The sequence below is a fragment of the Jatropha curcas genome, chromosome 2 (assembly GCF_041381405.1).
Source record: "Jatropha curcas cultivar XTBG-Jc1 chromosome 2, XTBG_Jcur_1.0, whole genome shotgun sequence".
Lineage (NCBI taxonomy): Eukaryota > Viridiplantae > Streptophyta > Magnoliopsida > Malpighiales > Euphorbiaceae > Jatropha > Jatropha curcas.
In genome coordinates, this window is record NC_143152.1 from 17,258,532 (window position 1) to 17,309,468 (window position 50,937).

The 50,937-nt window shown below is 36.1% G+C and overlaps 1 protein-coding gene and 4 pseudogenes across 3 annotated transcripts; 1 reads left to right on the forward strand and 4 right to left on the reverse strand.

Annotated features, from left to right (window-relative positions):
- Positions 1-19,371: 19,371 nt before the first annotated feature.
- Positions 19,372-22,232, reverse strand: LOC149498311 (uncharacterized; annotated as a pseudogene).
- On the forward strand, positions 22,115-28,301 carry RHC1A (RING-H2 finger C1A). Of its 2 annotated transcripts, XM_089717915.1 has the most exons (3): positions 22,123-22,279; positions 22,389-22,445; positions 27,035-28,301. In XM_089717915.1, the coding sequence occupies exon 3, from the start codon at positions 27,135-27,137 to the stop codon at positions 28,074-28,076; it is 942 nt and encodes a 313-aa protein (XP_089574041.1). In that variant the 5' UTR covers positions 22,123-22,279; positions 22,389-22,445; positions 27,035-27,134; the 3' UTR covers positions 28,077-28,301. The 2 variants fall into 2 exon arrangements, with proteins under 2 accessions (XP_089574040.1, XP_089574041.1); XM_089717914.1 differs by lacking the exon at positions 22,389-22,445 and having other exon boundaries at positions 22,115-22,279.
- A 2,014-nt stretch (positions 28,302-30,315) lies between these two features.
- LOC149498313 (uncharacterized) lies at positions 30,316-31,985 on the reverse strand (annotated as a pseudogene).
- Positions 31,986-33,864: 1,879 nt separating this feature from the next.
- On the reverse strand, positions 33,865-43,046 carry LOC149498314 (uncharacterized; annotated as a pseudogene). Its single transcript, XR_016319384.1, has 4 exons — positions 42,451-43,046; positions 35,116-35,648; positions 34,793-35,015; positions 33,865-34,709 (listed from the first exon to the last, which is right to left on the reverse strand). The product of XR_016319384.1 is annotated as an uncharacterized LOC149498314 (transcript).
- Positions 43,047-43,544: 498 nt separating this feature from the next.
- On the reverse strand, positions 43,545-44,198 carry LOC149498315 (secreted RxLR effector protein 161-like; annotated as a pseudogene).
- Positions 44,199-50,937: the final 6,739 nt, after the last annotated feature.

Sequence of the window (50,937 nt, forward strand, 5' to 3'; positions counted from 1 at the left end):
AGTAATGGCAGCATCAGCCGAAATATCATCCATAATGGGGACAGTCTGATCTATCCCCATCTGCCTCAAAACGCGCGAAGCGCAGTACCAAGTGCAGTGGGTAAGGCCTAGGAGGTAAACCCGAGAATGGCGGAAGCTGACCTGAATAAAGCGGTTGATATTGTACCAAGGGATGAACCACAGTATCTCATTTGGACCCAATTCAACCAGCCACGAAAGTCCATGTTTCAGTAGAAGGGTGCGAGATCAAGATTTTTCGCATGCGATACTGGGAAGGATTGTAAGAAAGGGAGGTAGGAGCAGCCACCACTTGAAGATGATCCCTCAACCAAACCTGAGTAATGGATCTTTTCTATTACAAAGAAACAAATTAAAAAGAAGAAGAAGAATGAGGTAGGATAATAGGAAAAAAATACCTGGAGAATGATGGGAGAAACAGTCCAATCATCGAACCCTAAAGCGGCTCTGTCAAGGCTTCTAATGGTCTCTGCCAGCACAACACCGCCAATGCAACCCATATCCTCCATTTGCCAAACCATGGGACAAAGCCGCAAGTCTCCAAAACCTGGGTCCTGGTTGAATAAGAAACCGGCCAATAAGCAGAAAACCAGGGCCTGCATCCTCAGCCTCATCCGGTCAGGGTCATCCAAGCAAGTCTCTGAAAATTCATCAATCAGGGGCAGCAGAATCGCCTTCTGATCATCCACAATCATAGCCCTAGCCTGTGGCCGGCTAAACCGAAACAAGTTCTCAAATGACTTAACATACCCAACTTTCACCTCGTGCCTAACCAAGGGAGCGTTGGGATCACACCCTATAATCGCACAAAATTCCTCAAAAAGAGGGCACATTTCCTCCATCATAGCCCCAAACCGAAAAACGTGAGCCTCAGGATCCCAAAATCTAATACAGGCTCGCAAAAAGTCCCAGTAAACTACTACGCCCCTAAGAGTGATAACGGGAGAAATTCCGTACCTCCCCAAATTGATCTTTTCAACTTTGGAGAGACTCCTGGTCCAGCTATGCATGCTATGGTTGTAAAAGGGATTCATGTTTTTTATTTATTTATTTATTTATCCTGTTTTTATTAATTAAAAAAAATATATAATAATAAATAAAATAAATAAATAATAATAAGTAAAAAAAAAAGAGAGGGGAGAGGAGAAAACTGACCACAATAGCTGTTTAGGCACAGAATTCGAGAGTTAGAATGAAGAAAAGGGCTGAAAACAGCCTTTTTATTTAGAAAGTCGCGCCCAAGGGCGGCTGCCCGTGCCCTCTAGGGTGGGTATGCCCACCTGGAGGGCGGGCACGCCCGCCCGGTTAGGGTGGGCATGCCCGCCCAGCCTAGGCGGGCGTGCCAAAAAAAAAAAAAAAAAAAAAAGAGGGGGGCAAGGTGTGTTTTTTTTAAATTGGATTCTCTTCTGTTCAAATCTAATAAACATGCATACTTTCAGTATTAATCAAATGCAGGTACAAATAAGTTAAGTACAGAAATACAGGCCAAGGTTCGGTACAGGAAAATAAAGAGGAAAGAAAATAAAGGAAAGCAAGGAAGTCTAGCAGCTATCAGCGGCGAGACCTCCTCCTCCTCCGGTCGTCAAAAGCCTGCAGTGTCCAAGCTGAAGTTAGTTCCTCCTGCATTCCAAGGATTAGCTCCATCATCTGACTGATCAAGCCGTCAGGAACCTGGAAGTCACACAAAAAAATATATATATAAGTCAATATACAAATCTCTTATAAATCCTTTTTATGAGAGATTTATCAGTCATTACCTCATTAATGTCATCAGGAGGAAGAGCCAGGCGATTCACACGCTCCAGGGACACCTCCCGAAGAGACGAAGTACCCTCAGGAGTGTAATAGGAAATGCTGTATGGAAGGTGCAAATTGGCCAAACCCGGATGGACTGGCCTGGTAGCCTCTGAAATAGCCTGGGGAATCCTGAAGGCACCAACCGCATGGCTAGGGCCAGCTCGAGACGGACCCTCCACCGGAGTAGAAGAAGAAGGATGGGACGTAGGCCTCCTCCTTGGAGTCCTGGCCGAGGAGCCTGAAGCCCGAGAGGAACGGGTGCCGAGCGGCTGGAAAGGGGTCGACCTTGGGAGACTGTCAAGCCTAGAGCCGATGGGCCGCATCAGAAACACCTGGCAGAATTCGTCATAATCTCCACCCCGGATCAATTCCATATGTGGGATACCTTCAGTATGGGCATCTGTAAGAACCATCTGTTTGCCCGCTCGCATGTCCTCAGGAGGAGGAAGAGGAACGGAGCGGCAGCCCCTAACCTGGAAGTGCACTCGCTCACCCAGGTAATAACGTCTCAGAACGGGATGTGATAAGACAAACCGCCGCCGAGACAGAGCCTCTGATCGCCTGAAATGGGGATCAGCCTCAATCCAACTTTGGAGTCGGGTATTCATCGCCCCTACCTCAGCCTATGTAAGGGAAGCAAATGTGTTAATAAATCCTTTTTTTTTTCACACGACCAAGGGAAATTAAGAGGGCACTCGCCTGCTCTATGGTACAAGTATCGAAGAAGCTCCGCAAATCCCCTAAAGACTTCTGGCGTAGAACAGACTGGTGATTAGCTCGGTACCATCTCCAAGCCAAAGGTGCCAACCCTAGCCCAAGATCAGTACGGGACAGCTCAGGGCGGATGTAGGGAAAATACTCAAAAGCCCAAGACTGCAAAAACGAAGGAAAGGATCAATAATATAAAAGGGGGGGAAAGAAAAGGAAAAGACAACACAGAATGAGGATATGCTCTTTACATTACCTCCCAGAAATAGTAGGTCCCGCTGAACTTACAGTGGCCTCGACTCAGATCGCACATATCATCATACATGCGGCTCAGAATAGCACCGGCCCAGTCGTACTCAGTAAGATGGGCCAAGTCCTCCAAACTCTTCAGAATAGAGGGATTAAACTTCTCTTTTCTGTTAGACTAGAAAGACGACGCAAACAACAGCAACAGAGTGAATCTAGCTACCTGAGTAGCCGTTAGCTCTCCCTGTCTATGTCTGGCATAAATGTCAGGGGCCTGGAGGGATAACCAGTGCCTCGAGACACTCAGATCGGGAGTAGAATAGCTAGGTCTAACAATCCGGGGAAGGTCAATCCCTATCAGCTCCGTCATTCGGTCGGGGGTGACCGCAGTCCTCCAATCGTCATATAGCTCGATCGGCCGAGTACCAAAAGGAATCCCAGAAATCAATGAAAAGTCGGTCGGGGTCATCGTCATCTCACCCCAAGAGAAGTGGAAAGTGTTGGTGGTGTCCCACCATCTCTCAGCCAACGCACCCAGTAGGCTCTTATAATTCTGCCTACCCAGCTCGAGGTTTCTTAAGAAGTCCAGGTGAGAAGGGCCAATGATGGCTTCGACCGGGTTATTATGATCAAGTATGTCAAACGGGATCTCAGCAATGGAGGACTCGCCTACGTCCAACCTAATGTATGCACCCTAAAAGGTAAAACAGTTTAAGGTTATCCTTTAGTTCCTAACTAAAAGATATCTTAATCCCCTCCTAGTATGCATACTTATAAAAATAGTAAGCACAAAAAGAAGTCAATTACAATTTGGCCTAAGGCCCAAAGAAATCACAATTTGGCCTAAGGCCCAGAAATCACAGTTTAGCCTAAGGCCCAAAAAATTACATTTCGGCCTAAGGCCCAAAATCACAATTTGGCCTAAAATAATGGACAATATGCCAACAAAGCAAGCGTACCTGGCAAAGACACCGGTCATAGAAGTGTGAGTATCAGCATCCGCCATGAGATCGACATCACTGAAAGAGATCTCCAGAGACTCCAGCAGATCCTCGTCGCTGCCATAATCGGAGAAAGCCATGATGAGAGATTTGGGAGAATTTGAGAGAGAGCCTTAGAGTAAGAGGATGGAAATGAATGAAAAAATGAAAGTTTAAGCTATTTATAGAAGAAAAAAGGAGCCAAAAGGCGGGTCTTCTGGACGCGTCTGTTTTTCGCCTTCAAAATTTGTGTTTCAGACAACCACCGACTCCCCTAAATCATTTTTATGGTTGCCGGTGGGGGGCAGCTGTGAATACTCAAATTTTGAGGCTCAAAGAGCCATTTTTTCCGGACTGCAAACAGTCCGGTCGGACCGGAGGTCATTCAAAAACTTCACCGGAAGTGTGCCAATATGGTACTTGAAATGTCTGAAAAATTACGAGGATCACGGAACTGGTCTCGGAATATTTTTTGGAGGTCCGGAACTCCCGGAAAAGCCTCCGGAACGAAAAAAGAAAAAAGAGAGGGGAAAAGGCACACATGCCCGCCCTCGAAGGCGGGCAGGGGCGCCCGGGGTCACGTTTTTTTCCTATAAAAAACAGCTCTGGGGCTCCGTTTTGAGACACTCAGTCTGTGTTGACGGACGCTCCTTCTCCCTACGCTCTTTGCGATTCTTTACTGCTTTCTTGCATTTTTTTTATTTTAGTTTTATTTTATTGTTGTGATACTTGGTCACTTAAAATTAAATTAAAATTAATTCCCTTAACGAGGAGCTTAACCTGGAGTTAAGAAGCGGTCGACGATTAAATCAGGTACATGAACTGAACTCTGCCTATTTAATTTTAGCACTTCATGCATGCTGCTTTTCTACTCCTAATAATTCTACAACTACATAAATGCATCCATGTCATCATTAGGCAAACAAATTGCCTCAATTAAATAAATTTAGGCTAAATGCCCGATTAATTAATAATCGTGGTATTAAAGCCTAAATCCGACAATATTGGCTTAAAACACCTAGTTAATTAATAGCTATAGTGTAATCGCTTTTATTTCAAACAAATCCGGCTTAAGTCCAATTAATTAATAATTGTGGCTAAAAGCCTTAATCGATCACGTTTTGGCAACAAATTGCCTACAATTAAATCGATCTTTTGGCAAAATGCCTTAAAATTAATCAACTTATTTTGGCAAAAAGCCTTAAATCAATCATTTTGGCGACAATCGCCCAATCAACATCATTTTGGCAATCAAATTGCCTAAATCACTCTTTTTGGCTAAAAGTTTTAAAATCAATCATTCTGGCGACAATCGCCTAAAATTAATCATTTTTTGGCAACGAATGCCTAAATCAATCTTTTTGGCTAAAAGCCATTAAAATCAACATTTTTGGCATCAAATGCCTAAAATCAAATCAATCAATTTTCAGGCAAAATGCCTAAACAAAATGCACAAAGCATACACACACTCATGCATTAAGCATACCCATTCAAAGCCCTTCAAAGAAGGCCTATCGAACTACGTTGACTTTGATCTTCCATTCAAACGGAAGTACGTAGGCACGTTCGGGATTTAACCCCGGGCGGCAAGTCGAAATCACATAAACATTTTTCATTGGTCCAATTACCTTGCAAAGCATTCATTCATTGGTTAGTTTATCAGCATGACATAGTCTCGGGATCCATCTCGGGTTTGCAAACCATGCCTTAAACATTGGGATAATTAGCCTAGACTTAGGTTAATTAAAATTGGAGTCACTTAGGGTTTTTCCTAGTTTACCCTAAAATAATTAAACAAGGTGGCGACTCATACATTCATGTGCATTTCTTCCTTTAGTCATATGCATTCACTATGCTATGATATTTGGGGGAGGGGTTCACACGGGTCCCACTTTCAAAGTGAATTTTCTGACCTGCTGAAGCAAAAGAAGATTCAACATCATAAGTCCTCGCCCTATCGTCCACAAACAAATGGGGCTGTAGAGGCTGCAAATAAGGCTATAAAAGTCATTTTGCAGAAGACAGTTCAAAAGCATAAAGCTTGGCATGAACAGTTACCGAATGCCCTATGGGGATATAGGACTTCAATCAGAACGCCCACCGGAGCAACTCCGTATGCCTTAGTGTATGGTATGGAAGCAGTGTTACCTATTGATCTGGAAGTTCAGTCGGCGAGGATTATCCACAAAAGCCAGATCAGCGAAGCAGATTGGGCTAAGAATTATCATTTGCAACTCTTGGGTATGGACGAAAAGCGATTGCAGGCGATCCACCAAACTCAAGTTTACCAGAGAAGAATGGCACGACATTTTAATAAGAAGGTCAAAGACCGAAAACTGGAAGAAGGTTGTTTGGTCCTGAAGGAAATTAGACAGCCAATCATAGACCCACGTGGGAAGTTTTGTCCTCATTGGGCTGGACCCTATGTGTTGAAGAAAATATTGTCTGGCGGAGCCGTCATTTTGACTGATTTGGATGGTTTGGAATTCACTAATCCATGTAATTTAGATCAGTTAAAAAGATATTTTGTATAATAAGCATTGCATAATGTAAAAAGAGCTACATTAGACCTGATTCTCCTCGGAAAAAAGAAATTATGTATCGCAGATATGTAGGCAGCCCTCATTGGGCGCGGTCTAAACATTAATGAAAAAAAATCATTTCATAATTTCATTTTTCTTTGCCAAATAAAAAAAAAGAAGGGAAAGAAAAGAAAAAAAAAGTGAAAAAAAAAAGAGAAAAACCCGCTAAGTCGAAAACCCGAAAGGGCGGCTTAGGCAAAAGTCGGGGCCCGCTAAGCTGAAAACCCGAAAAGGGCGGCTTAGGCAAAAATGGGTAGCTCGCTAAGTTGAAAACCCGAAAGGGCGGCTTAGGCAAAAATTAGAGCTTAAATAAATAAAGTTGAAAAATGCTTGGAAAGCTTAAAAGTCAAATGACATTCCCAATTAAAGCAATAAAGTCAAGCAGAAAGCAAAAGAGTCCAAGAAAAATAAATAAATAATGAAGTCTAAGTCCAAGCCCAAAAAAAAAAAAAAACAAAAACAAAACATACATCCAAAATCCAAAGTCAAAGTCCCGAATAAAAAGTCAAAATAAGGGAAAAACAAGAAAAGTCCAAAAGCCTATAAGAGTCTAGGTGTCCCATCGCCTACGTGGGGCAACATCCTCAATGTCATCCCTAGCTGCTGAACTCTCTCCAACCTCGCTTGTCCGAGGAGCCAACACAATCTCCTCATCAGTCCCAACCTCGTTATCAGCATCGGCCTGAGCCCAATCTTCAAGTACACTCAGCAGTGCGTTCCTCCTTGGCCTTTCAACCGGCCAGACAATGGCAATGAACCAGGTCCGATACTCAGGAGAAGTCTGAACACCGGCAGGATTTGGTAAAGGCCTAACCATGTGATGGTCTCTAACCCAAGTCCTAAGGACAGCTCGAGTAACACCCGGAGTGATGGCCGAATCAGCTGAAATGTCATCCATAATCGGAACAGTCTGGTCTATCCCCATTTGCCTCATAACGCGCGAAGCGCAGTACCAAGTACAGTGTGTAAGGCCTAAAAGGTAAATCCGAGTATGGCGGAAGCTAACCTGGATGAAGCGGGTAATGTCATACCAGGAAACGTACCACAGTACCTCATCTGGGCCCAGCTCAATCAGCCACGAGGTCCATGCATCAGTAGATGGATGAGTGATCAGGATCCTTCGCATACGATACTGAGAAGGGTTGTAAGGCAAGGAAGTAGGAGTAGCAACCACTTGGAGGTGGTCCTTTAACCAAACCTGAGTAATGGATCCTTTCTATTACAAAGGAATGAACCAAAAGAAAGAAGAAAAAAAAATAAGAAAAAGGAAAAAGGGAAATACCTGGAGAATAGTCGGAGAGACCGTCCAGTCATCGAAGCCTAAAGCAGCTCTGTCAAGGCTCCTGATAGTCTCTGCCAGCACAATACCGCCGATGCAGCCCATTTCCTCCATCATGGCACCGAATCGAAAAACGTAGGCCTCCGGGTCCCAAAATCTGATGCAGCCCTGTAAAAAAAAAAAAATCTCAGTCTATAACTACTCCCCTAAGGGTAGCAATAGGAGATAGACCGTACCTCCCCAAATTGATCTTTTCTACCTTGGAGAGACTCTTAGTCCAATTGTGCATGTTAATAAAACAGTAAGTTCAGAAATAAAAAAAAATTCACATTTTGGCCCCTAAGGCCCAAAAATTCCCAATTTGGCCCCAAAGGCCCAAAAATGCCCCATTTGGCCACAAAGGCCCAGAAGTCCACATTTTGGCCCCTGAGGCCCAGAAGTTCACATTTTGGCCCCTAAGGCCCAAAAATTTCCAATTTAGCCCCAAAGGCCCAAAAATGCCCAATTTGGCCACAAAGGCCCAGAAGTTCACATTTTGGCCCCTAAGGCCCAAAAATTCTCAATTTGGCCCCAAAGGCCCAAAAAGGAGGGGCTTCTAGACGCGTCCGATTTTTCGCCTTCAAAATTTGTTTTTCAGACAACCACCGACACCCATAAATCATTTTTATGGTTGCCGGTGGGGGCCAACTGTGAATACTCAAATTTTGAGGCTCAAAAACCCTATTTTCCCGGACTGCAAGCAGTCCGGCCGGACCGGAGGCCATTTTGGACATTTACCGGAAGTATGCCAATATGGTACTTGAAACATCTGGAAATTGCGAGGATCGCAGAACTGGTCCCGGAATCTTTTTTGGAGGTACAGAACTCCCGAAAAAACCTTCGGAACTAAAAAAACTAGAAAGTGGACAAGCCACGGCAGCGGCGGCCGCCGGCCAGGGCGGTTGAGGCCGCCGGCCACCCCACGTGGCGGCAGCTGCTGCCCTCCCCGGCGGCAGCGGCCGCCCTCCAGCCGGGTTTTCCCTATAAATACAACCCCGAGCACTCAGTTTTACTCACTCAGTCTGTATTGACGGACGCTCTCTTCTCCCCTACGCTCCTTGCGGTTCTTTTACTGCTTTTCTGCATTTAGTGTAGGCTTTTATTCTGCTGTTGTGATACTTGGTCACTTAAATTAAAATAATTTTAATTAATATTCCCCTAACGAGGAGCTTAATCTGGAATTTTCAAGCTGAAGCTAAGAAGCGGCTGTCGATTAACTCAGGTAATAACGAAACTCTGTCTGTTTAATTTCAGCATTTCATTCATATTCTCTTCTACTCCTAATTCTACAACTGCATTCACACCATCGTTATCATTTTGGCAAATAAATTGCCTTAAGTGAATAAGTTTAGGCTAAGATGCCCGGTTAATCAATAATCGCGGTATTCATGCCAAACTCCCACAATACTGGCTAAAAAGCCTAGTTAATTAATAACTACGGGAAAATTGCCTTTATTTCTAACAAGTTCGGATTAAGTCCAATTAATCAATAATTGTGGCTAAAAGCCTTAATCAATCACGCTTTTTGGCAACAAATTGCTTACAGCTTAATCAATCACATTTTGGCAACAAATTGCCTAAATTACACATCAATTCTTGGCAAAATGCCTTGAATTAATCAATTTTTTGGCTAAAAGCCTTAAATCAATCATTTTGGTGACAATCGCCTAATCAACATTTTTTGGCAAACAAATTGCCTAAATCAACCCATTTTGGCTAAAAGCCTTCAAATAATAACTTTTGGCAAACCAATTGCCTAAATCACTTTTTCTTTGGCAACAATTGCCTAAATCAATCTTTTTGGCTAAAAGCCTTAAATCAACACTTTTGGCAACAAATGCCTAAAACAACAAATCAGTCAAACTTTGGCAAAATGCCTAAACAAAATGCACGAAGCATACACACACTCATGCATTAAGAATACCCATTCAAAGCCCTTTTAAAAAAGGCCTATCGAACTACGTCGACATTGATCTTCCATTTAAACGGAAGTACGTAGGCACGTTCGGCATTTAACCCCGAGCGGCAAGTCGAAATCACTTAAACATTTCATTGGTCCAATTACATCTTTTACCTTGCAAAGCATTCATCGGTTAGTTCATTAGCATGACATAGTCTCGGGATCCACCTCGGGTTTGTATATCATGCCTTAAACTTTGGGATAATTAATCTAGTAATTAGGTTAATTAAAATTGGAGTCAACTTAGGGTTTTTTCCTAGTTTACCCTAAAATAATTAAACAAGGTGGCGACTCACACATTCACGTGCATTTCTTCTCCTAGTCATATGCATTTTACTTGCATCATATGCCTATTTTCGGGGGGAGGGGTTCACACCATAAGCTGTCCGAAGTGGAGTTTTCCCTAAGACGTCTAAAGTGGCGTACCTCTCAAAGTGGAGTTTTCTCCAAGCCATTCGAAGTGGGACACCTCTCAAAGTGGAGTTTTCCCTAAGCCGTCCGAAGTAGCGCACCTCCCGAAGTGGAGTCTTCTCAAAGCTGTCCGAAGTTGCACACCTCCCAAAGTGGAGAATATCAAAAACTGGGTAGATCGAAGTGTCGTACTCATTCACCCGTTGAAGCCGTCCGAAGTGGCGTACCCCTGAAGCCGTCTTGTGTGGCGCATGTCATTCCGCCTCTCCCTGTCCGAAAGGACAACCTCTCGAAGTGGAGCATTATCAACTCAAAGTCGCCGACAGGCAATAGATAGCCGCAGAAGTCGTCAAAAGCCATCCTGATGTGATTCGCTCACCGTCAAACACCAAAGTTGGAACTGGTTGATTGAAGTATCTCCAGTTAACCACGCCGTCAGGCACAAGACAGCCGCAGAAGTGGTCAAAAGCCACCCTGATGCAATTCGCCCACCGTTAAATGCCGCAATTGGTATTGGTTGATCGAAGTATCTCTAGTTAAAGCCGTTCGTGTGGTGCACCACATTCTGCCTTTCACCGTTCGAAGGACAACTTCCCAAAGCCGCCAAGATGGCGCATTTTATCCACCAAAGCCATGCGTGTCACGCAAACCATGTAAGCATTTTCTTAATTACGCGTCTACTTTACATTGTGATAACATTTTGCTTGAAAAGCAAAATATTATCAAAGTGGGGGCAAACTGTAGACGCTTAAATTTCACCCCTAAAAGGTTCAGTGATGATACACTATTTTTTCATATAAATTTTCAATCGGGATTCCCAATCGCCCTGGTTTTTGGACCGATAGTCCGTGGCTAAGATTATCGATGTGTTTAACCACTTTTACCTTTTCGGGTTATCGGGCGTTTCGCGATGAAACCGGGCCCAGGAAGCACATTGGGTTCACCCAGCACACTTCCCAATGCACCGCCTCATTTTGGGTGTGACCGTTCTGATTTTGTAAAGTGGATCCGATCCTATTGTAGGGCTTGACAGTGGCTTTTTTGCCACATCATCCCTAAAATGGGGCCACCCACCCTCATTTGCCTATAAATAGGCATTGGGAGGTGTGAAATGAAGGACTCTTTTGGAAAACAAGGGAAAACTCTTGCATTTTAAAAACTCAACCATAGATATCTAAAGGCAGGTTGTGTTAACCTTGGATTTGTGGTGAGAATTCATTGTTAATCAATCAAGAGCCCTGTAGACAATTTAGAATCCTAAAAACACAAACTTTAATCTTGAATCTCAGACTTTTGGATCAAAACCAAGTGTTAGGTTTTCCTTCATCCATTTTTGAGTAAATCACCAGAGAAATCACAGAAGGTAATTTCTGAGAATCTTTAAGCACTTTCTTCATCTTTTTATTTGCTTTTTTCGTGTTTAAAACACCATTTCTGGGTCTGGTTGTGAGGGAAACTTAGGATCAACCAAACACGGGTTTTTGCACCTTTGTGGTGCAAGACCAACAATATTGGCGTGTGCCACATCCCCGTGGCTCGCGCGATAAGTGCCCAGAAACTTCTGTTCTTACTCAATAAACGTCCCCATTCGGTGATCCGATGGCCAAGCTTCGGCCTTAAGAGGTTCGTGATGCGTATTAGGTCATATATGGATTAAATAAACACATAAAACATGAATGAGAGCAATGATTGATGGATTTGTTCATCCTTCTAGGATTAACATCAAGATCATGAGCTTAAATCATGAAACAACCTTTAAATTTATGTCATTTAATTATTTTCCTTTACTTTACTAACACTTTATCATTTTTGTTCTTTATTCTTTTAGTCCTTTAAATTCTTGTCATTTAGCTTGATGTTCATTATTATTGTGCTAACCATTTATTTGTTAATCTTATATCATTTACATTCATCATATTCATGATTATTAGATGATTGATTGTATTGTGACCTTGTAATTAAGATATACTTTCGTGGATACTTGTTATTCTTTATGTTTGTTGCTTATGGTTTGGATTTATTTTTTATTTAAGCTTCTTATTGCAAGATGTAAAAGGGTCCTTAATGGGATTCTTATTGTTGCTTGATGTAATTATTTTTGGGGCTTGGAAAGTTTGGAGGGTTTAAGGGTAGAATGTAATGATTAGGTTGGTTTGTAACTCTATTCTCCTCACTCCCATTCTTTGGTTGATTTATGTTATGTTGTATGGATGAGATTGAATGTATGATTGATATGTTTTCCAAAAAGTTTATAAAAGGTTTTACATCTCAATTTTTAGTTAATTGGATTATTAAACTATTGTGAATGTTTGGACAATGTGGAGGTCGGCTTAGCCGGGCAAAATGGGTGCCTAACACCTTCCCATTTTGTACCTAATTCCCGAACCCTGTCTCTAGTTTAAAATCAGATTAGTTGATTCAAAGAATCGGCTAATTCGAGAATTTTCCCTAGTAAGGGTGGCGACTCCAAAATAAAACTCTTACCAAAGTAAGAGAACCTTTTTTTTTTTTTTGAGGATTAAACGGGTTCAATAAAAAGAAAACCATTTTACTAAATAAAATAAATTAAGCTCGTTCGATTCGATTCTTTCCAATCTTTTGGGAAAAATCCGACGTTCCTCACTTTTGAATCGACTAACTCGGTTTTAAACAGAGATGGGATCCGAGAGTTAGGTACGACATAGGAAGGTGTTAGGCACCCATATCACCCAGTTAAACTAGCCTCCTCATTGTCCATTAATTCACAATCCATTCAATAATACCATTAACTAAAAATGAGATGTAAATATTTTGATGAACATTTTGGAAAGCATGTCAATCACTCGTTTTAATAAAACATCAAACATAAACAACCAAAGAAAGAGGTGAGGAAAAAAGATTACAAACCACACCTGAGATACATTGTATCCAAATGCCCTCTAAATTTCCTAATACCCAATAATTGTTACAAATAAGCATTACTTGAGACCCATTAAGGTCTCATACATTTGCCATAACATAATATCAAAGCAAAACCAAATAAAACATTCATGTAATACAGACACAAAGCAACCATTATCCACAGAAACATAATCGTAAATCCATAATCATCAACCATTCATTCATTCAACAAATGTTCAAATGATGCATGTTTAAGTTACAAAGTTAATAAATAAAGGGTTAGTGCAATAATAAACATAATACATTAGGATAAGAGGCAATAGTATAGGAGACAGAATGAGAAAGTGCTTGAATAGTAAAGAACAACCCAAAATTGATAGCCTGTTTATGATTTTTCTTTGCTTAATACCACCAATTTGTAGCTTAAATCTTTGTTATTCGATTACAGATTATGTTTTTATGAAACCAGATTGCAGTAGAGTATTTTAGAAAAAGAGAATTGATCAAAGGAAGAAAAAAAAAATTCTATTGTCTCTGTGTTTATAAAAGAAAGAGGCGCTCACTCTATAGGAAATAGAGGTTGCGTCCTCTTTTATTAGTTTAAGTTTAGTTCTCCTTTTTTTTATTTGATATTTTCCTCTAAAGTTGGTGCACACCCTTTAGGAAAATAAGTAATTAAAATCCATTTAATTAAAGGAAAATTAGTTAAATCAATTTCAATTTAAAATAAATATTAATCATTAATAATAAATCATATTTAACAAATAGATACTCAATGAATAGGGAAAAATACCATAAATTCTAATAAAATCCATTTCAAGCTAAATTACATTTTCTTTGGTGGTAATTGAACTAATAGTGTCCAATTAACAGACTATTAATTCAGGTGCACTCTAAAATCATGAATTAAAATTCTATGAAGCAAAGTCCTACGTACGATGCAGGAATCACAAATAAAACTTCATATTTATGAAATAACTTGTTCGGATGAAAATCATACCAAGATCCTCATTTGGTACAAATTATCAATCCATCAAGCTATTGAGTCAGTCGGTCGCTAGATTTGGAGTGATTGACCACTCTAGTCCGGGTGGTTGACCTCAGAAGATCGGCGGTCAACTGCGATCGATTGCTTCATAATTTTTTTTGAAAAAATGCAATCCCATATTTTTTTTTCGTGCCAAACGGTTCAAATTCCTATATCAAAAGTTTAGTGCAAAACATACAGAAATTTCTCTGATTATCTTGTTCCTTGCAAACTAAATTCTTAAGGTCTTAGTTGAAACGTTCCTTTGGCTTTCTAGCTCTCTTCTCACATCCTCCACTTGTTTTTAGTATTGTAAGTGAGTCAGGTGATATTTCTTTGGCTCACTTCCTCCTAATCTCATTCTTTAGCCTAGGTTTTCCTCCCTTTAGTGTGAAGCCTCATTGGCTCACCAAGTCCTCACTAAAAGCCCTCCACGATTCTAGGTCTCCCTTGGCTTAGGTTTTAGCCTTAGAAATCTAAGTCAAGCTGAAGCTTTGAATCGAGAACGTCCTAATGTCCCCGGTCCTCCAAAGCAGAAGGAGAGCTAGAGTCCGAGCCAACTAGCCTTCCAGCTCACCTTCCGACCAACCATCCAGTCCACCTAGTCAGTCTCGTTGGCCAGGTAAATCCTAATGGCTTTATCTTTTTAAATACAATCCTCACTCCTTTTAAAAATGACTTCAAAGAGCCTTCTTTTTCCAAATTTGTCAATCCACGCCAAGATATTTTTGACAAAATAAAACATGATAATTAAAGTCTTTAATGAACCTTTTTTTTAAACTAAAATCAACCAACCTGCATTTTACATTCATAGATTTGCTTAGTCCTGATTCCTATTTCAAAGGATAAATAGGCAAATTCGAGTCTAAAACTGAGTTGCGAACCAAATCCCCTCAAAAACTCCTTTTTTTCCTTATTCTTTCTTTATTCTTTAGAACAGGAGACGTGTGATTGCTCTAGAATCCCCATCAAGGGGCTAGAGGTAATACTCCTCTAATCTTTATTTATTTTACTTTATAAGTTTTATTATTTTTTATTTATTTATCGCTTTCTTATTGCTTTATTTAAATTATTGCACCATGTTTACTACTTTCTATAAATGACATTCTTTCATTTCAACTCTACTTTCATTTGGATTTAACATTAATTTTGGCCAATTAATTTAATATTTTAAACTGAAAACCTAGTCTCTAAATTCTCTTTGGTTTCAGTAACTAGTTTCGTAAATGGACAAATAAAAGTTTTTTCTTGAATTTACCTTTAAAATAAAATTTAAGCAGCAACTCTACAAAACTTATATGTGAACCTTATCCAATTGAGTGTTTCGATACTATTTTTAGCATATCGAACTTGGGGCTTGGGTGGAGCTCACAATAAGTCATAAACATAAAATAAAAAAAATTCTTAATTTCTCATTCCAATATAATTAGTTAATTTCTCAAAATTAACATTATTACTAAAAATCATAGTATCTCTGACTTATTTAGAGATAAATTAACAAATTTCAAAATTTTTAAAAGATATCAAATTAATCACCGAGGATATTCTATATTTTAGTTCGTTCAATATAATATTGTCATTCTTTTCTTAAAAAAGTCCTGTGAATGTGAATTAGTTCTTGAATTTGATATTAATATATATGCAATAAATTACAAATTGTAAATTATAAGATAGAGGTTTTCATTTTTTATATATCTTTTAATTTTATATTTTTAAGTATTAATAATTAACAAGTGGACATTTAAGATAATAATTTTAAAATTTTTATTCATAAATTTATCTAAAAAAGTGTAATAGAATTTTTAAACGTGTTTCTAAAGCGTGCAATATATGTCAAGGTGTTTAGATATATCCTTCAAATGTCTCAAATTAATAAAATAAATAAATAATAGGATATGTTTTTTTTTGGGTTAATTTCACTGAGAGGACCTGAACTATAGGGGTAATCACTTAATAGAGTACCAACTTCAATTTGTTACTTAAAAATGCATAATGTTACGTTTTTATAATAGTAAAATGCCTTTTGACACAATTGAGATTTTCCGTTAACTGGAATGTCACATAATTAACACTTGGCTTTTTTTTTTAAATGAAATTTTTTTTTCTAATTTTCCTCTCTCTTCCAACTCAAACTCCTCCTGCATCATCTTTCTCTCATGCTCTGTCTCTTTCTCTCTCATACTGATGGGTCCCTGTCAAAGCCAAGAGAATTGAACAAGAGAGTAAGAAGTTTCAAGTGTTTTTCATTGATGAACTCTACTGCAGATACAACGAAAATAAATAGGAAAATAATGAAAACTACTTTGTCCTATTCTAAAGGCCACAAACGACACTTTATGAGTTAAAATAGCCAAGATTTGCTGACACAATCACAACAGCAAATTGACTTTATTAAAACAACATAAAAAATAATTATAGTAGAAAATAATTCCAACAGCAGCAGAGATATAAGCTAGAGCAAAGATTTAGTCCAAGTACTTCTTATTCTTGATAGGCACCCTTGCAAATCTTCGTGGTGATCTATCATTGCTTCCCCCTTTCGAAGGAACCTTGTCCTCAAGGTTCAGGCAGGAAACCTTGACTGCAATTCTGCAGAATTTTCCCATGTAGCATCTTCACGCGGCAAATGTTTCCACAGAACCAGACTTTCCTGTACAAATCATGAACCATTGCAAATCCACCTGGTATCCAACACCTCCTTTGGTTCCAAAATAGTATCACCATCAACAGACAATGGTGGCAAATCAATAGACACAGGCACATCATCACCACTATGCTTTTTAAGAAGCGACACATGGAAAACTCGATGAATCTTAGAACCAGCAGGCACTGCAATTTATAAGTCAATTTCCCAATTCTTTCTTCCACCGGAGAAGGCCCATAATAACGACTTGCTAGCTTTTGGGAAGCTCTCCTGTATACTGAATGTTGGCGATACGGCTGGAGCTTAAGATAAACATAGTCACCAACTTGGAACTCAACATCTCTGTGTTTCAAATCAGCAATCTGTTTCATTTGATTAGCAGCACACGAAAGATGGAGTTTCAGTTCCTGCAAGATTTCATCTCTAGTGACCAAGGTTTAATCTACTTCATGAACAAGGGATTGACCCAATTCATACCGTGGTACCACAAGTGGAGGTCTGCCATACAAAGCCATGAAAGGAGACATACCAATCGATTTGTAAAAGGAGGTATTATACCAGTATTCAGCCCAATGCAGGAATGAGCTCCATTTGCGTGTTTGTTGAGATGCAAAACAGCGAAGGTACTGCTCCAAACATCTGTTAGTTACTTCAGATTGTCCATCAATTTCAGGATGATAAGACGAACTCATATTCAACTTGGTACCAGACAGTTTGAAGAATTCACACTAAAAATTGCTAATAAAAATTGGATCCCTATCACTGACTATAGACTTGGGCATTCCATGATACTTAACGACCCCATCAACAAATTTGTCAGCAACAATTTTGGCAGAACATGGATGAGACAAAGGCAAGAAGTGTGCATACTTGCTACGTCGGTCAATTACCACCAACACCGAATTTTTACCACAAGAAGATGGAAGTCCATCAATGAAGTCCACTACGATATCATCCCAAACTTGGTGTGGAATTGTTAATGGTTGGAGAAGCCCTGTCGGTGTAGAGGTGGAAGCCTTATTTGTCTGACAAATAGAACAAGCAGCAATGTATTCTTGAATTTGTTTGCGCATAGAGGGCCAATAAAACTGTTGAACGATCTGCTTGTAGGTGCGCAAGACTCCTGAATGGCCTCCACAAGGTGAATCATGAAATTCCTATAAAAGTTTACAAGTCAAATCAAAATTAGGAGGGACCACCACCCGATTCTTGTTAAAGATTAAACCATTTCGTTAGAAATAAGGGTTCCCAGGTTTCTCTGTGGCTAATTTGCTCACGCCAATCATATAAGGATGTGTGGAGACAATTGCTCGAATCTGATCCCATAGAGAAGTGTAAGGGAGGAAAAGAGTAAAGAGATTGGGGCTGCCAACAACACGGGATAAGGCATCTGCAACTTTATTTTCTTTTCCCGGTTTGTATATGATTTCATAATCAAACCCCAAAGTTTGGAAACCCACTTTTGCTGTTCAGGTGTGAAAATCCGTTGTTCCACCATGTACTTGAGGCTATGTTGGTCAGTTTGGATGTAAAATTTCCAGCCAAGTAAATATGGTCGCCATGTACGGATAGCTTGAAGTATAGCTAGCATCTCTTTAGCGTAGGTGGACCAAGACTGTTTGGAATGCGATGGGCCTATCTTGTTGGGATAATACAGCTCCGACGTCGTTATTGGAGGCATATGTGGTGATGACAAAGGACTTCTCAAAATTGGGCATTGTAAGTATAGGCGTTGAGGACATGGCTCTTTTCAAGGCTGAAAAAGACGCGTCCGCCTCGTCATTCCAGGAAAAATGACCCTTCTTCAACAGATTAGTTAAAGGCTGAGCTATAACTCCACAATCAAGAACGAATTTCCTGTAATATCCTGTCAAGCCTAAAAAGCCACATAAATCATAAACATTAGTGGCTTTAGGCTAGTCAAGCATCGTTGTTATTTTCATTTGATCCACTTGAATGCCATCACGAGATACAATGTGACCCAAATACTCAATTTGCTGCAGTCCAAAAGCACATTTACTGAGTTTAATGTGGAACTTATGCTGTCTCAGTAGTTCAAAAGCCAGACGCACATGTTCCATATGCATGTTCCAATTTGGGCTATAAATTAAAACATCATCAAAGAAAACTAATACAAATTTTCTTAAATAAGGGCGAAAAATAGTGTTCATGAGAGCTTGGAAAGTGGAGGGAGCGTTACACAAGCCAAAGGGCATTACCAAGTATTCATAGTGGCCATTGTGTGTGTGGAAGGCAGTTTTATGGACATCTGCAGGGTGAACCCGAACTTGATGAAACCCCGCGATAAATTAAGCTTAGTAAAATAAGCAGCCCCATAAAGTTCATCCAGCATATCATCCACAGTAGGAATTGGAAATCTATCCCGAATTGTTACAGCATTAAGAGCCTTGTAATCTGTACAAAATTGCCAAGAGCCATCCTTTTTCTTAACAAGTAGGATAGAAGAAGAAAAGGGACTTATGCTAGTCCGAATTAGCCCTGAGTTCAACATGTCATGAACTTGTTTTTCAATTTCGCCTTTCTGAAAGTAGGCATACCTGTACGGCCGGACATTGACGGGATTCGTTCCCTCTTTGAGGTTGATTCGGTGGTTAATTTCCCGCTCTGGAGGAAGCTGATTCAGCCTTTGATAGATGTCCGAAAACTGATCTAGCAAAATTTGCATTTCTGGGTGAATTCCTTCAGGGAAAATTGTTGATGAGGATTCCACGCAAATGGCAAAGAATGAGCTACTGTGTCTTAGTTCTTTGGACATTGCCTTTAAGGAAAAAGATTTAATCTATTGATCTCTGATTCCTTGTAGGTGTTGTTGCTGGCCTTTCCACGTAAAGTCCATTGTCAGCCGTTTCCAATTACATTGAACCGTCCCCAATTGCTGAAGCCATTGAACTCCTAACACCACATCCAAACCCATAATTGGCAGGGAATAGAATGTAACAACAAAGGGTATACCTTGTAAGAGAATAGGAGTATTTCTGAATTTCCCGTTGCACTGCAAAGGGCTTCTGTTCACTACTTTCACATTAAAAGGTGTAGTCGGCTCCACTGATAGTTTGAGTAATCTAGCTATCTTTTCGTTGATGAAGTTATGTGTGGATCCGCTATCAATGAGGACAATTAATTCGAGGGACTTGATCTTAATAGCAACCCACATAGTACCTATTGAGGACCACCCAGTAAGTGCGTGTAATGAGATCCCAGGTTCGATATCATCATCATCTTCCTCAATGTCAAATCCGCCATCCAGGAGAAGGAGTTGTGGTTTGGAACACCTGTGTCCAAGGACAAACTTCTTGTCACAGTTAAAGTACAATCACTGAGTCCGTCGTTCCTGCACCTCTTCCCAGGTAAGCCGCTTCACTGGAGTGGATGGTTTAGTTTTTTTTAGAGACGAAGAGCTCGTCTGGTAAGATGGGCGAATTGCCTTCTTTTGGCGCAACAATTGCTCATCTTTCATTCGAGCTAAACTGATGGCATCCTTTAATGTTTTTGGTTCGAACATTCTGATGCCGTCGGCAATTTCTGGTTTAAGGCCACCCATAAACGTCCCAACTAGTGCTTTCTGAGTCCAACCTTTAACCCTGTTTCCAAGCCTTTCGAACTCCTTTTGATAGTCTCGTAAGAGTCTTGTTTGACGAATTTTTGATAAAGACTCATCAAAATCTTCGCAATCAATAGGCCCAAAGCGAGACCATAATTCCTCAGAGAAAACTTCCCACGATACATCTTTTCCTTCTTCCTTATGGGTTCTGCAAAGCCACTGCCACCATTCATTGGCCTCCCCTCGAAGGTGGTAAGAAGCCAAGGATACCTTCTCAGTTTCTGGGGTCCCTTGGAATTTGAAAAATTGGCTCACCCTAGTGAACCATTCTATTGGATCCTCTCCTGAATATTTTGGGAACTCCAATTTAGCCAATTTGGAAGAGAACATGGGTTGGCCTCCTTCTTTGGTCACATCTTGGTTGATATGAATTTGGCTGTTACGATTACTTGCACTACCGAAATCATCTCTGCTGGGTAGAGCAATTTCAGAGCACTTAGTAATGGCTTCCTTGATTTGTTGCAGCTCATCACTAATTCCACGTTCCATTTTAGATAAATTATCTTGAAGCTAGCCAAGCCCAACCTCTAGATTTTCAATTCGCTCTTTGTTTGTAGCCACGAAAAGAGAAAAAGAAAAGAAGAGAATAAGATAAACTGGCTTTGATACCACTGATGGGTCCCTATCAAAGCCAAGAGAATTGAACAAGAGAGTAAGAAGTTTCAAGTGTTTTTCATTGATGAATTCTGTTGCAGATACAAGGGAAATAAATAGGAAAAAAATGAAAACTACTTAGTCCTATTCTAAAGGCCACAAACGGCACTTTATGAGTTAAAATAGCCAAAATTTGCTGACACAATCACAATAGCAAATTGACTTTATTAAATCAACATAAAAAATAATTACAGCAGAAAATAATTCCAACAGCATATAAGCTAGAGCAAAGACTTAGTCCAACTACTTCTTATTCTTGATAAGCACCCTTGCGTGGTGATCTATCACATACTCTCTCTCTTTTTCTTTTGCTTTAAGAACCCTAAATCAATTTCTCCTTCACTTTCATCTCAATAAACAAACTATACAAGAGGATCAATAATTATTTGACTGCTATTGAAGAACCTCTTTTAAAGCTTAAACATCTAATCCACTTCTCATTCTCTTTTGCTGATCTTCTTCTTTTTTTTTTTCTTGTACTCTTTTAATTTCCATATAAAAAATCAATTTCTATTCATGTAAACCGTATTAGTCAATCTTCATAGAATTTTGGATTGTAGAAAAATCAATCTTCATTAGATTTCCATATCAAAATCAATCTCTATTAAGTTTGGGCATTAATCCAGCAACAGTTGAAGCGGAGAGAGAAGAAAATAAATTGGTTAAACGAAAGGAAAAAAGAAAAAAAAAAAAAGGAAAGAGAGACAAATAAAGGGAGAGAAAGAAAAAATGAAAAAGGAAAGATCTTCACCGGATCTGAATCCGGCAACAGTCCTTAAATTACCAAAAGAAAAATGCATATATAATAGATCTAATATAGAAAAAAAAAAAATGCAATAGTATTTGTTTAGTGGAAATTGAAAGAGAATAAGAGAAATAGAAAGGAAGAGAGAGGAAAAAAAACAAAAGCAGAGTTGTAGACTACGAGTGAAAGAGGGAAAATGATGTGAGTGAGCTGTGAGAGAGAGAAAAATTACAAAAAATATTTTCATTTAAAAAGTCAGGTGTTAATTGTATAGCAATTCCGGCCAACGGAAGATTGCAATTCCATGAAAAGATATTTTAGTGTTATAAAAACATAAAATTATGTATTTTTAAATGATAAATAGAAATTGATACTTCATTATTTCTATAATTCAAGTCTTTTCTGAGACAATAATCCGTTTTTTTGACACGTGTTCCAGTGCGCCTAACAAGTACATACAACACAGTTACTTTAAGCTGTCAATATAACTCACAACAAACAATAACCAACAAAGGACAAAATAAGTGAGTGGCGCATTACGCACCACGTACGTTTTAGGATAAACGACCGACTTTGGCTTCCCTTCGCGAGTCTTCTGTCTTATGTTTCTGAACGCACTCTCCGTCTGTTGATCCCTCATTACAAAATCAAAGGGTTAGATCTGCTCGCTCTTCCCTTCCTTTTGAGGTAACACCCTAATTTCTTGACTTCAATTTTAATCTTTCCTTTTTCTGGTGATGATGTCGATTGTTGCCTTTCTAACGATTCATTTAACTTTATTGAACTGTTTAATTAGCAATTTTGGAATCAAATTATGTTTTAGTTTTCAGAAAATCGGGATCTCAATTAAAAGGTATGTATAGGTCTTCCATTTTTTTGATTGTTTTGAGAAATTAATCTAAGTATTAGCTTTCAATTTTATGATCCTTATGGGTGTCTCCTCTTTTTTATTGAAAAAAAAAAATTAAGATAAAGATGATAATTTTATTGTTTACAGTGCGCATGTCTATTCATTTCTTGATCTACCCAGAATTAAGCAATCATAGTTTGTGTCTTCTGATGTTAGCTTTATATTTTTGAATTTGACTTTCTGATTTGATCTTCAATTTCAGTATATTTGAGTTTCATGACTGTTTATTCAATAATAATTTGAACTTCATAGTTCAGAATTGATTGGCTGAGGAAATGGCAGTTTAATAGGTTTATTTATTCCAAACCTCTGTATACTAAAACAGATATTGAGGAAAATATTCCCTAACTATTTCAATTGCACTCATTTACTTCTAGTTTGAAGTTATGATAAAAGTTATGATAAAAGTTATGATAAAAAAGATTATTATGTTTGAATAAAAGTCAAATTCAACATAAAATGAAAATACTGTCTTAATTTGGTGCTGAACATAAAATTGGACTTAATTAAATACAATTGAAATCTTAGTAGACTGATTTGGAGCAAATTTTTTAATACAGTTCTAATTAATTGCCCAATAGATCCTATATCTATCCATATGAAGAAGAAATCATATAATAAAGGGGGTTTTTATGTATACAAATGGTACTTTGAATTTTTGAACAAGCATGAAGAAATTAACATTCAAGTTCTGTTTTATGGTGTAATTAATATGGAACTTGCAAGTTCGTAACATGTCACAAAGTTCTGAGTAAATAAGTTTGTTAGGCTGAAAATGGCTTTAATCACTGTCCTTGTACTGATGTTCCTATATTAGAAACAACATTTTGTTCTCTACCTTGTGTTGTAAGTATTAGCATTTCATTTGTTGGTTTTTTCTTAATGATTTATTTGATTTTGGCTTAGTTTAATTTCATGGGAATATCAGAGCACCCATCTATCATTTATACACTTAATTCTGTAACATTTTGGCCCTTGTATAAAATTGATAACTCATAGAATTGTGATTAATATATCCATAGTTCATAAAACAATGTTTTGCTGATTAATTTGAGAGATTTCATTCTGTTGGATCTCAATATTAAAATGCTTGGTACCATGGCTTTAATTCTTCTTTTTTGTGTAGTAGGCATGGCCGGTTCAATGAACCGCCGGTTCCGGTTCACTGAACCGCCGGTTCGAGATGTTTAAAATTTTGAACCGGAACCGACCCTTGAACCTCCGGTTCCGGTCCGGTTCCGATTCTGGCACGGTTCAGCACGGTTTCGGCGAACTGGCGGTTCAAATTACGGTTTCGATTCGGTTCCGGCATTAAGGAAATTTTTAAAAAAATAATAAAATTTTGATTCCGAATTCATGAATAAATAATAATTTTAAAATGTTTAAATTTTATTAACTAAATGAATTATTATAAATTTTAAAAGAAAAACATCTATTAACTAACTTAGAACTATTATTACATTAAATTTACAAATTTTGCTAATTTACTAATATAAAAAACTATAAATGGAATATAAAATTAATGAAATGAGTTGGAAATTATTATTTTCAAATACTAAGAAAATTATTTAAAAAATCAAATGAAGTAAATTTATGAATGGAAAAATTTGAGATTAGAGAAAGAATTTGGAATTGGATGTAAGAAAATAAAAAATAAACAATAGATAATTCCAATATTAAGGAAAATAAAGCAATAGAAAAAATAATGAACTATGGAAATTTGAGAGAATTTTGATTGAGAATAAGAGAAGAGTTAGGATATAATTGATTGTGAAATAAAAAATCATCAACTCATCATATTTATACATGTGTCTCATTTATTAGTTTTCCAAATTGTCCCTTATATAATTTAGTAAATTATAGTAAATAAATAAATAAATGATTAAAATGAATAAAATGAATAAAATTTATTTACCAAAAAATAAATAAAAAACACCTATCATATCAAAAACTATCCGTTACACTCTTTTTTTTTACACTTGAAAGTTTTTTTTTTATATAAATCAACTATTCATGTACCATTTTTTATATAAATTTAAGTCAAAAAATGTGTATTTTTTTCACAACTTTTTATAACTTATGTACCACTTTACTTCTCTTCACCATAAATCAAATCAACTACAATCAAATCAATTGATATAAATTTTTTTATAAAAATTTTAAGCTACAATTTTTTGTGTATCCGGTTCGAACCGGACCGGAACTGCCGGTTCACCGCCGGTTCCGGTTCATATTTTAACATCTACATGAACCTTAACCGGCCCTTGAACCGCCGGTTCCGGTTCAAAATTATGAACCGCCGGTTTCGGTCCGGTTCCGGTTCGTCTACAGTACGGTTCGGTTCCGGTTAGAACCGAACCGGTGGCCATGCCTATTGTGTAGTATATAATTAGGTATATTTTGGAGTCAATTTCATTAATGGTTGCCAAACTTTAGACTCTATTTTATTTAAGGTCACATAACTTCAATTTGTTATTTATTAGACTCACAACTTTTAACTTTTTTGTGACTTTGACATCCCTAACTTTGAATTCCATACCATAAAATAGTCTTTCTGTCCAATTTTGAAGCCTTTTGCCGTGAATCAGTTTAAAGAAAGGGAATTAAAGGAGGGATAAATAAATTAAATGACAACTGATAACCTTATTGTCTTATGTATATGAAAATATGAAAGAAAATATGCAATAATATGAATGAATTAAATTACTGCAATCAGTAGACAGAGAGCAAATCATGAAAGAATGAAAAAAAGCTGCCAAGTAATTTCTTTTTATTGTTCTTAATCAAATAATAATAGTATCTAGCAAGTTCAAATGATTACTCCTAATAAAGATGGAATAAATCAATTACAATTGAGAAAAAAAATGAAACAACACAAAATAGAACAATAAAAGCATTAACAACTAAACAAAAAACAAAAGATTGAAATATATATTATATATATATATATATATATATATATATATATATATATATATATATATTAAATCATTGATTCATTAACAATAAATCCAGGAACAAAAGAAACAGAAGTCCAAAGAAGCAAAATATAAACTAGATTTAAAAACAAACAAATAAGAAAATTAATTTCAAGAAAGAGCAGGCCAATTGAGTCTTTGCTGCTTGTGATTAAAATTTTTGGATCGGAAATGAATATTTGAGGCACAGTGTAGTGTTGGGTGTGTTTTCAAGGAACACAGAAATTCCAGTGACCCATCAGCTCCTCCTCTGCTGTACAATCATCCACAAGAAGCACAAAACCTAGTCCCACCCTCTCCGCCTCCCTGCTACCATAATTTTCCTTTTTAAAATTAAACTCAATTTTCCAATTAGTTCAAGGACAAAATTATTTATTTGGTTCTTCCTTCCTACCATGTGACTGAGTCTCAACATTGCCAATGAATAGAAGCATTTGATCTATACCTGCTGGCCTCTCTCCCTAACTTGTATCAATCCATCTCCATCTTTTTGCCTCTCTCCCCTCTTAGGTTTCCAACTATTTGCCCCTGGACACAACTAGATAATTGCAAGACCATCTGGTTGTACCAAAATCTGCATCTGCTAAATGCTCTTCTATAGAAATAGTTTAATCCACATCTTATTGACAGTATCGCTATAGACTTGACCCTTGCTACCATAACCTGCTCTTTTATAAGATTTTGTAGGAACTAAATGAGCTTGTTATATATGTATGTACCTATATTTTATCTATATATATATATATATATATATAAATTGCAACAAAAAAGATTGTATTATCTGTACACCAAAAAATAAAAATAAAAATAGAAGATTAAACATCTCTACCTGAATTCTTAATATCTATGCATAATGAAAGCAATCTCAAATCACTTCTCTCCTTTGAATCACACTTTAAGCACTTGTTAAAACCAGAATAAATTGTAAATTTGTAAAGCCCAAAATATAGATGGATAGATTGTTATGGATATATAAAATTGTAAATAAACATTATTGTTCAATGCTCATAGTTGGAGGAGCTATTTTCTGAAATTTTGCTGAGCGTTGACTGTTTCAGGGAAGTATAACCAGGTTTGCCCGCTCTTAAAGAAAAAATGTGTACACCGGCCACTGAGTGCAATATTAATGTATTTTCTTTCAAGATTAAATATTTATCTGTTCTCTTCCTTATCTATTTTTCCCCATCCTGCCAAAAAAGCAAGCCTGCAAGCATGCATTCTGTTTTGTGTTTGTGTACCTTAAATGTCTTCTAAAAAATACATATTTTTTGCTATTATTTTTTATGAATTTGAGATCATGTTCTGTTTTCTTCCAGTTCACTATGCTTCAGATGTATTATCTCTTTTATTTTATGGGAATTGCCTTTTGAAATATTGTATAACCCTGGTTTTGCTTGTGATTCAATTCATAGTGAACTGAAATTTCATTGTTTAATTATTTTAAGTTAATCCAGTAAGGTTAATTGATAGCTGTACCCGTTTGTTTTTATTTTTTATAACTACTTATTTTGAATTATTTTTGTTAATGAGCATTTTTACTGCTGTGTTTTGCAGATTGCTGGCAATATGTTACGGATACAAGTTTAATACTCATTGCTGGCAAGAAGAGTTGGGTCTTAGTTGATTTTTGACCCTGGAGGGAGGAGCAGATAGAATGTCAAGTGGCAGAGATACCCACTGGTGTTATAGCTGCAGTCGGTCAGTTCGTCCGCGTGGGCGAGATGCAGTTTGCCCCTACTGCAGTGGAGGATTTGTTCAAGAACTTGATGAATTGGAGCCATTCAGCCCATTTGAGTTCTTTGGATTGGACAGTGATCATGATCGAGACCAAAGATTTGGCCTCATGGAAGCTTTCTCAGCCATAATGAGGCAGCGATTAATTGATAGAAGCCACGACATTAGGAGAAGCCATGACATTAGAATGAGATCAGATCCTATATCTATTCCTGGACGAAATCCAGGTTTTGGTCCTCTGTTGATTTTTGGTGGTGAAGTTCCCATTAGATTGTCCGGAAATGGTGGGTTTGAAGCTCTTTTCCAAGGTACGCCTGGAATTGCTTTTACACGAGGTAATGCTGGTGATTATTTTATAGGCCCAGGGCTGGAAGAATTATTTGAGCAACTTTCAGCTAATGATAGGCGGGGTCCTCCACCAGCTTCAAGATCATCTATTGATGCAATGCCCATCATTAAGATTAGCCAGAGGCATCTTCGTTCTGACTCACACTGTCCAGTCTGCAAAGACAAATTTGAGTTGGGAAGTGAGGCAAGACAGATGCCATGTGATCACATATACCACTCCGATTGCATAGTTCCGTGGTTAGTACAGCATAACTCATGCCCTGTCTGCCGTCAGGAGTTACCATCACAAGGATCAAGTAGTAGCAATACTTATCAAACGTCAGGTTCTCGAAGTAGAAACAATTACAATGGAAGAGACGGTGGCAGGGAAGGAAGAAGGAATCCATTTTCATATTTGTGGCCATTCCGTTCGGCTAGTTCGAGCTCTAACCATGATGGGACTGCAGGTGGCAGTTCATCCACTGTACATGAAAATAACCACCAGATGGGTTATAGAGGATGGCCTTTTGAGTAGGACTTGCGTGGTATGATTTATTTGTGTTATGTGATCATAACCCAGCACTGTAAACTATTAAATCAAAAATGGTTTGAAACTTTGAGATCTACAAGTCCTGGAGTCTCTTGTTAAAAGGTAATCTAGAGTTGTTTGTGTCTAATCTCCAACTCTTTTTTCTTTCCTTTTTAATATATGATTTGTAAAGAAATTGGTTTTTGCTTAATTAATTGCATCTTTGGTTTAGATGTAGCATTGGTTACCCCTAACACGAAGTAGGGAAAACAGAATATGGTTTTTATTTGCCTAGTGCATTTGGCTTCAAAATCTGTCAAGTGGAAAATCGTGAACTAGCCCTTTAGGCAATTGGATTTTTGTTAAGGGGAAGTACTGCCTGATTTTACTCCTGTATTTAAAAAATATATCATTTATTTATTTATTTAAGTTTGTTATACTGTTATATCATTTTATCAATTTTTCTTAATATTTTTTTAATCAATATTTATACAGTAGTAGTGTCTAACGACATGCATTGCTCGGAACGGTTGTTCTTTTTTTGTTTTTTACGTTTAAATATGGTTGGTCGGTATTAAAAACTTTAAAAAAAAAAAGGTTACATATTATGTATTTTTTATTTAATATTTTAGTGAGAAGATTATATAATGTATATGTAAACAAAATGAATAAATATAATAAAAAAATAATTGAAATCAAATGTAAAAATAAAATTTTATGATTGTAATAAGGTTGGAAAAATAAACTCAAGCTTAGTAAAGTAATTAATCGATAAAGAGAAAAGTTTTTGATATAAAATAATAACAAATTCTATAATTTGAAAGAAAATTTAAAATTTTTTATGGTAATTTTTTTATAAAAATATATATTTATTGTAAAGTAGTATATTAATAAGATTTCTAATTGACTTATACTTATAATTTTTAAATAATTGTTAATTAAGTCGTTCCTTATAAATCTTAAGCTTAATTTTATCCGTCCTCCTTCAAATGAGACATTTTTTTTTGTTGTCCATAATTTTCAAAACGTTCCAATCAAATTATTGTACTTTTAATCTATAACAGTAAAATTCAAAATCAATGAAATCGGTCACTTTTGACTGGATAGTTCTGCTGGCATATGAAATTAGTAAAAAGTGTCATAACTGATATTATTTCAGCCTATTAATAATTTCGCTCCTCATTTATTTAGCTTTTTCTCTCGTATTTTGAAAATCTCTTGACTAAATCTACTGCTCTGAAAAATCTGATCAAGACGAGCAGCGTCCTTGGTTCACTGAATGATCTTTTTCACCTCATCCTCTTCGTCTTTGTTGTCACCATTATCAGGTTCAACTACAACGACAAAGGAGAAAGCTTTCAGAGCATTAAATCTAGTCAAGAGATTTTTTCTCTGTCATTCAAATAATCCTCCACAATGATGACATCTTCCCACTCAGGCTAGGACTCATTGCCTGGAGCAAATTGATGGTGGTCAGCATGGGAAAGGATTTCAGAATGGGCATGATCAAAGTAGTGCTTCGCTGCTTATCCTTGCAGTAGCACTCGATGTCAGCAATGAGAGGGTCGAATGGAATAAACTCATGGTGGAGAGAGTTATTAAAGTCAGAGAAATTAAAAGTGGAGCGAAGCTTAAGACGACAATGAATGTTGTTGGAGGGCTTTGAAGGAGAGTGATAAATCTAGCATGGCAAATAAGAGAAAAATCTCTTACACTATGTTTGGGAAAGGGAGGAAAGAAAACAAGGGAGGAAGGAAAATAAGGATTGATTTTACTATTTATTTTCTTTCCTTAGTTTTCACCCTATGTTTGGGAATGAGAGGAAAATAAATAAAAGAAATTATTTCCTTTGTTTGGAAAACCCTCTTTATGGAGGGAAAAAAAAAATTTATTGCAAATTTACATTTTTATCCTTTATACATATATAAATTAGATATTATGGCACCTCTTATAATTAACTTATAATTGGTTAATTTTTTAATTAATTACAATGACTTAACAATTATAGGTGAAACTATTGCAAGGTCTGCATGCATCATATTTTACATCTAAAAAAATTGAAAGAAAATAACATAAAAACGTAAAGTTAGACAAAATTAGTTAATGTTTAATCCCTTTAATCCCTTTTTTTTTCTTCAAAGGAAAAAAAAAAAAAAATTTATGAGAAAGACAAAGAAAACAAAAAATATATTGGAAAGAAAGTGTCATACATTACTATGCATATGAAAATTTTACATTACGTGAATAGTAGTAACATATTAAAATTCATCATCACTGAACCGACATAAAATTTAAACTTACACATCCACCAAGTATGTTAAATTTGTAACATTCATCTCATTTATCAAGCTAATTTAAAAATTAACACAATATTAAAGCTAATGTCATTCCTTCAACAACTTCTTGCTTTCATGCATTTGAACTTATAGCCCTCATCAACCATTCTAACTGTCTTGCTCTGGGGACACTAAAGAAAGACCGGATTTCTGCAGGATTATTTGACAAGTAAAAATATGCATCCATCAAAAGATCTGAATGCAACCCAATCAACTCCAACTCTGTATATACCTCATCCGCTCGATAGTAATCCGGTCTACCACGTTCATGGATTGAAAGAGATTTTTCTGCATTGCAACAGATTTTTCTGCAATTATAACTGACTTTTCAACAACAACATTTCCTCTTTCTAACACTTCTGACACTCGTTCAATCCCTGTGTTTAGCCTTTCACATTGCTTATCTAACACATCCATCATAGATGCCTTACGCTTTGAGCCTTTTTAAAGAAGATATGCCATGAGAATTAATTGAAGGTGCATACTCTGGACTATTGAAATCATTTAAATTACCTTCATTATTTTGCAGATCATTAGTGAAATTGCCCTCAGTATTAGAGATCAAATCAATTTGTGATGAAGTTCCCTCTCCTTGCCAACGATGCACCTTTTTCTCTTGCACTTCAGCATATTGACCAGTTGCCTGCTGTGTGCCATAAAGTTGATACAGTTTATTATAATTATAAATTGGGGTATGCATCCATTTGCGTGCTTCTGGTTTTTCCTACATACATTGAATATCATCATTTATTCACATTATATAAATAATAAAAGGGCATATTTGAAATATGAAAACTTGTACAATATATTTTTAAAGAATCCTATTATAAGAATAATATAATTTAATTGTTACCTTAATTAGTTGTTCCCAAACATCAGGCTCCGCATCCACTATTTTTGTGACTGGATTTCAAGCAAATCCACTAAGACCATGAAAAAATTATTCCTTTCACCAAATCTAATTTTAAAAAATCTTTATTCTATTTTTTTATATTTGTTTTTTTTTTTGAATAATATGCCCAAATGCATTTCTCAAAACATTCAACATGTTGATAAATGCAGTAGTATTCCATGTTCCATTTGGCCGATTCCTATTTCGATCTTCTTCAAGCATTGCATCTATCAATACATCATCCATTTCAGGTGTCCATACAACATTATCTCTTTTTTAACTTGTTCTAGCATTATCAGCATTTCTTTTTGTTCTATCCATGTCCAATCTGTAAAGCATTAATTCATTGACTTTTCAATAATAAAACTCACTTTACAACCTTTAAATGTTAATATAACACAACATATAAACAACGTAGCGAATATAAACTATAAACTCAAAACAATAATAAGTACGTTTCATTGAATATTTAACACCAAATATATAATAGTTATGCAAGTAGCAAATTAATCTATTCATACATAATTAACTTACAAGTTATTGGATAACTATTCTAGCTGTATTCTGTTAATAGAGATAAATATAGTTTGTATTGTATTATATCTGTAACACCTAAATTCTCTCTACAATGTATTATAAATAGGAGTACTCTGTATCAATAAGACTTACAAGAGAAATATTATTCATAACCGCCTTACATGGTATCAGAGCCTTAGGGTTCCAAATTCTTTTTTTTTTTTTTTTTTTCTGTCTTCCATCTTTTCTTTGCGTTTTTCTGGCTAAATTTCTGTGTCTTTCTATCATAATGGTCACTCCTCCCTCAACACCTCCTTCCATTACTCAGAATACTGGTGTGTCGTCTTCTTCTGCTATTCCTTCTATAACTCATCCTTCCTTTTCTGTTTCAAATATCAGAAATTATGTTAGTGAAACCCTGTCTTTCACAAACTATCTGGTGTGGAGATCACTTATGGTACCCGTGCTTCAAGGGTACAATGTCTATAGTCATATTGATGGTTCTGAACAATCTCCTGCTGAGAAAATTACTGTGGATGGTGTTTCAATACGTAATCCAGAGTTTGTGTCATGGAAGCAAGTTGATTCTCTTGTCCTCTCATGGATCCAAGCTACGGTTAATTCTGAAATTTTGAGAAGTCTTATTCAACCTAATGTCACACTTACAGCGAAGCAAGCCTGGGATTCTATTGAAACTCTGTTTAAAGATCAGGCACATGCCAACTTGTTTGTTGAGCCAACTTGTTTCACACAAGCAAATAAAGATCCACAATGGAAGAAGGCAATGTCAGAGGAGTATAATGCCTTGTTAAATAACCAGACCTGGTTACTTGTTCCAAAGCCGCAAAGTGGTAATATCATTGGGTCAAAGTGGGTTTATCGTGTCAAGCTTCGATCTGATGGAAGTTTAGAGCGATACAAAGCACGTTTGGTGGCTCAAGGTTTTGCGCAGAAGGCTGGACAAGATTATGATGAAACTTTCAGTCCAGTTGTTAAATCAACAACTATTCGAACTGTGCTCTCTTTGGCAACTTGGAGGGACTGGCCGATACATCAATTAGATGTCAAAAATGCGTTTTTGCATGGAGTGTTAAAGGAAGATGTTTATATGCAACAACCTCGTGGGTTTGTTCATCCAGAATTTCCAGATTATGTCTGTAAGCTTCGAAAAGCACTTTATGGCTTAAAACAGGCACCGAGAGCGTGGTTTGAACGCTTTACTTCTTATCTTCAACTATTGGGTTTTCAATGTAGCCGTGCTGATAATTCTATGTTTATTTTGCGAAAGGGAGAGGATATGGCAGTATTGCTTCTGTACGTTGATGACATTATTCTAACTGCTTCATCTGGTTTATTGTTAGAACAGATTTTGGCTTCGTTGAAGGATGAATTTGCGATGACAGACCTTGGAACATTGCATTATTTCTTGGGGATTGCAGTTACGAAAAACTCATCTGGTCTATTTATGCATCAAACGAAATACATCTTGGATTTATTAAAGAAGTCAGGCATGGAGACAGCGAAACCTCTCTCAACACCAGTGGCAATTAATGATGTGCTTACTTCTTCAGTTGAAAGCCCACTTTGTTCGGATCCTCAACTATATCGCAGCATAGTGGGTGCGCTGCAGTACTTGACATTCACAAGACCTGATATCATCTTTGCAGTAAATCAAGTATGTCAATATATGCATTCACCACGTGAAAAGCATTTACACGCTGTAAAACGAATCCTTCGTTATCTTCGAGGAACATCAAACTATGGGTTACAATTGTATAAAGGAGGCGAACCATGTTTAACAGCTTATTCAGATGCGGATTGGGCAGGATGCCATGATACCCGTCGATCCACAACTGGATTTTGTGTTTATTTTGGCAGCAACTTGATTTCATGGTCCTCTAAGAAGCAAGCAACAGTTTCTCGATCAAGTGCGGAGGCTGAATATCGAGCAGTTGCGAGTTGTGTAGCAGAATTGACATGGATTCGGTATTTGTTACATGAATTAAATGTTACCTTGAAGGACAGACCTGAAGTTTTTTGTGACAACATAAGTTCAACATACATGGCAGCCAATCCAGTTCAACATGCTAGAACTAAGCATATTGAATTAGATATTCATTTTGTTAGAGAAAAAGTAAGTGCAGGCCAGCTAAGTGTTAGACATATTCCGTCAAAAGAACAGACAGTAGACTTATTCACGAAAGGATTGACAGCACAACGTTTTCAGTTTTTGCGAAGCAATCTCTGTGTTCAACCACACATCGATTGAGGGAGGGTATTGGATAACTATTCTAGCTGTATTCTGTTAATAGAGATAAATATAGTTTGTATTGTATTATATCTGTAACACCTAAATTCTCTCTACAATGTATTATAAATAGGAGTACTCTGTATCAATAAGACTTACAAGAGAAATATTATTCATAACCGCCTTACACAAGTTACATCGATAATCATGCCACATTTCTAAAGCTATATTGTCTCATAAAACCATAGCTTGTCTAGAATCATCATCATTATTTTGTGCACCAGTACCCATATGTCTATTTAATTCATTTTCAACAAGCTCTCGATCAACTTCTGCGATTAATTCTTCATTCGGATCCACTTCCATTAGAAAGTTATGAATTATACAACATACTAATACTATTTCAATAATGGTTTCAAATGAGTAATTAGGTTTAGTGCCTCTAGCTATAATTAGAAATCTTTTCTTCAAAACTGCGAAAGCTCTTTCAATGACATTATGTACAGATGCATGACGGTGGTTAAATAATTCTTTGGCATTCTGAGGTCCACGTCTTGAGTATTCTTTCGGATGATGATGCACACCTTTATAAGTAGTGAGCAATCCATTACATAATGGGAATCCAGCATCCACAAGGTAATATTTACCTACCCAAAAGGTTAATAAATGAATGTATGTCATTTAACATAGATTTATTTATTTTAATATTTTTGATAAATATGATGCTTACCTATGGAATTATAAGCTTATCATCTCTAGGTAATGCATTTTTAGTATTTTCGAATCCGATGGGTCTCTTCCCATCCAGGCAACACATAAGTAAATTTCATATCAAACGAACATGCAACTGAAACATTTTGTGTTGGCCAATCTTTTCTCCCCCGAAATTTAGGCGCTTCCTCTTTTGAAACATTTACGTGTATATGTGTACTGTCAATTGCACCCACACAATCCTGTATGCAAAATTTCACATTCATCTAATTACCTATATCTTATATGGATTATGAGTAATGTAAATTATTATCCATATTTGTATCGGGTTTGATTTCTTACCTTGAAGTACAGATAAAATCTATTGTCATTAAACACTTGGGCAGGAACTTGAGTGCCGGTAGGTTGTTTTAGGAATTCAGCTTCTAGAGTAATCACAACTCTGAGCATATTGTGAAAATGACGACTTACCATCTCACCAGAATGTTGGAAATAGAAAGCCACTGCTCCATTTTTAAAATTCTAAACTAAGATGTGAAGAAATTTTGCTACTTGTTCTTCAATTGTTACAGGTTTATAATCTTTCAATAAACCAGTTGCTCTTAGTTTCCCACAAAGTTGGCAAAGTGCATTTGGACTCCTACGTTTCAGAGCACGACATTCTTGTTCGTTGTTAGTAAGTTGAGCCGCATTAACTTTCTGTCAATATTATCAGTAGGACTTATCCCCACAACTAATGATTGCATGTCCAATAGAAATAAAAGTGTACAATATAACAAATAAGTTGGACCACAGCCATAATCCTTTGTCTTTGCCAACTGTCCGTCGTGTTTCTCCATCTCCATGTATATTGAAAGCCTTGTAAATCAGTTCCTCTACATTTTAAGTTAGATCACTGATCATAGTGTCTTCCCCATCCATTTACAAACTACATGACCATTGCACCATTTTTAATTATATAATAAAAACAAAAAATGAAAATTATTATTACTAATATTTCCTATTTCTATGGCAAATTAGTTATCTATATGTTTTCATAACTTACAGGTAAGGTAAATAACATTTAACAAGTAATACAAAAAATTAAAAACAATCAGGTTAAAAGACTAAAAAACAAATAGGTGCGACTAAGAAAGAAGACATTTGAGAGTTATATCCAAGCTAGCATAATATTTAAATAATATTTAAGAAATAAAATTGTTAAGAGAGAAGGCATCTAAGAGTTATATCCAAACTATATAATATTTAAGAGGAAAAATGAATGAAAAAATACGTGTAAAAATTCCTTCTGGTTTTTATATTCAAACTAGTTGTAAATTTAAGAAGTGACTACTTCGATACCTGAAAGTAGAAATACCTTAATGAGAAAGCACAAAATGATCTCCAATACAAATTGATTGATTAATACTCCGGTTCGGGAGATAAATTATCAGTCAATAAAATGGGCTTAAGCAGAAAGTAGGTTATTGTATTCAGATGCTCGCTTGGCAGGAACCCCAACTACTACTTATTTGGTGATTTATGTGTAATTATTAAATAAATAAATAAAAGTTATTAATCTTATCTATCTAATTTGTGACCAATAAAAATTTAAATTTAAAAGTTCCAATAAATTATTAGATAAAGTTTAATTAAAAATTTGATAATGTACCAATCAGGTAAAAGCAGTTTCAACTTACCCAGTAAAGCTAAATCAATAATTTTTGCCAAAATGTAATTCTTAAAAAACCTAACTAAAAACCACAGGTTTACACAATCAAAATTTCAAACCATAAATGAGTACAAGAAAATCCAAACTGAATAACAGAAATGATAATGGTAATTCGTTTTGACATATTCAAAATGAATTCAATTATTTACTATTCATTCTCACAGTTACATTCATAAAAGAAAATACCACCATTTCCGTGTATATGGTCTCTAAGATGTTTGGTTTTGTTGCCTGAAACTGCTAAACTAATTGGTTGAAAGTACTTCAAAAAATAACAAATCATAATTTATTAGTTGTGAAGTGTCTTGTCTTTTAAAAGCATAATTTCTCTTCCATTTTATTATAAATAGTAATTTCATCATCTCATACAACTGAGAAAATCATTAATGGTTTATATAATTCAACATTATCTTTAAAATTCACTAATGGGGCTTCAGAAGGTGGTTGCATTCGTAGGAATAAGAATCAAAATACTAATTACAATTTATTTTCAAGACTTAACTTTGAGAAGCTTAGTTTGATTATGCTTGTAACTCAATCAACTGCTGGTGAATGGTGAAAAACAATACTTCTATTTTTCTGTACTAAAAGAGGAATAGCATGACTTATGAAGCGAGAAATTGTTTTCCATGTCATTATTCATGTTGAAAGATTTCATATAAACCAGTACATGAGCTAATGAAATACATTAATTTAACAAATGGATCAAACATACATATTCCATACAATCTATACAACTGTATTGCAAACTTTATTGATTTCTCAATCTTCACATGCATATTATGTTAAATATAATTACTAATTAATAAAACTTCTCTAAGAGAACAACTAATCAGTTTAATGACTTTAAGCTTTCAAAAATTACAGTCTTATATATTATCTTCATTACCTTCTCCGAAAAACCATCAGAAGGGGTTATTTCAATAAAATCGATTCTGGGTAGGATTTCTAGCAGGTCTCATAGAAGGCAAACTAAAATGGTGATAATCTTGCGGATTGAGAAAAGCGACACCATATTTATTTCACAATTTTTTACAGAGTTGTGATATAAAAATACAAATAATCATAGTTTTAATAATATTTTAAATAAAGAATACCATACCCATTATGTCTCAAGAACAACTAGCGGATGTATCAAATTCTCGAGAAGGGAGGTGGAGGCTGTGAGATCGAAGAACACACCCTTTCTACAGTTAGATCTTCTATCTTTGAATGGGAGAGAGAATGAAAATAAGCATTTAGCCAAAATGGTATCTGTGAAATTATTAGAAAGAGTAAAGAGACTGATTGTGGTATGTGGAGTGAACGATCAGTGTGCGACTAAAATGGTGGAGCTACAGTCACGCTTCAATTTGGGAAAGATAATGGTATAAGAGTTTACTCAGTTTTGGGCATTAAAGTAATTTCATGTTGCATAGTGAAATTTCCACCCCTCTTTCCCCAATTTCCTTCCAGCTTGGAGAGAATGCATCTGGGTGGGCGCGGGAGAAAAATACCCGTTAAAATCATTCGTTCCATATTTTCTACCACCTTTCCAAACAAAGGAAAATGACTTTCCCCTCTTATTTTCTACCCAAATATTTCTTCCTCCCCTTTTCCAAATAGAGTTAATGTCATGTAGACACAATGTGATCAAATTTTAGAAACTGATCACTATGCTTGAAATTAGAGATAAAAGACAAATAGGAGAGAGAAAAAGCTAAATAAGTGAGGAGAGATAAAGTATTAATGGTTGATGCGGCATTGTTAAATAATCTAAAGTTACCTAATTATTTTCAATATCCATAACTCAATCTAGACATCTTCATAGATTCCTCATCTTCTCGTGACTTGGAGACATTTTAAGACACAGGTGACTTAAACTCAATAAGTAGGATTAGATATCTCTGTCATCCCATACATCCACATAAATGTTATCGTAGATTTAGCTTAGCCATTCAACTATTATAAAATGAGCAGACATTGTGTATGTACAACACTCACAACCATTTTAAATAGTCATAATAAGTGGTAATTGGTTTGTGATGTCATTGACCCTATGGACCAAACACAACCAAACATGCTCCATATATCCAAACTAGAATTCAAATCCTATGGTCCTTATTATATGCACTCAGGTAGCCAACCCTCATTCTGGCTTAATGGGCTTGGCCCGACTAAATATTATTTTATTTTTATTTTGTTTTGTTTTTATCAATGATGCGCTTCAGGTTATGGAATGCACAAGGGGAGACAATACTCTCCCCATTTACGGCTAATTCCACAATTGTGACCCACATCATCCTAACTCCATGATCCAGTAAAAACATTTCATATTCATTCATAAGAATCATAGCACAGGAAATATAAAATAATATATATATATATATACACACAAACATGTGAGTCCCGTATATGTATGGCACAACCCAAGAGGGGGGGTGAATTGAGTTTTCTAAAAAATAAAATTGAACTTTTAAAATAAAACTCAGAATTCTAAGTGCAACGGAAAAATTAATGAACTTGTGAAAATAAGTTATGAATTAGAACTTTCTCACAATGTTCTATTCAGGAAAAATAGAAAGACTATGCAAAGTGCAACTATTAGTTAGAACTGCTTCACAATGTCTTATTCAATATCAAAACTGCTTTATGACGAAAAGCTATTGTGGTTAGAACTTTCTCATAAAGTTTAGCAAATTAGAGAAGACTCATGTGAGAGACAGTTATCGAAATTAGAACTGCTTCACAAAGCTTTAATCAAGTTTAGAAGACTGATTAGAAACCCAAATAGTAAAATATACTGAATATAAAAGAACTGTTTAGAACTTGGTATATTCACTTTAGCAGAATTCCAGAGTTCTAATGTTAAGAGAAGATAAGACTTATTTCAGTTATAGAACATCAACACCATTCACAACTTTACATTTCTAGAGTACAAATAGAAGTGTGAGTAAAATAGTATCAAGCAAAACTTCAGGAAATAAAAAGATCAACACAGTGATTTATAGTGGTTCGGCACTTACTCGTCTACATCCACTCCCCAAGACTCATCTTGAGATCCTCAACTATGTTATCTCTTTTCAAGGGTAAGAGACAAACCAACAGTACAAGGCAATAGATCAACCCCTAGATCTACCCTTTTTCCCATTAGATTTTCCAAAGGTTCTAGTTAACCTCAACCCTTTCTATTTTTGGCAGAGTGCAGAAACTCAATTCAAGACATTAGAATCTCTCTCACAGAGAAGGTTACTTGATAACCTCGTTCACAATAACTTCTTACCTAAGCTATTACACAAATGTTTATCAAATAAAAATCTGCCTACTAAAGATTACAGAATCTAAATAGACAGACAAAAATGCAAATATAAACACAGGAAAAACAGTTTTTCAGATTAGAAAATCGTTTAGAAAACAAAACTGTTTTTCAAAAGAAGTTGTTATAAAAATTCTTTTCTCTTTTAAAGATAAAATCGTAAAGTATAAAGATGAAAAGAAATAGGGGGGGGGGGTAGAGAGTAAGTTTTGAGAGATAAAAAAAAATATGATCAATAGGTGAATACTCTTAAAACGAAAACTCTTTCTTCCACATTTTTCAAGAATGAAAACATCTTTTTTAGAGAGGTCTGTGACTCTCGTATTTAGAAAGTGAATATTTCTTTTTCAATCAGAATATTTGCTTTCTTTATTTAGAAGATACGGAAACCTTAGTTACCAAAAAAAAAAAAAAAATCAATCGTTTTATCCTTTTGGTAAGTAAATAGGGGACGATCTTTCTTTCTTTTAAAATAAAGATTTTCGAAAGCAAATTATTTGAAAAGTATTTTTCGAAAAGATTCTACGTACTAAAACGAATTAAAATAAGATTTTTCTTCGTTTTAGGTAAGAAGATAAATCAAGATTCTTAGATCTTCAAAAAAAGTTTTGTTTCCGAAATTGAAATGTATTAGGTCTTTATTCGATTTATTCTTATTACCAAAATTGTTAGAGACAAGGTCTCTTTAATTTAGGTAATTCGAATATTTCGAATCTTTTAAGAGAAATTGAAAAATAATTTTTAACGAAAAGATTTATTTTTGAAGAAACTATTTTTCGAAAAATAATTCTGATGAGAGAAAAATTAATTTTTGTGCGTATAATTGAATTTTCTCTCTATCTTACAAGGAATCCTAAAAGTCTAACCACTAGGGTCTTCGGATGTCTTCATAACCTTTGGATTTGTAGGACTTGCCTTGTTCGTTTATTACTTTTCATATGTATTTTGTATAAAATATTATTATCACAAATAATATAATTTAAATTTATTTATTTTGTTTTAATCCTCAAAATTTCGAGATTAGAATTTGACCCTTGAGCCAACAATCTCCCCCTTTTTGATGATGACAAAACCAATAAATTTAGCAAACATAAAACATGTGCTCCCCCTAAATTTTATGCATAAAAAAATGTAAATTCTAAGTATGTCAAATGATCTTAATATTAAGCGAATTTAGAACATGTATTATGCTCCCCCTGAATAGATGCAATAATAAGTATTTATGAAATTTAGAGCTAGGAAAACATTTTAGAAACTGATTTAGAACTAGCAAAAATAGACAAGATATTCTAAGTTCTAATAATCAGAGCATAAGAATAGAATAGAAACTGATATTAGGAATAAAACAAAAGATCTTAAGTCTAACCTGCAGAGTAGTCGTTAGAATAAGGATCTAAGTTCTAAGACACTCAGTTCATCATGTAAAAATATATAGCTCACCAAATAGAACATATAGATCACACAAATTAGAAAATAGTAAGCAATTAGATATAAGTACTAAGGTTACCACACATCAGCAGAGTACGTACTTAATCATCAAAATATCCTGTGTTCTCTCCCTTTTTGTCATCATACAAAAGGGTTAGTAAAGATCAGAGCATAATAAAAAGAAATAAACAGAATTCAAACGATATAACCTACAGAGATAAAGCAAAAAAAAAAATTGTTCACAACACAAAAAATCAGAGAGGCTTGGGGTCAGTTCTAAGTCTCTTAGAACTTTTTAGATTTTGAGCAGGAGTTGTTTCAGCAGAACTTTCTGGTCGTTTAGAAGAAGGGTGCAAAGGAGGCTTTCTTCCATGAGTCTTATGTTTACCCGCAGTGTGCTTGAATTTCTTTGGTTTCTCTGAGGTAGGAGTGTAGGGTGTTCCCTTTACTTTCAAAGTAGTTAGCTTCCTTTCATTGACATCTTTCATTCTTTCCAAGGACTCAATGAGAGACTGATTATAGTCAATCACAGTCTTGCAATGTTTTATTGCCTCATTAAGCTCCTTATTATGCTCTTCTATAAGCTCTTTTTCCATTCTTCCTAGCATAGCTTCTCTACTCCTTTGAGCTGATAAGAACTCAGATTCTTTTTCAATTTTGACCTCAGTTGACCTGTCTTCATCACTCAATTCCAGTTTTTTTCTCTCAGCATCACTAGTTTCTTCTATTTTCTTTCCTTTCCCTACCTTTTCGAACTCCTTTTTCTCTTCTGTTTCTTCCCCTTTTTCTGATTCTACTTCCTCTTCAGCTATTTTCTCTTTTTCTGTCTCTTCCTTTTTTTCCTCTTCTAATTTCTTTTCTTTCTCTTCTTCTTTCATTTTCTCTTTCTTTTCTTCCTTCTCTGTTTCTCCCAATTTAGCTTTTCCTTTTTCTTCTTTCTTCTTCTTTTTTCTCAGCCTCTTCTTTTTCTTTCTTTCCTTTCTTAGCTTCTTCTTTTTCTTTCTCTTCTTTCTCTTCTTTTTCTTTTTCTTCTTCTCCTTCTTCATCTTTCATTTTTAATGACCCACTGTCTAGCTTTGAAACATTGCAACCATCACTTTCATTTAAATTAACATCTAGAAATTCAAACACTAGTGTAAGTACCATTCCATAGGACAGTTTCTTAGGGTTATTCTGCATTTTGTCAAAGATGGTATGACACAGGTTGAAAAATTTCTTCTCAACTATGTGCCACATAATGCACAGTTCAACCTGATTTACATATATAAGTGAAGCGCTTTTGGGATAAATATAATGCACAATCAATTTGTATAGACATTTCATGCTATCCGTCAAATTTGAGCATTCAATAGTGCCCTGTTTGTCTACAGAACCCCTCTTGACAATTTTCTTAACAAACTCTTCCTTTTTGTATTCACTAACCCTAGAAATATCCTTAATCTTCGTTACACTAGACCCAGTATTTGGCAAATTAAAAATTTTGCTCAAGTCAGCATAAGAGAACGCTTTGATTTCACCCTCAAGTTTTACAGTGATCGACTCTATTCCACTAACCTTAAGAGAACCGTAAAACTCTTTGACTAAACTCTCATAACATAGTTTGTTTAACGACAGAAAATCCATCCAACCTTGAGACTCAAAGAGTTCCTTGAAATTAAACTCAGCACTCCCGAAAAATTTCCAGTCAATGACATATGAACGCATGAGAGGATATGGTGAAAGAACAGATTTACCTTTGTCGCGAGCCCTAACTACTTGTTTCTTTGAAGTAGCAGTTTTCGCTTTTTCTTCCTTTAGTTCCTCATCTGGCTTTTTCTGTTTTGACTCCTTTTTGCTCATATTTCTTTGATAGTTCTTTTAGGAGTTGGAGTTCTTATTCAATTAGAGAGTCGGAAGAGGAGGTGAAACTTGATTCAGCCATTGTCGAGGTTTTTGACACAAAGAACAACTTAGGGTTTTGTTAACAAGAGAGCGAGAGAGAAATATAGAGCAGTTAATAGAGAGACAGGAATGTTTAAGTTGTGAAATAGATTTTAGGGAAAAATAAAACGAAAATAAAAGACAGTTTTTAGAGAAATTTAAATCGACAAATAAAATAAGAATAAAACCGCCAAAAACTAAGGACACAAAACATAATAAAACAAACACACACAATAAATTGATTGTTTTTGAATTTGGTCTAAAGCAAGATTCTGATAGTGACATTAGAAAGTCATATCAGAGCAATACGCATTTCTTTTTAGATAAAAATGTTTTTCACACATATACAGAATAAAGTATTAGAACATAGCAGGTCTTTCACTTTCGAATATAGAAAGCAGTTTAGGAGTTCTAAAGTTAAGAGTTTAGAACTAGCATACTGAGTTCTCTTCTAATTAAGCAGAATTGACTTTCATTCAAAGTTTTAGTAAAGATATTTGCCAATTGCTTTTCTATCGGAATGAACTCAATCACTATGTCACCTTTTTGTACATGATCACGTATGAAGTGATGTCTGAGTTCTATGTGCTTGGTTTTAGAATGCTGAACTGGATTTTTAGATAAATTGATGGCGCTTATTTTGTCACACTTTATTGGTATTGTTTCTAATTTCAGTCCATAGTCTGCCAGTTGTTGCTTGATCCATAGAACTTATGCAACACAGCTTCCGGCAGCAACATGTTCTGCTTCTACAGTAGAGAGAGCAACTGATGTCTGTTTCTTGCTAAACCATAATACAAGGGTGCTACCTAGAAACTTGCAAGTTCCAGACGTGCTTTTTCTATCTATTTTACTCCCTGCAAAATCAGAACCACTATACCCAACAAGATCAAATGTATGTCCTTTAGAATACCACAGACCCAGATTAGAAGTTCCACAAAGATATCTTAAAATTCTTTTTATAGCAATTGAATGAGATTCTTTGGGACACGATTGAAATCTAGCACATAGACAAACACTAAAGTGTATGTCTAGTCTGCTTGCCCTTAGATATAGTAAAGAACCAATCATACTTCTAAATAACTTGATATCCACGTCCTTACCTTTTTCATCTTTTTCTAATTTTGAGGATGGACTCATTGGTGTACTATATACCTTGGCATTTTCCATTTTGAATCGTTTCAACAATTCTCTAGTATATTTTTCTTGATTTATGAAAATTCCATTTTCACATTGTTTGATTTGAAGTCCAAGGAAGAAGTTTAATTCTCCCATCATACTCATTTCGAACTCTCCCTGCATAATCTTAGAAAATTCCTTACAAAGGAGATTATTAGTAGATCCAAAGATTATGTCATCAACATAAATTTGTACAACTAGAATGTCATGTGCTTTATTTTTGATAAATAGTGTTGTATCAACCTTTCCTCTTGAAAAACCATTTTCTAATAGAAACTTACTTAATCTTTCATACCAAGCTCTAGGAGCTTGCTTCAAACCATAAAAAGCTTTTGTAAGTTTGTAAACATGATTAGGTTTATCAAAAATTTCAAAACTAGGAGGTTTTTCTACATACGCTTCTTCATTTAGAAAACCATTTAGAAAAGCACTTTTCACATCCATTTGATACAACATGAAGTTTTTAAAACATGCAAATGCACAAAGCATTCTAATGGCCTCAAGTCTAGCAACCGGGGCAAAGGTCTCATCAAAATCGATGCCTTCCTCTTGGTTGTACCCTTGAGCCACTAATCTTGCATTATTTCTCACAACATTACCTTGTTCATCAAGCTTATTTCTAAACACCCATTTTGTTTCAATAATAGAATGGTTTTTAGGTCTAGAAACAAGTTTCCAAACTTGGTTTATCTCAAATTGATTTAGCTCTTCTTGCATAGCAAGAATCCAACTTTCATCATTTTGAGCAACTTCTAAATTTTTAGGTTCTAATTGAGAAACGAAAGCAACATTACCAAAATATCTTTTATATTGAGCTCTAGTCATCATCCTTTCTAAAGGATTATCCATAACGTCTTCTTGGGGATGATACTTATGGAATCGTCATTCTTTCGGTAATTGAGAATCTTCATTTTCTGTTTCTGGCATTTGATTTTCAACAATATTCTGATCTTCATGTTCAACTTCTGGTTCAGCCTGATTATCAGTATTCTGCTCACTTTCTGGCTATTCTAGTTGTTCTGATTGTTCATTCTGCTTTTCATGTTTAGAATCTACAGCATCATCACTTTCTAAAATTCTAGATTTAGAGTCATATTCATCAAACACAACATGAATAGATTCTTCTACAACTAGAGTCTTTTTATTAAACACTCTATATGCTTTACTATTACTAGAATATCCCAGAAAAATACCTTTATAAGATTTAGCATCAAATTTAGCAAGATGATTTTTTCTTGTTATCTAGAATAAAGCATTTGCACCAAAAATGTGAAAATAACCAATATTTGGTTTTCTACCTTTGTATAGCTCATATGGAGTCTTTTTAAGTTTAGATCTTACCAAAGCCCTGTTTAGAATATAACAGGCAGTGTTCACTGCTTCTGCCCAAAAATACTTTGGTAGTCTAGAATCACTTAGCATGGTTCTGGCCATTTCTTGAAGTGTTCTATTCTTGCGTTCCACTACTCCATTTTGTTTTGGTGTTCTAGGTGCTGAGAAGTTATGGAAGATTCCTGACTCATTACAAAAAGGATCGAATTTTTGATTTTCAAATTCTCCTCCATGATCACTTCTAATTGCTGAGATGTTGTATCCTTTCTCATTTTGTATTTTCTAGCAAAGATGAACAAACACGTCATATGACTCATCCTTATTTCTAAGGAAGAGTGTCCAGGTGAATCTAGAGTAATCATCTACAATAACAAATGCATAGAATTTTCCTCCAAGATTAGAAGGGGCAATTGGACCGAATAGATCAAGGTGTAGCAATTCTAAAGGTCTAGAAGTAGAAACCATACCCTTGGATTTAAATGATGTTTTGATCTGTTTGCCCATTTGACAAGCATCACAAATGTGATCTTTTTCAAATTTCAGTTTTGGCAGACCTCGAACCAAATCTTTCTTAGACAGTTTAGAAACAAGGTGCATGCTTGCATGACCAAGTCTTCTATGCCATAACCAACTAGAATTATCAATAGACACTAAACAGATATCTTGGTTGTGCATATTAGAGAGATCTACTAGATATATATTTCCAAATCTTTTTCCAACAAATAAAGTTCTATTATCATGCATGTTCTGAACTTCACAGTGAGAAGGTTCAAAGATCACTCTTCTATTTTTATCACAAATCTGACTAATACTTAACAAGTTATAATGTAATCCTTCTACTAAGCATACATATTCTATTGAAGGATTAGAACCTACGACACCAATACCAACTATTTTACCTTTTGCTTTGTCTCCAAAGCTTACTGTATCTCCCTTTTTCTTTTCTAATCTGGTGAACTTCTTTCTACCACCAGTCAAATGCCTAGAGCAAGCGCTGTCCATGTACCACATTTCTGTTTTTAGCTCACTCCTTAGGCACACCTGAAAAAGATCAAGCAGATTTAGGTACCCAACTCATATTGGGTCCTAGAGGGTCCGTGGTAACAGGTGCATTTAACTTGTTATGATTTTTCTTTCTCTTGAGACTTTGATGTTTTAAAGTCACAACATTAGAAATAGCATTTTTCTTATTAGAAACATGATTCAGTTTAGAAATGCCATCATAGCTAGAACTTGTCTTTTCTTTAGAAAACAATTCTAAAATTGATTTTAGAATTCTGTGAACACTCAAATTTTGAGGCTCAAAAAGCCTGTTTTCCCAGACTGTAAACAGTCCGGCCGGACCGGAGGCCATTCGGAAAAGTTCACCGAAAGTATGCCAATATGGTACTTGAAACGTCCGAAAAATTACGAGGATTGCAGAACTGGTCCCGGAATATTTTTTGGAGGTACGGAACTCCCGAAAAAGCCTTTGGAACGAAAAACTAGCGAGTGGACAGCAGCCGCCGTCCACGGCGGCAGCTACCGCCCTCCAGCCCGGGTTTTCCTATAAATACAGCACCGATTCGTCATTTTTAGGGACTCAATTTGTGTTGACGGACGCTCTCTTCTCTCCTACGCTCTTTGCGGTTCTTTTACTGCTTTTCTGCATTTAGTGTAGGCTTTTATTACTCTGCTGTTGTGATATTTGGTCACTTAATTGAATTAATTTTAATTAATATTCCCCAAACGAGGAGCTTAATCTGGAATTTTCAAGCTGAAGCTAAGAAGCGGCTGCCGATTAACTCAGGTAATAACGAAACCCTGTCCATTTAATTTCAGCATTTTGTGCATATTCTCTTCTACTCCAATTCTGAATTAAACTGCTGCATAAATGCATTCACGTCATCAATTAGGCAAATAAACTGCCTCAATTAAATATGATTAAGCTTAAATGCCCGGTTAATTAATAATTGTGGTGTTAAAGCCTAAATCCGACAATATTGGCTAAAGTATCTGGTCAATTAATGACTACGGTATAATCGGCTTTATTTCGAACCATCTGGCTTAAGTCCAATTAATCAATAATTGTGGCTAAATAGCCTTAATTAACCACGTTTTTTGGCAATAAATTGCTTATATTACAATTCAATTGATCACTTTTGGCAAACAAATTGCCTATAAATAAGATTAGCCATTTTTAGCGACAAATCGCTTAAATCGAAGCTTTGGCAAAATGCCTTGAATTAATCAATCTTTTGGCTAAAAGCCTTAAATCAATCATTTTGGTGACAATCGCCCAATCAACACTCTTGGCAAACAAATTGCCTAAATCAACCATTTTGGCAACAAAAAGCCCAAACATCAATTTTTGGCAACAAAAAGCCCAAACATCAATTTTTGGCAATAAATTGCCCAATCAACCATTTTGGCGACAAAAAGCCCAAATATCAATTTTTGGCAATAAATTGCCCAATCAATTAATTTTGGCGACAATCGCCCAATCAACACTTTTGGCAAACAAATTGCCTAAATCAACCCATTTTGGCTAAAAGCCTTCAAATAATCACTTTTGGCAAACAAATCGCCTAAATCACATCAACTTTTGGCAACAAATTGCCTAAATCAATCTTTTTGGCTAAAAGCCTTAAATCAACACTTTTGGCAACAAACGCCTAATCAAATTAATCAATTCTTTAGCAAAATGCCTAAACAAAATGCACGAAGCATATACACACTCATGCATTAAGCATACCCATTCAAAGCCCTTTAAAAAAGGGCCTATCGAACTACGTCGACTTTGATCTTCCATTCAAACGGAAGTACGTAGGCACGTTTGGGATTTAACCCCGAGCGGCAAGTCGAAATCACTTAAACATTTCATTGGTCCAATTACATCATTTACCTTGCAAAGCATTCATTCATTGGTTAGTTCATCAACATGACATGGTCTCGGGATCCACCTCGGGTTCGCAAACTATGCCTTAAACATTGGGATAATTAATCTAGTAAGTAGGTTAATTAAAATTGGAGTCAACTTAGGGTTTTTTCCTAGTTTACCCTAAAATAATTAAACAAGGTGGCGACTCACACATTCACGTGCATTTCTGCCCTTAGTCATATTCATTATATGCCTATTTTTGGGAAAGGGGTTCACAGTTTGGCGACTCCACTGGGGAAACCTATGTAATCATTTTGCATAAAGTGGACTACAATTGCTGCATCAACTAACCTGCCCTTCTTTAGGGTATTATTTTGTTGTGCTTTGTTTTGCAGGGTACTCTAACACGAATCAAGTGTTCTTTCTTTAAGAATGCTTGATAAGGAATTTGGGACTTAATTGTAAAATTTAATTAAAATATTTAAATTTGTTGATTTATTTGCACGAATTGAGAATCCTTTTCTCCATTGCATAAAAAATGAATTTCAAATGAATTTCTTCTCTTCTGTTCAAATTTCTGAGTCTGGATAGCAAGTAACGCTGATCGGCAGGTCTCCTTGATTATGTCGACGAACAGCCAAAGCGTCCTCCCTGTTACCGCAAACCATCCCTAATCCTTTTGGGGGTGGCCCATGAGTATGCGTACTGTCGGACCCACACGAAACTCCTTGTTTCACATGTGGTTAGGTATATCCATGCTCAAGGTTCAAGGGTCCCTTTATAAACCTATTTTCTATTTGTGTCATAGCCTATAGTACCTATCCTTTAGGGCTGTATGTACCCAATGCTTGAAGCATCTCATTAAAACGGATTATGACGTGTTGTTGTGCGCATTCACGACATATCATAAACATTGAATAAACACAAAAAGAACACAAAACACTCTTTTGTTTTTTTTTAGTCATGCACAGTTGGACAAAGAGTCGATCTACCTCACATCAGCTACCTTGATACACGAACCACTATACCCTAATCCAATTACCCTTATACTTACCCACTGTTCAAGTGCCAACATCAGTGTCATTCACACCTACGGTACCATGCCCAACATCACCAGCTTCACCAGCTTCACCAGCTACATCAGCTTCACCTACAACTCCAACAACCCCACCTGCATCAATGGCATCAATCTCTGACATCCAAAACATTATGAGCCAACTAGAGAAGACAAAGGGCCAGCCTCTCTTTCAGGTCAACCCTGAGAATGCCAACCTGCCCCTCTCAGGATTTCAATATGACACAGTACAGTGCATAGAGGGAAAAACTACAAACTCTCGAATTCTCTTTGATTTTGGGACGATGCAAATAAACTGTATAGTGCCTTTGATGCTGAAAATGTCCTACATGCTGGGAATGGTTATGGCAAGGTTCGGAAAGACATACCCCGCACTGCAAGCTTGGGAATGTCCAGTGAATAAAGGGACTTTTGGGCTAGGATATGAGCCCACTGATGAAGACCTGGCTGGAAGGACCAGGAGAAGAAGGATAAAGACATAGATGCGGCCATACTTTTTGACTTTTAATGGTCACTTCTGCAAACCGGGAGAAACGATTCCTTATCGTGGCTTCCCAAGAACCATTTTACTGCCTGACTGCTAAGAAGATGCTGCCTGGGTTAGAAATATTTTCTCATGTCTGGGGCAACAAGCCCGAAACAATAACTGAACTGGAAGTGGAAGACTTCATGCAGCCCAGTCTCTTTGACGAGGTTGCGGTCATTACAGGAAATGATGGGAACCAAGACCTGCTGAGCCTGATCAAGCCGTACAAAGGGCCTCTCACCAACTGGTACGCCCAGGAGGAGCGCGCTACTGATAAACCCCCTCCCGAGTCAAACCTAGAGTCAAAGTCTGTAATCAAGTCCTGTACTGAGCCTGAGTCTGACCCCGAATTTGAAACCGAGTCAGAGTCCAGTTCCAGTTCTGAGTCGTCTGTGTCGGATTTAGAAAATCCAGACTTCAAATTTGATGTAATTTTTGAGGACGATTCCGTCCTAATCAATAAGAGCTTGCAAATTATTGGCTACCCCGCGTGTCTATCTTTCCAAGCATTTCCAAGCAAAAATAATGAAAATCAAATAAACGAAATAAAAAATGAAAAAGAAAAAATAATAATTGGCAAAGAAGAAAATGAACATACATACATTGCATATGACTGTGTGAACAGGGAACAGGTCATTGAATGCTTGAAGAAGTTTGCCGATTGCTTCATGTGGAAGGCAAGTGACATCACGGGAATTGACCCGGCAATAGCAGTGCACAAGATTCTAGTATACCCTGAGGCTAAGCCGGTAAAACAGAAGCTAAGAAGGCTGAAAACAGAATGGTCCTTGAAAATCAAAGAGGAAGTAGCCAAGCAACTGGAGAATAAGTTCATAGA

Bases quoted from the DNA above. Each gene is read 5' to 3' on its own strand.
- RHC1A (XM_089717914.1), top strand. From the start codon at position 27,135: ATGTCAAGTGGCAGAGATACCCACTGGTGTTATAGCTGCAGTCGGTCA.